Below are 60,948 nucleotides of genomic sequence, written 5' to 3' on the forward strand. Positions count from 1 at the left end.
TTAGAATTGATTAATCAAGAAATAGCAGTGTCAGCATATTATTTAGAAATACTGAAGTAAATACTAGCTGTAAGCATTGCCAACAGAAATCCATTTGAAATGAATGTGTCTTTTTCAACCTCATTACTTCCAAAAGGATGGAGCATGGCTTCTGAGGTAACACACACTCCAACATGACACAGTGAGGCTGGAAGAATGAGAATGCAGCTGTGGAGGAAGCAGGCAGTGGGGGAAGTGGCAGAGAGATGGGCCCCCAGTACATGCACAAGCTCTTTACCTCGAGCCCAGACCCCACAGCCAGGGAGGCTCAACAGCCACATAAAAGTGAATGCTCCTGATACAATTTAAGAACCATCCATCCCCACACTCCCAGCTGCCATCAGCCATTGCTGCCCCAAACTCCACATTATGAGTTCATTTATCTGAGTTGGGCATTGCTGTCTTCACTTTACGTATGTATGTATTTATATGTGTATATATGTATGTATTTATAAGAGACAAGGTCTCAATATGTTGCCCAGGCTGGAGTACAATGGCTCAATCACAGCTCACTGTGGTCTCAATCTCCTGGGCTCAAGTGATCCTCCTGCCTCAGCCTCCAAAGAAGCTGGGACTACAGGTATGTGCCACGAAGCCCAACTAATTTTTTTCATTTTTTTAATTTTTATTTTGTAGAGATGGAGGCCTCAGCACGCTGCCCGGACTGGTCAAATTCCTGGGCTTAAGTGACCCTCCTGCCTTGGCCTCCCACAGTTCTGGGATTAGTCTCTTGACTTTAAAAGTGGAGGTTCCCCTGCTGGGGTCACACACCACATATAGTGTGGAGGAAGCACAGGTTGGGCTCCAACTCCCATTGCATGGCCTTGGCAAGCTGCTGAGAAAGTCTTAGAACCTCATCTTCGTCAAGTGGTGGATCACAAAAATGACCATCATTTTTTGCAGGAAAAAAAAAAAAAAAGCACTTGTTCTGGGCTGGCCCAGTGGTTTGTTTTGACCAACAGAACATAGAAGTAGTATTGAACCAACATTAAGTCTAGACCAAGAGAAATCTTCAGCTTCCATTCTTGCTGCTCTTAGAGGCCTGACATTGCCACGTGAACAAGCCAAGCTAGCCTGCTGGAGGAAGAGAGACACATGGCCCAACATGGCCCAGCCCTCCAGTGCCCCAGCCAAGAGCCAGCACACTCCCAGACTTGTGAATGAGGCCATTCAGGACCAGTGGGCTTCCAGCTGACCTGCCAACTGACTACAGATCCATGAGCAGGCCCAGGGGAGATTAGTCTAGCCCAGTCCGGACCAAAAGAACCACCCAGCAGAATCTTAGGCTAAACAGAAGGTGGTAGTTTTTTTATGCCACTGAGTTTTGGGAAGCTTTGCTACGTAGCAAGGGAAAAGTAATACAACTATGGGAAATAATACTGATGCTTAGGTCACAGGGTTGTTAAGATGTAATGATAGACAGGAAGGGACCCAGCTGCTGGAAAATGTCCTTATCTCCCATCCCCATCTCCAACACTTGCAAGCAGAGTTTTTAGCAACTGCTTTTCTACTGAGGGCCATGGAGAGGAGGTCAGGAAGTGGGGGCAGGGCTCCCAAAGAAGAGCTCAAAGGGTGCCTCCACCGACCCCCTAACACAGCCCTGGAGTCTGAGCCACAGGCCGGCTGGTGAAGCAAAGAGCAACTCAGCTTTGCAAGCAGCTCTGAAAAGGCAAAGATTTAACCACTGTAATTGGTTTATTGATTTTGCAATCACATTTTAAGATGCACAATCTGCCACTATCTGCATTGGCTATTACAGCAGCCTTCCAGGGAAGTTTTATCTATACCACCTGCGGACCAGACCTTGAACCAGGAGGTAGAGAAACGACTCTCCCTAATCATCCTGGAAGTCTGGTAAACACAGCTCATGGCAGGCACAGATGGCAGTGGGGAATGAGAGAATGGAATGGAAGCCTCAGGCTTTCTGCACTGATCCCACAAGGCACCCTTTACCTCGCCACTGCACGAAGCTCCTCCGCTTCACTCTGACTGCCGCAGAAGCCTCTCTTCTTGAGGAAAGACCTGGGGTTCCACAGAAGAGCACTGAGTCTGGAGTCAGAAGGTGCAGGCTGTGCCAATGGTTCTACGTCTGACGAAGACATACACCCTGGAGAGCCCTGAACTGCCCCCAGTCATCTATTGTTGTGGGGCAGCTCTTCCAGAAAAGTAGTTCTGGATGCTCTTGTCCACGCAGACCCCCACAAGAGCAAACAGGAGGTGCCCTGAGTCTGCTAAGAGCATCCTAAGCACCTGAGCTAGGCCCAAGGGGGCACATGATCTCCTCTGCACAGGAGGCCACAGTCTAGAATTTGTAAGTCTGGGTTTGCAAAGACGATAGGGCTCACTGAGCCCATCTAAGCCTCCATTTTATGGCTCAGAGGAGCAAAGAGAAACAGCCACTCAGAGAAAGTCAATGACCTGCCCAAGGGACCTCAGTTCCTGAGCAGCAGGGATAGCACCAAAGCAAAAGTTCCACTGCCCACGTGGGGCACTTCCTCACTGCAGGGCTGCCTCTGGTGCACAGATCTCAAGATTACAAGACAGTGAGGGTCTCCGTGCCCGAGAGGCCTTTGTCCACTCTGGGTCCCATAATCCTGACTGCAGGTGACCAAGTGTCCATCTAAAGGGCTTTGTAACTCAGGACTAACACAGTTAACCAAGGGGTTCATTGGAATTGCATGGACACACTACAATTGAGACTGATAAATAGTTGACCTACATTAATGGTGATACCATGAAGGTAGGCAGGTGGTTCCAGAACCAGTGCCTGGACCCCTGTGGCCAATCTGCATTTCTCTCATCTCAGATTCTTTGATTCTCTCTGGAAACCTCACGGTTCTTGGCCTGTGCTCAGTATGTGTGACTTCAATGGGCCCTTGTAGCAACTTGTGGTTAATTCTCCAGTTCCCTCAGTGCTTTTGCTCGATGTTCACTTCAATAAGCCAGTCTTTATCAGTTGGTTTGTCTAAGGGTTTCCTTCCTTTCCTGCCCTCTACAAAATGCCACAGCATGTGATGGTCACTGGCCACCAGGAGCCGCAGCTTCCCTGAGCTCCGGGGTTAACACTGGGACAGCAACAGAGACCCGTCTGCTCTGCAGAATCTCAGGGCCCAGCCTTGGTTCCCTGTGGCCCACAGCATCATGGCAGAAGACATGGTCTTTCCATTCAGCTCAGAAGAGCTCACACCTGTTCACAATGCTGTCCCCTCCCATCCCACCACTTTCTTGAACACTGCAATGATAGCAGGGGAGCCCAGTGTCCGGAAGGAGCAAACTGCCCAGGAGGGAAATTCTGGACCTGAGTAAGCAAGAGCCTTGGAGAAGACAGGCAGCCCTGGAGGGTGTCAGGCCCAGGGGCATCCCATCCAGCCTGATGCAGGAAGGCACCCAGTTTGGCCAGAGCCCCTGGGACCTGGTACAGCCTGTGATCACCACCTCCCACCAGTCCCCCTGTGCCCTATTCCACCTCCCCTGACCACCCACTGCTGTCCCCAGAGTGGCCTTTCTAAAATGCAAGTTTGTGGGCCAGGCGTGGTGGCTCACCCTGTAATCCCAGCACTTTGGAAGTCCGAGGCGGGTGGATCACAAGGTGAGGAGTTCAAGACCAGCCTGACTAACATGGTGAAACCCCATCTCAACTAAAAATACAAAAAGAAAAAAAAATTAGCCGGGCGTGGTGGCAGGCACCTGTAATCCCAGCTACTCGGGAGGCTAAGGCAGGAGAATAGCTTCAACCCAGAAGGTGGAGGTTGCAGTGAGCCGAGATCACGCCACTGCACTCTAGCCTGGGTGACAGAGCAAGACTCCATCTTGGAATAAATAAATAAATTAAATTAAATTAAATGCAAGTTTGCCCCCTGCTTAGAATCCTGCAGAATAAACCTGGGCCTGGCACTCAAAGACCATCTTATCCAGTCCCAGCAAACACCCCAATTTCATCTCCCACCACTCCTCTCACCCCAGGGACCCTTCACTCCAAATATGGGCACCTTGCCAGGACACACCACCGAACAGCCTCTGCTCTGCCACCCTGATAAATTCCACCCCTACCTGGTGACAGCGCAGGTGGCCCTCCATGCATGGCAGCTTCCCAGGGCCCTCAGCACTTGGTCTGTCCACACATTTGCTCACCCCACTGTGTGCCATCTATCTGTCCCCACGATCCGGGGGCCTGGGGCAGGGTCGGATCTCACTTCTGGAACCTGAGTGCCGTGCTGCGCCTGGCTCACAGTGAACCCTTGATAAAAGTCTGATGAGCGGCTGGCTGCATTAATGAGCAAATATGGAATAAAACCTACCTGCACAAGTTTGCTGCAGGTAAAACAAATCCCAATTAACACAATAAGTGGCATGTTGTTGTCGTCTCTATTTCAGGACACATCAAATAATTAGTGCTTAGTACACAGAGAGCTCCGAGTGTGAAGCTGGATGTAATCAAATGTCAAAACACAGAAACCTAAGGAGAAAAATCACTGATGCACTCAATTAGGAAGCAACAACTACTCCGGGTAGGTTTTCTCCTGGACGGGGACAGCTTATTGCAGGATTCCAAGGCTACATTACAATGTTAAAAAGACTCATTACAAGGCAAGCTGGAAAATGTAATGGTCCTGAGTTCAGATTGGGGCTGCTGGCTGCCCAGAGTGGCTGAGTGGCTGGTGCCCCACAGCAGGCCTGCCGACTGCCCCACTAGCCACAAAGGGCTACATTTGCCGAGTGCCAACCATGTGACGGGCACTTTATATCACTAAACTCTCATGAGGCAGGCATGCTCAGTGTCTCTATTCTATCTGAGAAAAGGGGGCGAGAGCAGCTGCATAATTTGCTCGTGGACTTACGCTCAGGTCTGCTTGGATCTAAGCCACATGCATGTCCATCTTCTCAGGCAAGATGAGCTGGGCTCATCCTCCTCCACCATCACCAGGCGACACAGCCCCCTCCTGGGCATCTTCTCGGGCTCTCTTGCCCTTCCACCTCTCACTCCCTCTCACTCCCACGGCCACCAGCTCACCCAATTCCACTGCTCTGTGCAATTCCATTGCTTGCAGCCAACCAGCCGTGCTCCTGAGGTCCCTGGCTCCTCCTGCCACATGCAGACCCAGAAGTGAAATGCTGCCAAAAAGGGCAGGCAAGGGACCCCTCACGGGGGTGACCTCTTGCAAATGGGTGGTGGAGGGAGAGGAGAGGAGCCCACAAACACCTTCGTCCTCCCTTCTTCTCTCCTATGGACTCATCCAAGGCAGGAACTCTCCACACTGCAGGTTGAGAGGTGTCCCATGTGGCTGACAGTGTGCACTTGTGGCCTGACCGCAGTGTCCTCCCGGTTCCCATTCATCCTTCCCACCTGTCCTCCTAAACAAAGCACTGGTACTCAGTCCTTGTCCCGGCTCTGGTTTCTAGGGAACCCAGGCTTAGACACTGCTGTGGTCTTTACCATTTTTCTTCACCTTTATCCCCAGCCCCACCCACCACCCTTTCCCTCAGAGGCATCTACTCCCACACGCCAGATAGACTTCCTGCAATGTGGAGGCTTTCTGGAATCTGTCCTTCCAGGCCGGGTAGTTTAATCTACCTAAAGAGTATTGCACCATGCATTTCTTTCCCGTGCTGGACCTTGCCACCCAGCCCCAGCCTATGTGAGCTGCTCACAGAAGCCCAGGTGTCACATCCCTGCTGCATAGGGGTCCATGGCACTGCCACGGGTCACTCATCCACTCATCCAGAGAATGCTGGATGAACACCCTCACAGTTCTTTGGGGACTGCGTGGAGTGTCTCGGTACAGAGCAGGTGCAGGACCATGGAGGCCTGTGCCACACCCAGTCCAAATGTCTCTAAACACACGGGGCTGCTCTTACACCAAGAGCACCCCCTTGAGAGAGGCCTGCTCCCCACAGTTTGGCCAACACCACTGTCGTTTGACGTGCCAAGGCCTCTAGTACTGCTGGGTGTGAGGCAGCAGTGCCTCATCCTCCCTCTCAGGACTGGTGAGGTTAGCGGCTTTCTTCAGCTCATTGGCTATTTGAGATGCCCTGTTGCTGCCTGATATTTCACCTTTGAGCTCACACTGCCGTAGCCCTGTGGCCACCTGGGCTGCTCATGTGGGTCTCAGAGAAGCAGTAAAGCCCAGGGCCTGCCATGTGCCTGGTCGTGGGTTTAGGGAGTTGGGGAGGGGCTATATCAGGGCAGAGCACCTCTGACTTACCAACTGCACCTACCTCCTCCCCATGAGATCCCAAGTGACCCTGTCCTACCTCAAGGGTGGATTCAGGTTTTGTGAGGCTAAAATCCCACGGCCCCACAATCCTGATGGGCTCTGAGTCCATACAATCCATGTTCTATTTCTCCCCCATTACCCCACTTCCCCTCTTGCTTGGGTCTCCGAAGGCCTAAAGACCAGGACACCACAATCACAAAGGGCCTGACATATCTGCTCCCTAGCCCTGCTGGTCCTTAGGAGACCTCAGTGCAAGATCCCAGGAGGCTGGGTCAGCCGTGAGGCCAGCCAATTCCCTGGTGTCTGGCCATCCATACTGTCCAGGACCAGGACCCAGCCCGAGGAACTCATAGGAAATCAGGGACAGCTCGATGGTTTCTTGCAGCTGACTCACTCATGAGCGTATTTCCCAAAGCACATTCCACAAAAACTCACTTCTGTTATGTGTTAATATGAATTCATAAAATAAAAGCAGCTTGGCAGGCCTGTATTTGGAGGAAGTTTTTCATTGACCATGACGAGCATCAGGACCTCCCAGGACCTCTCCCTGTTCATGTGCCATCAGTCCCCTGTGTTTGCAGCACAGCGGGCAGCACCCCACAGCCCACCCTAACCACAGGGCCCCTGCCCACCGCCCACACAACTGCATCCTCCAGAATTATCATCTCAAGACAAAGACACATGCCCAGGGAAAGCCACGCAACAGGGTAGGACAGGGACGCTTGTCCATCTGCCTCTGCTCCACCCAGAAAGGCCGGGTGCTCTCTCAGCCACCACGTGGATATCACGTTCCCAGAGGCCTCAGGAACTGCTGTGCCCTGGAGTCGCCCTTCACATTCTACCCCAAATCCTCCCCAACTTCCTGGCCAGGCATCCTCCTTTGCAGCCTGCAGACAGACTGGCTTTGCTCCCAAGGTGTGTGTTCCCAAGACCTGAATGAAATGCCACGGGATGCTTAAACTAGACACAACATGCCTGCCACGCAGGACCCTGGCTAGATGCGGTATAACGGGGCCTGTGTCTCCCACGTGGGGGCCATGCAGGCCGCACCCACCCCCATCCGACTCCCTCACAGCTGGGAGCTCAGGATACTTCCAGACCTTTGTTTGTAGTTGCTGCTGTAAACGTGCTGCAATTTATTTGGGTTTTCTAGAATCCCTATGATTTTCGCTTGCTGCATCAAAACACACTTATAGCTATTATGACACTAGTACTGGTAATAATCATGCAGGAAAAAATAACTATATTCTCGCAAGCAAATTCTGTGGTCCCAACCTCCTTCCCCGCAATAAAACAAAACCCTGAAATTTCTAAGGGATTCAGCCACCAGAACATTCTCTTACACTGTCCCCACATCCAGTTTGTGTGATAGAAAAAGCAAAACAGGCCGGGTGCGGTGGCTCATGCCTGTCATCCCAGCACTTTGAGAGGCCAAGGCGGGCGGATCACGAGGTCGGGAGATCGAGACTAGCCTGGCCAGCAAGATCACGCCACTGCACCCCAGCCTGGTGACAGAGCAAGACTCCGTCTCAAAAAAAAAAAAAGAAAGGAAAGAAAAAAAGAAAAGGCAAAACAACACCTATCACATCCCATGAATCCCCCTCCCACACACTCCCTCCCCTGCCTCAGAGGACAGCCTTTCCAGGACCCCATCCCTACCGCACTGCCCACCCAGTCTCACTCATGAGCTGACTACACACAGGCACACACACGCCCATGCATGCCTGCATACACGTGCATATAGACACACGTGCACACAGTAGACGGGGAAGGAACTGCAAACTCCCCAGCCATGGAGGCCAGGACCCTCCAGTCACCCCACCACTTTAGCCAGGGCCAGCTCAGTGCTGCCTGAGCCCCTGGACACACAGCTCTCCCCCAAAGCCACACTCCTCATGCCCTTCTAGGCCCTGCATTCAGGGTCCCCAGCCCAGCTCAGCGCAGAGGATATTCCAGAGTCGCCTTGCAGGTGGGATGGTGACAGGCTGATTCCAGGGATGCAGATCCACAGGCTCCTCAGGCTGGGAGCTTGGCCAGCTTGGGAAAGCCCTCTGCTTCCCAGCAACTCCCAAAAAGTGCTCTCTCCCCATCAGGCCGTGCGCCACAGTGAGAGCCACTGCCGTCCCCACACCCCGGAGGCCGAGCTCCTCCATTGAAGCCACTATGGCTCACTACACTGTAATGCATCTGTGACCATCCCCAGGCATCAGTGCCACCCTATGGGGCAGGGAGGGGCAGGGTCTTGCACAGCAAACCAGGCAGTGCGGCAGAGCCAGCACCCATCCGTCCACCTGGCTGGGCCCCAGAGGCTAAAGCCAGGGTGCTCAGCCCAAGAACAGGCCGTCTCCTTTGTCGTGTGCCAGGGAGGGGGTAAAAAACCCTCACCACTTCCTGATGCATTATTTATCAGGAGCGCATTAACTGTGGGTGACATCACAGGCATTCGAAGGTAATTTGTGGAAAGTATTGTTAAAGCAATTGATTTGCAAATTCCTTGACAGGGAAACGGAGCACTGAGCAGGCAGAGATGTGACATGGAGCCCTTTTTTTAAATGTATTTGGGGATAATTGATTGAAAGCTAAGCTGTGTAGCCAGTGAGAAAATGAGATTATTCTCTCTGTTATGCAAAGAAATTGTATATTGTGCAAAACAGCAGGCTGAGGAGCTGTCAGAGCAGCTGAGAGGCACTTGCTCCTCCTGGGAAAGGCAAGGTGTGATGTCTTCCCTTCCAAATCCAAATCAAGTCCTCATCATTCCCCTCACCCCAGAAAGCTCTCACCACCAGCTGCTCCTGCGTCACCTCTCGCCCCTCCACCCAGCCCCACATCAGCCCTGGGCCTCAGCCTGGACCCCTCCCTTTCCCCACCCTATACTGGGATCGGTCAATCAAGTCACTGGGTCCTGAAGATTCCAGCACCTTTGTCTGATCATCCATGCTCCTGTCCACAATCTGACTCCAGGGTATGCCAAGGACACAAGGGCTCCTGGGGAGCCCACGAGAACACAGCACAGCCATGTAGATGGGGGTGTGCTGCAGGGATTGGGACTCCACCCTGCTTGGCTCTCAGCAGCCACCACCCTTCACCAGGATGGTTTTAGTCCCCCAGTAATCCACACCGTGCCTTCTTAGCCCACACAGCCAGCTGTACCTGCCCCTCAGGACTCTCAGTGACTACTCAGAGCCTCTAGGATGGCCACAGGACCTTTGTGAGGCCACAGAGCCACATGGCCTCCTCCCCTCCACTCCTTTCACACCTTCCTCCAGTCCAGCAGCATCAAACTGCCTTTGCATGTGCCAGCCTGGAGGCTGGAACGCCACCCACCCATGGTTTGTCCACCCAGAAGGCACATTTAGTCTCCAGGAGAAGTTCAAATGCCTCATCCTCCAGGAAGCCTTCTCTGACTGCCCCAGGCAGCACCCCTTAGGTGCTCCTCCCTCCCTCTGAACACCAGTGTGTTCACTAGTGGGGCCCTCCCTTCCCTAGATTATGAGCTCAGAGGTGGCTAAAAGGGTAAGTGCATGGCTGCAATGAATTAATGTATGCAAGAATGAATTAGGGAATGAATGAACCACTGCCCAAACTGCTGGGTCACTGCTGGGTCCCTCAATTTCTCCCAACTCTAACAAAGCATGGGCACCCACGGGGGCTGTTGGCTTTGTTAGCTGTTCCCACTACCCTGAGCCAGAGGATCACCCAGCTCAGAGCTCCACTTGGGGGATGGTCCCACAGTCATGGGGAGGCCCGGTTCAAGAGAAAGACCAACAGTCTGATCCCAGTCCACATATGAAAGCTGCATAATCTCAGCCACTTGGCTACCACCCTGAGCCTCTGGACAGGCCCAGTCAAGCAGAAAGTGCGTCTGGGGTTGGAACGATAGCTTAGCTCTGCCTCCCACACATCTGTAACCCTGGGCAAATCACTCGGCCTCACCGAGCCTCAGTCTTCACGTCTGCCAAATGGAAATCATATTAGTGCCAACCCGTAAGGCTGTTGTGAGGGTTACAGTCACGGTGCAAAGGTCTCACCAGGCCCTCACTAGAGGTAGAAACACTTGCTGTGACCACCTCATCCCAGTGCCTTTATTTATGTGATTACACTGAAAGTTCCCATCAACTTGATTTAGGATTTTCCTGCTCATTTTCTGTATCAGGAAATGGAGGCTCCTGGAGTTGCTCAAGAATACCTGCTAATAGTGGTGGGGATCTGGCCACACCTGGCCATGTCAGTACCCAGTACCATTCTCCCCTGGAAAGCAGGAGGCAGGAGCTGACCCTCCAGCAGGGAGGGAGGTTGCCGGACAGCAAGGCCTGCTGGCCTTCTCCCAGAGCCCCAGCACAGCCACCATGGGGGCCACTGACCAGCCAGGGGTCGAGCTGTAACCCCATCACCTTCAAATACCTGGTTTTTACAGCAGACTCCACAGCTCCGCACAGCAAGCTTGACCCTAGGGGAGGAAGGAAAGAGGCCTCACACCATAGGGCCACTAAATATCAGAGTTTGTCTAGGACTGAGGGGATTTGCAGACACAGGACCTGCATTGAAAAACCAGGAAAGCCCCAGGCAGACCAGGACAAACCGGTCACTGGTCACCATAGTCCCACCTTTAAAGAGCTAGAAAATGCATAATGGTCTATTCAAAATATTTTGGCAACAGAGAAACACAAGGTCAGGCCAATTCATTTTATATAAGTTGACATTTTTTAAGACGATGTCTGGGGAAGCAGACAAGAAAGTTTCTGACCACCCCCTCACCCCAACTCCTGTTCCCAATGGGACAGCTCACCCACTACAGGCAACAGCCAAATCTCATCTTCAGTTCATTTTAACACCACCTCCTGCTCCCAGCCAGGCCTGGTGCTAGGCAGACAGCATTCAAAGGTGACCAAATCACAGCGCTCCCTATCCCAAGGAGCCTCCAGGACAGAGGGCAAAGATGAATTGCAACAACATACGGTAAAGGCAGGACTGAGAGACACAGCAGATGGAGGGAAGGTCAGGGAGGGCTTCCCGGAGGAGGAGACAGTTCCTTCACATGAGCTGTAAGGAGGAATTAGCAAAGTGGCAAGCAAGCTAGGGTGGGTGTTCTAGTCCTAGAACAGCATGGGCAAGGTCCAGAGGTGTGGCAGAGTATGGCCCAGTCTAGGGATCACTAATGCGACTGAAGAACCTGGCAAAATGAGGGGGAGAGAAGAGACAAAGACAGAGGAGTAGATGGGCTACACCCAGGAGACCTTTTAGAGTTTGGACTTGATTTGGGTATTCATAGGGAGCTACTGAAGAACTTTGGGGGAGTCAAGTTTAAGGCTCCCAGGACATTGGGTTTGAGCTAAAAGCCCAACTGCATCAGATGACCAATGAAAACACCAAGGCCCAGGGAGGGCAGGAAATCACCCAAGGTCACACAGCAGAAGGACTCGGTGGGGAAAAGGCAGACCTTGCCCCCACGCCTTCTGCCCTCAGCAGCATGGTCTAATGAAATGAACCATCTCACCTAACCCTCCCTCCTCACACCTATGCCAGCTCCAGCCCCTGATTTATGAACATGCCTGTTTAACAAACCTCATTTTAAGGTATCCTACAAGTTTGGATAATCTTCATTTCTTCTCCCTGATAATCTTCTGAATTCCTCTGAGAAGGGCTGAATATGCAAATCACCCAGGTAGTTCAAACAAGGGATAATCTTTCATTTATTTACTTTAATCCTGAATTCTGTTCTCTTCATTTAGAATTTGAGATTTGAGATGAGATAAGAAAAAAGCATTAACTGCCTTGACCCCAAAGGAAGTCTCCCACAGATCTTTATCATTTCGGGACTCTAAGGGATCAAGTGACCTTGCACACAGCCTTCCCAACCCTGAGCCTCCAAAGCTCAGTCCCAGCGGCACTGCTCCCTTCTGCACCCCGTCAAATCCCTGGGCCAGTCCAGCTCCACCCAGCCCAACTCCAAGCCCACGAGCAACAGACCTTGGGCTGAACTTGCAGAAGTAAAAGGAAATAAAATGGCCCACGTGACGAGGACCTCAGAGTGTCTCCCCATATTGTGGGCACACATATGGGTGAAGAGTGAGGTAGGCGCAATAGTGCAACGACAGGGGCAGACGGCGCAGAAGAGAGAAGGATCATCTCAGCCTGGGCCATCAAAAGAGGGAAAGCTCTGTGGGAGCTGAAGATGATGGACCAGGTGTGAAAGAGAAGCCCACAGCCCTGTAAACAGACAGAAGCCCTCTTATGTCCCAGCCCCAGCGGCTAATGAGGGCCTCTGTGTTCTGGGAGAGTACAGGAACCACATCTGCCTCTGGGGGAGGGAAGGGGAGGTGCCCTGCCTGATTTGGGCCAGCAAAAAGGCCGCCTGATTGAGTTCTCTCACCCACCTCAAAGGAATTCTCTCATGCAGTGGTTTCAAAACCAGGCTGCATTCTAGTTCTGTGTGAGATGGGGCAGACACATTTCTCCGTATTCCTCCCACAAAGCACAACTGAAAACCCCAGGCATTATATATAAGCCAAATATAAGAAGACTCTGGAAGGTGGAAAGAAGAAAGTTGACCAGTTACAAACTTTAAGGAATAATGTGGCAGTGAGTTCCCAAGGTTTTCTTTTAGCCATATATATTCCGGATTGGGTGCTGGAGAGGCTGGTGACCCAGGATCATCAACAGGTACAGTTGAACAAAGCCCTAAGAAAAGCCAGCTCTCAGCTGGGAGCAGTGGCTCACGCCTGTAATCCCAGCACTTTGAGAGGCTGAGGTGGGTGGATCACCTGAGGTCAGGAGTTTGAGACCAGCCTGACCAACATGGTGAAACCCCGTCTCTACTAAAAATACAAAAATTAGCTTGGTATGGTGGCACATGCCTGTAATACCAGCTACACGGGATACTGAGGCAGGAGAATCTCTTGAACCCGGGAGGCAGAGGTTGCAGTGAGCCAAGATGACGCCACTGCACTTCAGCCTGAGCAACAGAGCGAGACTTCGTCAAAAAAAAAAGAAAAAGAAAAAGAAAGAGAGCCAGCTCTCTCTACTAAAGGACTAAGAAAGGGGCATCCTAGCAAGGCAGGAAACTTCTAGACAATAATTGCCCTGTTCTAGCCAAAGAGGAACAACTATGACCCTACCCCCACCAGCAAAGGCCCAGGGGGGACTGGGGACGTTATCTTCACCTGTAGTAAAAAGCCCCTCATCCCCACTCATTGGTGTCACTGGAGTCCATGTAGGAATCCTGGATTTCTACCCCCATCTGGCAATAATGAGGCACCCTCCCTTCCATGCTGGAGTGGTGTCAGAGGAGGCCTAGTACCACCCCCAGCAGTGAGGAGGCCACCCCTACTTTGGGAAGCAGTAAAGAGGCATCCATTTCCCTCCCTTTCAGCAGTGACAAGGCATCCTTCCCTACTCAGGTGTCCACAAAGGCCAGACAGAGAACCTGGGTCCAGCCCTGCCTCACAGCAACAAGGCTGCATCCTCCTTCTCTGAAAGTGCAGGTCAAAAGAGATGGCTAAGACAGATTTAAATAAGATCCAGAATCTATAAAACCCAAAACTCCGGCCGGGCACGGTGGCTCATGCCTGTAACCCCAGCACTTTGAGAGGCCAAGGCAGGAGGATCACCTGAGGTCGGGAGTTTGAGACCAGACTGACCAACATGGAGAAACCCCGTCTCTACTAAAAATACAAAATTAGCCAGGCATGGTGGTGCATAACTGTAATCCCAGCTATTCGGGAGGCTGAGGCAGGAGAATCGCTTGAACCTGGGAGGCGGAGGTTGCGGTGAGCCAAGATCACGCCATTGCACTCCAGCCTGAGCAACAAGAGCAAAACTCCGTCTAAAAAAAAAATGCCTAAGGTTCAAGTGAAAATCACTCATTTTACCAAGAACCAAGAAAATTTCAACTTGAATGAGGAAAAGTAATCAAAAGATTCCCACACTGACATGACACAGATGTTGGAATGATCTGACAAAGATTTTAAAGCAGCCACAGTGAAAAAGCTACGATGCTACAATGATGCTATAAAAATGCAATTATGAACACATTTGAGATGAAAAAAATAGAAAATCTCAACAAAAAAATAGGCTGTCTAAAAAAAAACCAAAAGGAAATTTTAGAACTGAAAAACATAATAATAAAAATAAAAATCTCAATGGGTAAGGAAAAGTAGAATGTAGAGGACAGAGGAAGACTCAGTGAACTTGAAGACAGAATAGAAATTGCCCAGTCTTAACAATGGGGAGAAAATAGACTGAAAAATGATCACCCCAGGACCTGGGGGACTCTGACAAAACATGTAACATTTATGTCACCTGAGTCCATGAGGGAGAGAACAAAGGGGGTGACTTAAAAAAGTATTAAGGAAATAATAGCTGAAGTCTTCACAAATTTGGCAAAAGACAAAAACCTACACATTCAATAAGCTAAGCAAACCCCAAATAGGATAAACCCAAAGAAGCTATGCCATGTATATCATAATCAAACTTGTGAAAACTAAAGACAAATTAAAAATCTTGAAAGCATAGAGAGAGATGACATCTTACTTTAAGAAATAACCAACTCTAATGAAAGCAGATTTCTCCTCAGAACACATGGGTGAGATGGAGTAGCTACAGAGGTAGCCCACCATGTTTCGAGTACTGAAAGAAAAGAACTGCCACCCAGAATCCTATACCCAGCGAAAACAGGCTTTCAGGACAGTCAAGAGAATTTGTGTCAGCTGACCTACCCTAAAGGACAGGCTAAGGAAAGTTCTTACAACAGAAAAAGAAGGATTAAGGAAGGAAATCTTGGAAATCAGGAAGAAAGAACAACAGAAATAGTAAAACAAAAACAAAAACAAAAACAAAAAGCGGCGCACAGTAGCTCACACCTCTAATCCTAGCACTTTGGGAAGCCAAGGCGGGCAGATCACTTGAGGTCAGGAGTTTGAGACCAGCCTGGCCAACATGGTGAAACTCCATCTGTACTGAAAATACAAAAAAAAATTAGCCAGGCATGGTGGCACACACCTGCAATCCCAGCTACCCAGCAGCCGAGGCAGGAGAATCACTGGAACTCAGCAGGTGGAGGCTGCAGTGAGCAGCCTCCTGCAGCCCAGTCTGGGCAACAAAGCGAGACTCAGTCTCAAAAAAAGAAACCAAAAAAGTAAAAAATATAAATACAGGAACTCCTCTTGAGTTTCCTAAATTACATCTGATGACTTAAGCAAAAATTGTATCACTGTCTGATGTGGTTATCAATGCATGTAGAGCAAACGTTCAAGACAATGTCATTCTCAATGGGGGAGGATAAAGGGGCATAAAGGGAGGAAGTTTTCTACATTTCGTCCTAACTGAGGCAGTACGCTTGGAAACTTATAGCACTAAGTGCTTACATTAGAAAAGAAGAAAAGAGTCAGATCAATAAACTAAGCTCTAACCTTAAGTAAATAGAAAAAAAGAGCAAAATAAACCCCAGCAAGCAAAAGAAAGGAAATACTAAAGGCAGAGAAGAAATCAATAAAATTGAAAACAGAAAACAATAGAGAAAATCAATGAAACAGAAGTCAGTTCTTTGAAAAAAATCAATAAAATTGACAAACTTCTACCAAGACTGACAAAAAAAAAAAAAGAGAGAGAGAAAAAAGATGGAAATTACCAAAATCAGGAATGTAACAGGGGCTACCACTACAGGGGCTAGAACCTGCAGACGTCAACAGGACAGTAAAGGAATACCATGAACTATTCCACTCCTAAATATACAGCTTAGATGAAACGAACCACTTCCCCAAACACTAGACATTCACTCCGTAGGAAATAGATATAAAAACTCACTCACACAACTCACTCAATATGAAGTAGATAATTTGAATAACTCTGTAACATTTAAAGAAATTGAATTTGTAATTTTAAAACTCCCAAAAAAAGAAATCTCCAAGCCCAGATGGCTTCACTGGAGAATTCTACCAAACACTTCAAGAAGAATTAATGCCAATTCTACACACTCTTTTTCAGAAAACAGAAAAGCAGGGAACATTTCCCAACTCATTCTATCAAACTAGTATTACTCAGATACCAAAATAAGACTAAAAGAGTACAAAGAAAAAAACCTATAGTCCAATATTCCTTATGAACATAAACGCAAAAATCCTGAACATAATATTAGCTAATAAAATTCAGCAATACATAAAAATAATTATACATCATGAGCAAGTGGGGCTACTTCCAGGTATGCAAGGCTGGTGCAATATTTGAAAATCAATCAACGTAATGTACCATACTGACAGACTAATGAAGAAAAATCACATGATTTTATATCGATTGATGCAGAAAAAAGCACTTCTCAAAATTCAATACACATTCAAGATTAAAACTCTCAGGAAAAAAAAAACTGAATAGAGAAGAACTTTCTCAACTTGACATCTACAAAAAAGCAAACAAACAAAACACCCTGTAGCTAATTAACGGTGAAAGACGATACTTTTCACCTAAGATTGGAGCAAGGCAATGATGATCACTCACCACTGCTAGTCAATGTTATATTGGAAGTTCCAGCCAATGCAGCAAGGCAAGAAAAAAAGAAAAGGAAAGGGAAGGGAAGGGGAAGGAAACCAGAAGGGAAGAAATAAAACTATTTGCAGATGGCATAATGGTCGATGTAGAGAAGCTTAAAGAATCTACAAAACAACTCCTAGAACTAGTAAGTGATTCCAGCAAGTTTGCTGGATACAGGATCAATATACAAAAATCAACTGTAGGGCCGGGGCATGGTGACTCATGCCTGTAATCCCAGCCCTTTGGGAGGCCGAGGCAGGTGGATCATGAGATCAGGTGTTCGAGACCAGCCTGGCCAACATAGTGAAACCCCGTCTCTACTAAAAATACAAAAAAATAGCCGGGCATGGTGGCAGGCACCTGTAATCCCAGCTACTCGGGAGGCTGAGGCAGGAGAATTGCTTGAACCCAGGAGGCAGAGGTTGCAGTGAGCCAAAATTGTGCCACTGCACTCCAGCCTGGGCAACAGAGCGAGACTCCATCTCAAAAAAAAAGAATTAATTGTATTTTTATATACTAGCAACAAATATGTGGAAATCAAAACTAAAAATACAATATTATCTACAACTTTGCAAAAAGTAATAATAATGATGAAATACATGTAAATCTAATAAAACATATACTTAGCTTCTAGCCAAAAACTACAACATGCTGATGAAAGAAATCAAACTCAAAATAAATGAAGAGACATACAGTGTTCATGGATTGAAAGATTCGATTTAGTAAAGATACCAATTCTCCCTAAAAGGACCTATAGGTTTAATGCAACTATCAAAATTCCAGCAAGAAATGTTGAAGACATAGACAAAATTATCCCAAAATGTATATGGAAAGGCAAAGAAACTAGGATAACTAAAACAATTTTGAAAAGAATAAAATGGGAAGAATCACTCTACCCAATTTTAAGACTTATATAGCTACAGGAATCAAGACATGTGGTATGGGCAGAGGGACAGACCCATAAATAGTGGAACAGAATCAAGAGATCAGAAATAGACCCACACACGTGTGGCCAACAGATTCTGGACAAAGGTGCAAAAGCAACAGAGGAAAGATGGTCTTTTCAAGGAATGGTGCTGGAGTAATTACATACTCACAGGCAAAAAAAAAAAAAAAAAGACCTTGACCTAAACCTCACAGCTTGTACAAAAATGAACTCAAAATGAATTTAAGTGCAAAACATAAAACTTCAAAACTTTCAGGCTGGGCGTGGTGGCTCATGCCTGTAATCCCAGCACTTTGGGAGGCCGAGGCGGGTGGATCACTTGAGGTCAGGAGTTAGAGATCAGCATGGCCAACATGGTGAAACCCTGTCTCTACTAAAAATACAAAAATTAGCCAGGTGTGGTAGCGGGCACCTGTAATCCCAGCTACTCAGGAGACTGAGGCAGGAGAATCGCTTGAACCCAGGAGGCACTGGTGGCAGTGAGCCGAGATAGCACCACTGTACTCCAGCCAGGGTGATAGAGCAAGACTCAGTCTCAAAAAAAAAAAAAGGCAAAACACAAAACTATAAAACTTTTAGAAGAAAACATAGAAGATCATCTTCAGGACCTGAGGCTTGGTGAACAATCCTTGGACGTGACACTAAAGGTAAGATCTATAAAAGATAAATATCAATTAATTGTACTGCATTGAAATTTAAAACTTTCACTCTGTGAGCAACCCTGCTAAGAGGATGAAAGACAAGTAGGCTGGGAGAAAATATTTTCAAACCACATAGCTGATAAATGACTTGTTTCTCGAATATGTAAAGAATGTTCTTCATATATAATTTACAAAACGTATGAAAGTTTTTAAAATTTATATATTTATATATAATTTATCAAACTTCATATATATATATATATATATATATATACACTTCTAAAACTCAACAGTAAAAATAACCAATAATCCGATTGGAACATGGGCAAAAAGCACCAAGAGACATTTCACAGAAGATACCCAGATGCCTAATAACCACATGAAAAGATGTTCAGCATCGCTAAGCACTGGGGAAGCGCAGATCGGAGCCACAGGGACGCTTCAGCACTGCCTCCCGGGTCCCCTCCCTCCCACAGAGGCCTGTCTGGATCTGCAGCTGCTCATTCCGTGACAGCTACCAGATGAAGAGAATGAAAAGCCCTTTGTGATTATCGTCATGCTGAGTCCCCTCTCCCTGGGCAGGAACAGAGCAAGAGGGGACAGGGAAGCTGTCTGAAGCCCCTGCTCAGGTCGTCAAGGCCTTTAAACACTTTTACTGGGAATGCGGGGTTGAGAGTGTCCACAGCTCCCCAGTCCTGGATGGCAAACAAGGGTGACTTCATGGACACAGGGCCTCCCAAGTTCTCCTCTCTTTTTTGCCATGACTGTTTGTTAAGCAAATTAACAACCTGGCCCCAGTGAAACCCCAGTGAGTTTCAATGTTTAACATGCAGACATAAGACTGCTTGGAAGGGAATGCTGTCAAACAACCTACCCAAGAGAGAAATGGGCCAGAACTTAGCTAGATGAGCAAACCTCTAGAAACGTAGCAGGCTGCCCCACAGGAAATGGGAGCAGGGGAGGGTACAGGAGGGGACAGCCCCAGAGCCTGCCCTAGCGGCAATTTCAATCCTACCTACTGGAGGCGGCAGGGGCACATGGACGGAGACACCTGAGCCCAGATCCTAGCAGACCTTTAATTGCTATGTGACTGGTGATCCTTTTTCCTTCCTGTAAAACGGCTCATTGCTCACCATGCTTGAGCATTCAGCCCAACCCAGGAAACTAGCTGGAGCCAGTTATTCACAGGCAGTAATAACTTCCTGGAATAATAATTCCGCATTCTTTCATTCAATGGCATGCATGAGGAACGAGGCACCCTCTCTGTGTGGTATTTTAATCCCGTGGTTTTAGAGATGAGAATACTGAGGCCAGAGAGCACAGCCCACTTGCTCAAGTCCCAGGGCTGGAGAAAGGCAGGGCTGGGAACCGGATCCTCTGCCGCCCAAGGCCTGTCCAGCAGCCTGGGCCCTGGGAGAAACAAGTGGGGATGGATGGACGAGCCAGGAACCGTCCCCTCGCAGGGTGCCCACAGATGCCCCAGCACCTTCGGCTCGACAACTCCAACTTGCACAGGGACCCAATTTTAGAATATTCAGAAGGCGAAAATGCACACTTTCCAACCAAAACCTTCAATAAGATCATCATTAGCAGTTTATATAAAACTTTTATAAAATCGGCTTTCAAAATTCTTTTTGTAACAAAGATGCTCTTCTACGGCGCATAAAGTGGAAGCCAATGTCTTACATTTTTATTTACATCCCAGCCTCGCCGACAGTGTAAGAACCAAAGCTGGACTCCCTAGAAGGAGGGGACCCTGGTGTGTGGGGCTCACAGGAGGGGTGAGGCTCAGAGGATGCACTGTTGCTCACCCTACAGCTGATGCCTCACTGCAGTCAGACCCCACAGCGGCTTCCTCTGGGGCCTGTCGCCCGGAGAGTGGGCCACCTTAGCCACACCTGACTCCCGGCAAACGGAGGAGAGGATTGTTTGTTTGCTTGACTATTTTTTTTTTTTTTTTTTTGAGGTGGAGTTTTGCTCTTGTCACCCAGGCTAGAGTACAGTGGTGCGATCTTGGCTCACTGCAGCCTCCGCCTCCCAAGTTCAAGCAATTCTCTTGCCTTAGCCTCCCGAGCAGCTGGGATTACAGGTGCCTGCCACCACACCTGGCTAATTTTTTTTGTGTGTGTATTTTTGTATTTTGTATTTTTAGTAGAAAGGAGGCTGGTCTCGAACTCCTGACCTCAGGTGATCCTCCCGCCTCGGCCTCCCAAAGTGCTGGGATGACAGGCGTGAGCCACTGCGCCTGGCCTGTTTGCTTGACTTAATGAAAACATACCCAATACCCCTTAGGTACACCTGTGACTGAAGTAAAGCAGCTTAGAAACCTCCTCCCCCACAGAAAAGGGCGGAAACCCTCACGTTGACACCAGGCTCTGGAGAAAAGCCTGCCATGGAGCCAAGTGTTATCTCACTCCTTTGTTGAAGGCATTGTTCAAATAAACTTCTCAAATTAAGTCAGGTTATTTTATAGTCTTTTACATTTTTTAATACTGTAAGCTGGTCTCAAAAAAACTCTTTCTTGTGCATGATCTTACTTGACTCCAGCAACAAGCCTGCAGGTACAATGAAACCTCTCTGATGGACGAGAGCCCTGGGACTCAGAGAGGTAAAAGGATAGGTCCGAGATCTTGCAGCTAAGCAGCAGCCTTAGCGCCCAGTCCCTGCCCTCATGCCTGGTGCTGGCCCGTGTTGCCAGACCTGCTTGCACACAATTCCTTAGCAGCCCAATCTCAGCGCCAGCTGATTTCTTGCCAAGTCAGCAAATGGCTAACCACCATTCCAGTTCCATCATCACAGGTAATGAAGCTCTGACCACCACAGAGAGAACAAAAATTAAAACTAAACTAAACATTGGGTTTCAGGCTCCCAAATACTTCTGGATTGCAAAGGGCAAAAAAAAGAATCATTTACTTGGTCCCATCTTCCCTTCCAATGAGCCTCATCAGCATGCTGGCAGCTTCCCTTTTTACTGAAGTGGATTTCTTATTAATCAGCACATCTCCATGGCTCTGAGCTGTCCTCATATAGATAGTCCCAACTTACAATGGTTTGATTTATGGTTTTTAAGTGGTAGGACAGTCTCTTGCCACGCTGGGCAGAAGCAGTGAGCCGTGCAGCTCCCAGTCAGCCCCACTATCCTGAAGGTAAACGGTGTCCATGTTGCCAGGCAATTTTGCTAATGCAAATGTTCTGAGCATGTTTAAGGTAGGCTCAGCTAAGCTATGATGCTGGGTAGGTTAGTGTATTAAATGCGTTTTCAACTTATGATGGGCTTACCAGGACATATGCCCAATGTAAGCTGAGGAGCGTCTACACCAAGCATGAGACGATGTCACGACAGGCACAGGGGACTCCCACCAGCAAACCTGGAAAGGGGCAAGGCCAAATTTTTTGAGGTCCCTTCCAAATCTAAGAACAAAAACAGGCAACCAGAGGAAGTCTAGAAGTACAGAGAGGTAGGTGGTCTAACCAAAATCGCTTCTCTCTTACTGCTCCTGTCCAGAGGCGAAAAGAGAATGAACTTGGGATTACTTCCAAGGCAAATGAGAAAAAAGCTGGGATCCCATGCTCCCAAGAACTGGGGCTCATCCACACATTGGAAGAATACTTGATATGCATTTACAGAAAGGAAATGGATTAAGTTAGAAATATGGGAACAAAGTTATGCCCAGGGAAGCCTCGAAGAGGACAGCAGTGAGAGAAGGTGCAGGTGAGGACAGGCCCGTGCTGAGTGGGAGTGGGTCTAAGTGTATTGGTCCATTTTCATGCTGCTGATAAAGACACGCCCGAGACTGGGTAATTTATAAGGAAAAACAGGTTTAATGTACTCAAGGTTCCATGTGGCTGGGGAAGCCTCACAATCATGGCAGAAGGTGAAAGGCACCTCTCACATGGTGATAGACAAAAGAGAACCAACCAAAAGGAGAAACCTCTTTTTTTTTTTTTTGAGATGGGGTCTCGTTCTGTTGCCCAGGCTGGAGTGTAATGGTGTGATCTCGGCTCATTGTAGCCTCTGCCTCCTGGGTTCAAGCAATTCTCCCACCTCAGCCTCCCTAGTAGCTGAGATTACAGGGGTACACCACCACACCCAGCTAATTTTTATATTTTTAGTAGAGATGGGGTTTCACCATGTTGACCAGGCTGGTCTCGAACTCCTGACCTCAGGTGATCCACCTGCCTCAGCCTCCCAAAGTGCTGGGATTACAGGTGTGAGCCACCGTGCCTGGCCTGGGGAAAGCTCTTACAAAACTATCAGATCTCGTGAGACTCATTGACTACCATAAGAAGAGTAAGGGGGAAACCGCCCCCACCCATGATCCAGTCATCTCCCACCAGGCCCCTCCCACAACATATGAGAATTATGGCAGCTACAATTCAAGATGAGGTTTGGGTGGGGACACAGCCAAACCACATCATTAGGTCAGCCCTGAAAAGGGCTACAGGGAAGCCTAGGGGGAAAGTCCATCCACAAGCACAGGACACCCACTAGGACACCTATGTCTTCCTCCTGCTTTCTAGGTACAGATAAAATATTTTTCTCTGAGAATTTAAAACATGAGCCTGAGATTCATGTATTTGGAATTTTAAAAGTCACATTACTCTCATGCTCTACAAACCACCAATCTAAGAAGTTAACATTAAAAACTAAGTTATAGGCCAGTGAAATCCCTGGAGTACCTGACAAAGACCAAAACTAAACCTAGAGGAACATGACCTCAACTAAGTCTGTAAGAGATTCTCAGTGACACAGCCACTGTGACGATGATCTCGCAATGAAAAATTACAAACGCACAGCAAAAATCACGAACATGAGTGAGAGTCAGCAAACACCATAAACAGGAAAGTGTTACCCAAGAGATATAGACTGTAGAATAATCTGATAGTGACTATGAAATAAATATGGTTAAAAGACATAAAACAATTTACAGCCCACCCCGAAAAAGCTATTTTTAAAAAGGATGGATCCGTTTGAAAAAATATGCAAATAGAATTTCTACAAGTAAGAAGGAAAGGCACTGAAACTGGAAACTCAATTAATAAGATGGCTTAAACAATAGATTAAAAACAGTTGAAGGGAGAATTTGTGGAGTTAGATTTGAAGAAATTAAACCAGAAGAAGCAAAAAGAAGGAGAAACTATGACAGAGAGGCTAGAGAGGTTAAGAGACATGTGAATCGAATAAGAAAATTTAATAAGTTGGTAAGAACTCCAGAAAGAGAAAATAGGGAGAATGGGAAAAACGCAATATTTGAAGAAATGACAGCTGAGAATACTCCAGAATGATAATAATCCACATATTCATGAGTCACAGACTCCCAAGCAGGATAAGCAAAAATGAACTCATTATAGACACATCAAATAGTATTGAAGAATCAAATACAAAGCTATGATCTTAAAAGCAACCAGGGCACAACCAAGCAGTGTGGCCAAAGTACCAAGAGAAAATATCTGTCACTTTACAATGAATTGTGAGGGTTTACCACTCATAGACCCTCACCAAAGAACACTGAAGAAGGAATTTTAAGAAGAAAACTGAACCCAGGAGAAGTTAATAGGCACCAGAAACAACAAGAAACAAAGAAATCGGGAAAAAATCCCAAAACCTATTCAAGCATTGATTGAATAAATAATACATTGATTATGTAAATCGGTATAATAATACTGAATCGGAGTATACAAAAAGTAAAACTAAAATACTGGTTGTCAACAACACGTAACATGGGCGGGGTGATCAGGGCTCTGTGCTGCTCAGAAGGATTTTAAATTTGGGCAGCTGGCCTCGGGCCCACACTCCCAGCCCCGTGCTGGGACGTGCACTTCCTTCATACGTTCCCTTCCCTGCTGTGAGTTCCAGTTTAAGTTTAAGGTACTAAAAGGCAATATGCCTACCTGGAAAAGGTTTATGAAGAGCTAGCTGCTCAGATCAACAAGCCAGCACCAGTGCATTCTAACTACAGACTATTCCAACTATCTCATGGTACTAAAGTGTATTGCACGTGTCACCATGTATACCGGGCCTATTCGACATTATCTCATTTAATTTTACAGTAAACCTGAAAAGTGGGTTGTATGATGACTCAAATAAGACTCATAACCTGCCCAAGGTCACGCAGCCAGCAGAGACGGGCCCCTGCTGGTTCCAGGAGGCCATGCTGCCTCCCTCGTGATATCAGTTCTCTCCCCACAGACCTAGCCTCGTAAAACATCCACGCTTGTCAAAAGGGGTTCTTGCCTTTGCCTATTGCTGACTGGGCGTGGAGACTGCACGGGGAGCCTCTGCGGATCTCCTTTCCAAGATAAACTGCATTCAGCACATATTAGGGACCTCGAGGGGTGGCAGGCACGGGGAAGACCAGGTTAGATAAATAGAGAGAGGCTGACACATGGACCTTCAAACCCTGAAGGGAGGAGTCTGGGGAGGCCTCAAAAGGAGGGAGCAACCGTGCTAAGCTCCCACCCTCAGCAAAGATGGTTGAACCTCATGCACTGCCAGGCACAGAGGGAAAACGTCAGGAATGTCATCAATTCCCAATTCACTGGGAGTGACAGTCGGCCTGGGAAGCTCCTCCCTCACCCATTGTTGGAGTCCAATTTTTAAAGCTTGGGGCCCTTTAAGATAGCCTATCTCCGTGGAAAGTGACTGCTCTGTGAGTTCCTTGAGGACTCCAGCATGGCTGACCCCTCTCCACGCCTCCAGGGTGGTGTCTGGCATGGCCCTGGACTGGAAGTGCAGTAAAGGCTGGCTGAATGCACAAGTGACTCAGGGTGGGCTCCCATACAGTCGAGAAGGGGACTTCAGCAGCCCCTGGGTGAGCACCTGTGAGAGCACCAGAGAATGCCCGAGGGCCCAGCCAGGGCCCACTCAGAGCCCAGCAGACTTGATTCAGTGGGCAGAGCACCCTCAGGGGTCCTCCGCCACACGGAAAAGGGCAAACTGCCCCCAACAAGTGATTTCCCCATGAACCCTTCTTACTTTTTATTTAATTTCATAGTCTAGGAAAGAAAATACTATGCATTTGTTTCTTATTAATTTACACTCAAATCATTAAAAACACGTTTTTGCAAGAATTTTTAACATCCACAAGGCTCTTTTTTTAACCTCTTATAAGTCATTTTAGTACTTTTTCTCAAGGAAGAGGAAAATGTATTTTTGCCAAGAATAAGCTCCTTGCTTCAATTTTGATTCAGCGTTTAGTCCCAGGCTCATAAACTCCAGCAGGGCTTGGGCCAACTGAGAAATGAAATTCTCCCCCAGCCGTGAGTCTCCAAATAATAACCCAAGATTGTAACCAGCATGATTTTCCCACACACGCAAAGCCAAACAAAACTGGGAAATGAAGATGGGATATGCTCCACTAGTTTGGCTTCTGCTCATATCCAGTGGGCCCCCAACAGAGTCCCCTAGGGATTCCACAGGCATTCCGAGCCCCAGACAAGAGGTTTTCAGCTGGGGTACCTCAGCACCCTGGCTCCACGAAACTGCACAGCCATAGACGATGCACACGGTCAGGCCGAGCTGGGCCTGGGGACCCCCCGGGCCACTGCATGCTGCGGATGGCAGGCAGCACAGCCAAGCCGGCACTAAAGGAAGGCTGTGCATGTCTGGGACGCGAGAGAATTCTGCTCTTTGCATATGCACGGGAGCACAGGCAGAGCAGGAGACCAGTCACCCAGATGGGGCCAGCACCAAAGGACAAGCAGAGGGCGATGGAGAAGTTTGGGTGATTTTGTAGATACGATTAGCATCATAATGCTGCAGTGATGACTGAGCTGACATCATCCCTGCTGTGTGCACGCTTAGTGCTGTGGACTGAATATTAGCGTCCCCCCACCCCTGCCAAATTTACATGTTGAAGCCCCTAATCCCCAATGTGATGGTATTTGGAGATGAGGTCTTTGAAGGAAATGAGGGTTAGATGGGGCCATACGGGTATGGCCCTCATGATGGGAATAGTGTCCTTATGAGAAGAGATGCCATATGAGCACACAGCGAGAAAGCAGTTGTCTGCAAGCCAGGAAGAGAGTCCTCACCAAACCCACCCCCCTGCTGTCACACTGATTTCAAACTTCCCAGCCTCCAGAAGTGTGAGAAAATAAATGTCTGTTGTTGAAGCCATTCCGACTATGGTATTTTGTGATGGCAGCCCAAGCCGACTAAGACACCTAGTCAGAGTTTTAATCCCTGCAAGGACACCTCAGAGTCCTAGAGTTTGCAAACATGCTGTCAAGACTGGAGGAGAACTACTACTAGCCGGGCTGGCAGGACGCGGCAGCGTGGACAGGTGGGAGTGAGTCCCGTCCACAGCACATTTGGATCTGTTTATCTTCCTCTCTCCGTTCTGGTTCATCCCACTCCATCCCGCGAGGACGCCCTCCTCGTAGGCTCCCCGGCACTCAAGGCTCCTGTCCTTCAGTCACCTAAGTCTCTTTTCAGCATGGTAGAGGGCTTCCCCGGACTGCACCTGGCAGGTTGCCTGAGAACTTCCTCTGAAGCCCAACAGTGCAGAAACCTGGACCCACTCCTGAAGGCTGATTCTATAGCTCTGGAATCTGAATTTAGGGCAAGGGGCACAGTGTTTCTGGTAAGAAACTGCTGATGCAGCAGAAGCTCTAAAACCTTTACAAGCACACAAACCTGACTTTGAGGCCCAGCCCTGCCACTTTTGAGCTGTGTGACCACAGGTAGTTTACTCAGCCTTGCGGAGCCTCAGTTTTCATACATTCACATTACACTGGAAAAAACGGAATCCTGGATTCATTTTTCTTATTGCTGGAATTAACCCTCTATTAATTCTTTCAGAGAGGCATGCGTGATTGATTTCCTGGGTCTTTCTATGTCCTAAATTGCCCTTACTGTGCTATCATACAAAATCGATTTTGAGTATGAAGTTCAATACTCAGAGACGTTATTGTATCCCTGCACTTTGAAGGCCTTGCCCCATTCCCTATAGCAATTTTCTTAATGAGAAGACTGATGTCATCTGATTCTCATGTTTTTGTGGACAAAAGTTCCTTTTTTTCTTCTTTTAGTTTGGGTTTTGGTTTTTCTGGGAGCCCTTTATCACTCATGTTCTGAAATTTCAATATAGGTGACCAGCTATGACACTTTTTTGGTTGCTCATCTGTTTTTGTCTTGCTTGACATTTTCTCCTCCTTTTCAACCTGAGGATTTGGGTCTTTTTTGTTTGTTATGTAATATTCTCATCTATTTTTATTTAAATAGTGTCTACCCTCCTTTGTTCTGTTCTTTCCCTCTGGCACATCCATGTAGAGGAATGCTTGAGTTTCAGAAGGTATCTCCATGTCTCAACTTTGTTTTTTCATTTTCCATCTCATTATCCCTTCAGGAAAAACTCACTCCCAGAGAAATGAAGTAATAAAGAAATTAGACCTTTAAAAGTAGGAATAATTATTATTCCCTGAGAGACAAGAAAATGTTGCATCCATGAAACAAGAATAAGAAGTTATAAAAAGAATGAATTAATAGAGCTTGGCAATGAGAAATTCAGCACATCGCTGGATGATAGGATAGGTGGAGCTGAAGAGTGCCCTGTGATTAGAAGGTTACGCTGAGAAACCATGCTGGAGCCTGGCTGCTCAGAGTGTGGGCCACAGACCCACACTCTGCATCAGCACCACCCACACGCTTGTCAGCAATGCAGTCTCAGGATCACAACCAGCATTGAAGACCCAGGCAACATGCATATATTGCAATTTAAGAAGCACTGGACTAATTTTTGTGTTTTTGTGGAGATGGGGTTTCACCATGTTGGCCAGGCTGGTGTTGAACTTCTGACCTCAGGTGATCTGCCCACCTCAGCCTCCCAAAGTGCTGGGATTACAGGCGTGAGCCACCACGCCCCGCCTCTGTCATTCTTAATTGTGTGTTCCAGCAATCTTGGTAGTGGAGGTCCAATCACTCTGTCTGCTTCAGTGTGAGAAGCCCGCCTGGGGGCAGACGTGGGAGCTTTGCAGTGAACAGGGAGGAGCAGGAAGTACCATCGGTGGGGACACTTCTACAGCTCCTTTTCTTAATTTGGGCAGCCCTCTTTCTTATGGGTTCATTGGGTCCCCCTAAAATGCATATGTTGAAGTACTAACCCCCAGGTCTGCAGAATGTGACCTTGTTTAGAAATAGAGTTGTTACAGGTAGAATTAGTTAAGTTAAAATGAGGTCATGCTGGCTGGGCACGGTAGCTCACACCTGTAATCCCAGCACTTTGGGAGGCCGAGGTGGGTGGATCATGAGGTCAAGAGATCAAGACCATCCTGGCCAACATGGTGAAACCCCATCTGTACTAAAAATACAAAAATTAGCCGGGCGTGGTGGCACGCGCCTGTAGTCCCAGCTACTCGGGAGGCTGAGGCAGGAGAATCGCTTGAACCCAGGAGGCGGAGGTTGCAGTGAGCCAAGATCGCGCCACTGCACTCCAGCCTGGCGACAGAGCAAGACTCCTGTCTCAAAAAAATGAGGTCGTGCTGGGGTAGGTGGGGCCCCAGATTCAATCTCACTAGTATCCTTAGACAGCAGACAGGAAAATTCCGAACAGACGCACTCACAGAGGGAACACCACGTGAAAATGAAGGCAGACTGGAGTGAGGCAAGCCAAGGAATGCCGAAGATGGCCAGCAAACCACCAGAAGCCAGTAGAGGAGCATGGAAGATTCTTGCTCACAGCCTCAGAAGGAACCAGCCTCACTTACACCTTCATCGCAGACTCCCAGCCTCCAGAACCCTGAGAAAATGCATTTCTGCGGTTTCAGCCGCCCAGCCTGTGGCGCTTTGTTACAGCAGCCCAGGCTGACTAAGACACCGTTCCACCCAGCCCTCATCATGCCCTTGGGCACCGTCCTGTCCCTAAGGCGAAATCCCTGTTCCCAGCGGGAGTCAGATGCCCCTATCACTGCTGCCTCAGCCAAGTAGGGGGAAAAGCACCTTATCAGCTCCCACTTGCCACCGCTGGGGCTCCCAGATGGATCCTCAGAGGCAGCTGCTAAGCCTCCCTATTGGGTGGATCCACGCCCTGCCTGCGGGCCTCTGCCTCTCTAGGACTCTTCCTCAGCCCCTGCTGCGTGCCGCTGTATGTCCAACCCTGCCTGCTCTCTTCTTGGCAGGGATTCCTTGCAATGTCTGGTGCCCTGAGGGTTCTCATCTTTGTTTTTGATCACATTTGTGTATTTACTTAGTTTCCTTTTAAAATAATTTCTAGAGGGAGGAGCTTAAGTTCAGTCCACCATTTTGAAACAGAAGTTGAAAATTATTTCCGTGGCAGACACTTAGTCCAAGAGCAGACAAAATGAGGTAAGACATCTCCAAGCACTTGGGGAAATGCAAAGGTATTACCCCTAGTTGATCCAAATTTTCTAATACATCACATCCTATTAAATGCAAAGTATTTCTCTTATCCAGCAACATGCAGGATGGAGGAAAGGAGTGTCCAATCTGAAATGGAAAACACTATGTTTGGGGTTTGCTCTGGGGTCGTGGGGTGGAAGACTGTCCAGGCCATCCCTGGGCTCTGCTATGTACCTGGGGTGGGATGCCATCTCTCACATCCTGGCCCCAGAAAGATGACCACCACCACGTGCTGGGGACTTCTGGAGCCTGGATTCTTAGCAACACAAATGGAGCTCAGTGGAAGCTACCGCCCAGTCAGGGACAGCAGAAGACAGAGTTTTATCTCCTGCCCCTTAACAGCCTGAGTGCCGTGCCCCGACCTGTGTGTGCACACACACACACATGCACACACACAGGCATTACCAACCCATTTCCCCAAGGAAAATAGTAACTGGAAATGTAGGCATGTGGTAAGTCAGAAATGGATTGAGACAGATTCATTTAGATTAGATTAGACCAGATTCGATTAGAGACAGAGGGGAGGGAAGTTTGCTGTCCCATCTCCCCTCCATTGGAGGCCTGCCGTGGTTTCCAGAGGGTCTCAGGCACTGGTGGGCACTGGGCTTCCCAGCCTGTCGGAGGTCCACGTCCCTAACCCTCAGGACCCCAGCAGGCACTGGAGTCAAGTGTCAGGGGAGCCTGAGCATGACTCCTTCCTGGGTGCAGCCACCTGACAAGCAGCCTCTGAAGCTTGGGTGGGCCAGAGGGCTATGATCACTCATGCGTCCATAGTACCTCGCCTCCAGGACCCCAGCAGAGGACATGAGCAGGCCAGCTCTGGCCACGCAGTGCTGGGTCCATGGTGCAGCCTGGGTGTTTTAATAAGGACACAGCCGTACCACAGAGGGATGAGGTCAGGATGCCCCCCTGTTACTCTGCAGCCATGATGTTAGAGCAGAGGCTGGGAGGGATGGTAAGAGAGAAGATGTATTGCTTGCCAAACCATTTCCCTTTCCTCTGGAAGCCCAGGCAGATCACCTCGGCCTCCCTGCAGACAGCGGGCCCGACAGAGTACTGTCTGTACATGGGGCAGCCCTGAACCCTTCCCATACTGATCCTATCAGTCCTCACTGCTGCAGGGAAGCTGCTGGGTGGAGACCAAGGAAGAGCCCCTAGGGAAGGCCCAGTGCTGCCTTGAAGGAGACCCTCATGCTGATGAAAACGCCAGTTGGGAAGCAGAGAGCGGCTGGTGGGGTCCGGCGGCCTGAGTGAGGGAAATAGGGAGATGTTGGCGGAAGGGTATGAGCTTCCAGTTCAAAGACGAGTAAGAGGCTGGGCGCAGTGGCTCACGCCTGCAATCCCAGCACTTTGGGAAGCCGAAGCCAGCAGATCACCTGAGGTCAGGAGTTGGAGACCAGCCTGGCCAACATGGCGAAACCTTGTCTCTATTGAAAATACAAAAATTAGCCGGGCGTGGTGGTGTGTGCTTGTAATCCCAGCTACTCAGGATGCTGAGACAGGAGAATTGCTTGAACCCAGGAGCCAGAGTTTGCAATGAGCCGAGATTGTGCCACTGCACTCCAGCCTGGGTGACAGAGCAAGACTGTGTCTCAAAAAAAAAAAAAAAAAAAAAAAGATGAGTAAGGCCTGAGGATTGGATGTTCAGCATGATGACCACAGCTAATAATACTAATAATACTGCACTACATACTTGAATCTGCTAAGACCTCAAGCTTTCTTTTTCTTTTTCTTTTTTTTTTTTTTTTTTTTTGAGATGGAGTCTCTCTCTGTCACCCAGTCTGGACTGCTGTGACGCAATCTCAGCTCACTGCAACCTCCACCTCCCGGGTTCAAGCAATTCTCCTGCCTCAGCCTCCTGAAGAGCTGGGATTATAGATGGTTTAACCCCATCTCTACTAAGACTACAAAATTAGTCGGGTGCAGTGGCATGTGCCTGTAGTCCCAGTTACTCAGGAGGTTGAGGCAGGAGAATTACTTGAACCCAGAAGGCAGAGGTTGCAGTGAGTTGAGATGGTGCCACTGCACCCCAGCCTGGGTGACAGACTGAGGCTCTATCTCCAAAAAAAAAAAGAAGGAAAAAATTTTAATATAATTTAAAGAAAATATGTTAAAACACTGTTGACCCTTGAACAACACAGGAGTTAGGGATGCCAACCCCTCTAACAGTAAAAAATTTGTGTATAACTTTTGACTCCCCCAAAACTTAACTACAAATGCCCTATTGTTGACCAGGAGACTTACTGATAACACACACAGTCAATTCACACACATTTTCTATGTTCTATATATTATATACTCTATCCCTACAATAAAGTAAGCTAGAGAAAAGAAACCGTTATTAAGAAAATCATAAAGAGAAAACATATTTATTATTCATTAAGTGGATGTGGATCATCATAAAGGTCTTCATCCTCACATCTTCACTTTGAGTAGACTGAGGAGGAGGGGGGTTGGTCTTTGCTGTCTCAGGGGTGCAGACCTGGAAAAAATCCTCATATAAATGAACTCATGTTGTTCAAGGGTCAACTGTATATTTTAAACAAAATCTTTTCGGGAATAAGAAAATGTACAATTTGAGGCTGGGCGCAGTGGCTCACGCTTATAATCCCAACACTTTGGGAGGCTGAGGTGGGAGGATCACTTGAACCTAGGAGTTTGAGATCAGCCTGGGCAACACAGTGAGACCCCCATTGCTACAAAAGATTTAAAAATTAGCTGAGCGTGGTGGTGCACACCTGTATTCCCAACTATTTGGGAGGTGGAAGTGGGAGGATCACTTGAGTCTGGCAGGTGGAGGCTGCAATGAGTTGTGATCACGCCACTGCACTCCAGCCTGGGTGACAGAATAAAACCCTGTACCCTGTCTTAAAATAAAGAGGAAATGTACTGGCCAGCCATGGTGGCTCAGGCTTGTAATCCCAGCACTTTGGGAGACCAAGGTGGGTGGATCACGAGGTCACGAGTTCGAGACCAGCCTGACCAACATGAAGAAACCCTGTCTCTACTAAAAATACAAAATTAGCCGGGCGTGGTGGCGGGCCCCTATAATCCCAGCTACTCAGGAGGCTGAGGCAGGAGAATCGCTTGAACCTGGGAGGCGGAGGTTGCAGTGAGCCGCGATCACGCCATTGCACTTCAGGGTGGGTGACAGAGCGAGACTCTGTCTCAAAAAAAAAAAAAGTACCATTTGAACGGAGTGTATAATAAATTGTTTAGCAGAGCAAGTAACACGTTTGTAAGCTACAATCAAGGATCTGGTGAAAGACAGGGCTTCCCCACGCCTGCCCCTCCAGGCTCTGTCCAGCAGTGCCCTATCCATGCACTCCCAGCCGAGAGTTGAGGCTCAGCTCTGGGCCTGACCCCAATCCCTCAGGATTACCCCAGAAGCCCCCTCCTCGCCTCCACCAGCCCACAGAGGACTCCACGAAAACCTGTGCTCAGGCGGCCCAGCCCTTACCCAGCACATGGTGTTGACCGAACTTTTCTCACCTGTTTGCTCAGCTCAAACCATAGGGGCTCAGTGAGCTCACTCACCAGGCTTTTTGCTGCAGAAAAAAACAACCTGAGATCCTAGTCCTAAAGAGCAGCAAGGGCTGAATGAGATGAGCGCTTCCTGTGCACCAGGCACTGTTGTAAGCACTTTACCTGCGTTAACTCACGCAGTCCCAAGAATCCCGTGTCCTTGATGAGGAAACTGAGGCACAGAAAGGTCACCTGATGTGCTCAAGGGCACATCACAGTTAGTGAAAGGCAGAGCCCTGTCTGAATCCTGGTGCAGCCCAGGGTCTCACTCTGAAGGAAAGTGGCCAGCCCCTGGTCAGCATCAAGGAACTCTTTAAATCTCAACTCCACCTGTAAGTAGCTATGCAGCCTATGGAAAGTTCCTTAGCCTCTCTGGACTCTCTGGTTCCTTCATCCATGAAGCAGGGAAGATAACATGCACCTGGCAGGATTGTTATAGGAACTAAATCAAACAGCATCACGTGCAAACGCAGTTCAGCATGGCATCGCAGCAGCTTATTTAACCAGCACAGCAGGCATTTAGTGTAATTGCTTATGGTTTCCAAATGGCAGCTGTTATCTGTGTCTAAGAGGTCTCCCCAGAGGGACTCATGTGCTCAGGGGGAGACCATCAGACACGGCCATCGGCCTCCCTAGGACAGGGCAGCAACAGCATGAGAGTCCTGGGTCCCTGGTCCTAAGGAGAGGGAAAGGGGGTGGGGGACTCTGAGATGTCACCACAGGAAGGAAGGAGCCAGGTGGGGTGTCTCCAGCTGTCAGGCAGCTTCCAAACCTGTCCTCTTTCTTAATTCTCCTAACACCCCATGAGTCTCATTCCACGTCACAGATGAGGAACTGAGTTGCCTGTGGTCACAAAGCTGAGGTAAAGAACTCTGCCCTGTCAGGGGCTCACAAGGCCAGCTGTGCCTGAGACGGGTCCACGCCTGCTTCCCCTGGCCATCGCCCTCCCTGCCCACTCTGCATTCCTGCTTACAGGCTCCCAGGGTGCTGAAGTCCTGACCCCCGTGCTGACACTGCCCACCCCTCCTCAGGCCTGGTCTCCAGAAACTGGGGAGGATATGCAGGTCTCGTGTGCAGGGACACTCTGACAGGGCCCCATGAGGAGCCTCCCTGGACTCAGGGGTCCACACAGGCCTGCACGAGTGTCCTCTGCCCCTAAGCTCAGCCATGGGGATGTTCAGCAGCCTGGGCGCCCAGCCTGTGCCAAGCTCATCCTCTCCTCCCCGGCTCACCTTCTGGTTCTGTGTCTGGGACTCCCTCTCTGTGGGGGTGAGCACCATCCCCATGGGAATCACCAATTTGCAGTCATCCAGGACACACTCCCGGACCATGATCAGGCCATGTGTCAGAGTCTAGGGCTCCACCATCCCCTCAGGGCCCTGACCTGTCTGAACTGACCCTGGGCCTAAAACTGGGTGCTTGGACCCTCACACATATTTGGGACACCCACAAGATGAACTGGAGGGTGAGGGAGAGGAGCAGGGACCCACTGGTTCCCACACTCTGTGCCCAGAAAGGAGACTCATTGCACTGGGACCCAGGGCGGCGGGGTCGGTCAGAGTGAGAGAACAAGCTGGACTCTTGGGGTGACACGCACACACCCCAAGGAGGGGGCTTCCCTTTGCACACGTGCCTGATGTATGCAATGGGCGGGGTCCCTGGCACCAGCCAGACTCCACAGCTCTCAGAACGCTGTTGGGGTAGAAAGGACCCCCAGACTGTTCCAGAGAGAAGGCAGAAGCCTGGGCTGGGCTCCAGAGAGCTGATGGTGGCCTGGCGGGTTCCTCACTGACAGGCAGGGGTCCCTGGTGTCTGCAATATCATCTTACCACGCATGACATCTTCACCCCCGGCTACCGAGGCTCTGGGGCTCACAGATCCCCTCCCTCAGGGGCCGCGGCAGCACGGAGACATGGCCAGGCTCTCCACCATGGCAGACTAGGCTCAGTGGGCCAGACTTCCCGGGCGGGGACGCTGAGGTGGCGCTCAGCTGCCAAGGTGGAGTGTGCAACTCACAGCCATGTGAGGTTCACAGCGATGGCACTCATGCCTCACCACAGCAGGCTCGCCTCCAGGAACCTCATCTAAGAGGTGATTACATGTTCGGGTCTTGAAGCGGCCGGAACCCCCAGCAGCAGGAGGTGGGTCGGTGCACAACAGTGGATCCCTAAGGCGGAATATCACAGGGCTTTAAAGTGTGTGTGGATGAGTTTTTAATGACACTGACCAGTGCTCTCTGCAGTGCCCCCTTCTCCTCGCCACATCTCTTTTCCCCTGCGAGCTGCATGGGGCTCCTAGCTGTTTGGGAGCAAGACGTGAGCAAGACAGAGGAAACCAGAGTGTCTGGATTGAGGCCCCAGTGAGTCACACTCACCGGGGTCCCTGGACACCTCTCTATGATGTCTGCCTTCCTGGAGAAACTGAGCCCCGAGCTCTTGCTCCTGCAAGTTCAGGGAGGCGTTGCCAGCGTGAGGAGGAAGGCTTTCCAGGGCTCCGGCTGCCCCTCAGTGTAGCCACTGAAGGCAAACACTTACCCACAATGTGCTGTACGGGCTCCGGCCCAGCCTGGGATGTCCACAGGCCCTGACGACGAGGCTTTGAACTAAGGCAGAGAGAGCAAGGCCTCAACCACCAAGCCCTTCAAAGGCTGGTGGGAAGTGCTCTCTGTTAATTCCAACCACATGGCAAATTAAGTTCTATTCAGCCCCTTTCCAAAATATTTTCCTGTCTTGATTTAAGGAAAGCTGGAGCTGTGCCATCGTTCAGACAGGCTGGGTCCAGCCCGGGGAAGGGAGAGCCAGCGCCCGCGCCCATGGAAGCTCAGCCTCTCCCCCACTGAGCTGGCTGCTAGCTGCAGACAGGCCCGTGCAGACAGCTGGAGGAGTGCATGGACAGGAGGGAGGCGGGAGGCGGGAAGGATGATAACGCGGGTAAACGAGAGGGCGGGGAGAGTGCAAGCTTGCTTTGTTTACAGCTTCAAATCCGACAGGATTGTTTCTTTGAACACTTCAGTTAAGACCATGATGTTCTTTGGCCCTGGCAGCTTTGTTCTGCCTTTCCTCCTCCCCCACCTTCCTGGAATGTGTGGGCTGGAGAGAGGAACATAAAGGGAGACAAAAGGAAAGCGTTGTCCTGTCCACTGAAGCCCAAGCTTGGGCAAGGCCCCTACATAATGCACAGAGGACACCCACAACCAGCCTTCAGCATCTGGGGTGACCTGCTCCAAACCCCTCTCCGCTCAGGTGCCCAGCCCCACCCCTCCCCTGGAGCAAGGGACAGTCCCAGTCCACATCTCACTTGCTCCTCAGCAGCAGTGGACAAGCTGGACCCTTCCTCCTCCTGGAAGTGAGCCACTCTCCGGCATCTAGAGAGCAGCTCCTCTCCTGCGAGCCCGTGCCAGCCAGCTGCTTGGGAAGGTGGGAAGCATGCCTTGCCGGCAGCCCCTTGCCCGAGATTGCAGCCCCTTCCAGAGCTGGTCTGCAGGCCCATGGCTGCCTGGTGAGCAGTCCAAAGGCCTAGCCCTTTGCATTCACGAGGCGCAGCTCTGGGGGGCTGTCCCCACTCTCAGTGCCATAGGACCAGCCAAAGCCTCAGTTCAACTGCCCAGAGCCTCCCTCTGCCCAGCCCCACAGCCAGCTTCCCTGCAGAGATACCTTCTGAAATCACCCCACCCAACTCTCCAGCTCTGCATCTGTTTCCAGGAAACCCACCTTAGGACAGTCAGCTCTGGCAGCGGACCTGGGAAGCTGATTCCAAAGGCAGATGTTGGAGCCAGCTTTCTGACCAGCCCAGGGGCAATGGAGACCCGCCACTCCTGGGAGATGGAGACCGGAGAGCTCTAGGTGCTGCCAAGGCATAAAGGGTGAATCGTGCCCATGATGAGCAGGGCTGGGAGACCTGCAGAGGAGGATGCAGGGGCCAGGGCAGCATCGCTGGCCCTGAGAGAGGTAGTCACATAGGACCAGGGAACTGGACAGCACTTGGCTGAGGTCACCAATTCACTGAAAATGAAAACAGGCTTAGGGTGATCAATGACCCATTCAAGGCACAAGGTGAAATCTCAGGGGCCTCCCTGACAGCACTGAGGGAAGCCCTAATCTGATCCAAGGACAGAGAGCAGAGAGTGAGCTCAGGACCCAACTGCACAAGCACCACACTTCAGAAAAGATGGAATTCTAGCCCGGGCATGCTCCCCACAACACATTCAGGGCTCCAGTGTGCAAAGAATGGGACTCGAGGCCAGGGATGTGGACACTTAGAGGTGCAACTCCTAGATCCTGGAATCCGCCAAGAGGAGAGGGCAGGGCAGCCCACTCCCCTATGAGGAGACAGTGCCCCAACTGACTGAAGCCCCTGCAGCGGCTCAAATGAGGCAGGTTCCAGGCGGTGCCAGAGGAGACAAATGCCCCCTCCCTCCTACAACCAGCATCACAGTTGGCACACCCCAGTGGGAAGGTGCTGGTCTGTGAGAGGAAGAACGAGATCACCTCCCTGTGTTCCCAGAGAGCTGCAGGGCTAGGGGAGATGCCGTAGCAGGGGAATACATGCCCATTTGGGGGTGCCGCATCAAGGTTCAGAACCACGGGTAAGGAAAGAAGTGCTGGCGTGGAGGGCTTTAGCCTCCTGAAAGGACCCGGGTTACAGAGCTCATGCTTGTGGCTCCTGGCTCCTGCAAGCTTGCAAGAAGCGAGGGCCTGTGAGAAGCGGAAATGCCAGCATTACCACAGCAGACAGCAGAGGCTCTCAGAAGTGGGCCTACTAGAGCAGATGGGCTGCATAGGAAGGAAACCCACCATATTCCATGTTCCCAGGAAGGGCTGGGGGATGCCCCGCACCCCCGTAAGAAGGCCCCAATGGTGAGCGGCGCACTCTTGGAGGCCCTCGCAGGCTGGGCTGATGGCAGGAGATGCTGCTGCAGACCTCGGCTGTGAGCAGCAGGGGCAAGGACAGGAGCCCAACCTGGTGGAGGCCAGGTGGCAGTGCCACAGCCAGAAGCAGGCATACGTGCATGATGAGGAATAAGAGCTGAGTGGCCAGCGAGTGCCGAGAGCCAGGCAATCGCTTAAGGTCTGCCATCAGAATAAATCAAGGTTGGGGGACACAATGGTTTGAACATGTCCCGTCCAAAGTACAGATATTGCCAATACGCTTGAACCTGTCAAGAGGTGGGGCCTTTAAGAGGTGACCAGGCTGGGGGGGCTCCTCCTCCTCGAGTGGGGTTAACTGTGCTTATGAAAGGGCTTGACTCTCCCACCTGCTGCAGGGCACACAGCGTGCCTCGCCTCCAGATGACTCAGCACCAGGCGCCATCCTGGAAGTGGCGAGCAGCCCTCACCAGGCTCCCAACCTGCCAGCCCCTTGATTCTGGACTTCCAGCCTCCAGAGCTGCCAGAGGAGACCTGTCTGTTCTTCATCAGTTACCCATCCTTGGGTGTTTTGTTATAGCGACACTAAGCGACTGAGACAGACAGCCAGGACACTGAGGGCAAAGGCGCTCTAGAAAGCCAGTGGGTCCCTCGCCTGGTGTCAGGTGCTAAGGCACCGGCCAGAGGAGAGGGCGGGTCCCTGGGAGGAAGGCCCTGCAACCTCATGGCAAGGATGGCCAGTCACATTCCTGGGTCCTTCCCCAAAGGGGCAGCAGTGTGCCGGAGAAACAGGAAGGCCCAGGCCCCTCCAGGACTGTTGAGGGTGATCCTGAGTGCCTGAAGTGCCCCAGGCCCAGAGTAGCAGGGCTCTTCGTCTTCCTGGAGGGTGAGTCAGGTCTCCCTGCCCTGGCCCACTTGCCCATGGGTCCTCATCCATGTGGGATGAAGTCTGAAGACGTCACTGGGCCCTCCCAGCACCCCAGCCCAGGGCAGGACTGCGTGAGTGATAAATAAAGACGCCCTGGACCGCCCTTGATGAAGGCCAGTTCTCTCCCACCTTCTGGACTGCCACCTCCCCACTCTGCACCTTCACCCCCTCTCAAGAACCACAGCCTCTAGGGCCCACCTCTCTGTTTCTGAGGAAAGAAAGCATTAGGGTGGGGACGTGGATGGTTTCACCAGTTGCATTGTAAAAGACACACAGAGGGCAATGCTGTAGTCTAAGAAAAGACTTTCTAATGGTGGAGTTTCTGGCAAAAAGGCAGGGCCATCATGAGGCAGTTAGTGCTGTTGGGCAAAGAATTGCTTCCATATTTGTCTCAAAGCATTAAAATGGGCACCAAATCAATATTTCTTTAATAAAAAACAAACAAAAAACTTGGCCTACGCTCTCCCAACACACCCTGAGCATGTCTCTAGCATCACTAGAATGCTACAGGCATTTGACTGCATCTTGCCTGTTACCTGTTAACTTCTTGCTTCCCTCCCTCAATTGTGAGCTCACCGAAGGCAGGGATAGGACGGAAGTATCCTCTGAATCTTTAACCTCAGGCGCTTAGGGACTGGGGGATGGGACGGAGATGTGGCAGGCAGAGTCCAGCCTCCCCAGAGCCACCTCCCAGTCCTGCGCATGTGCTTGGCAAGTCCCTGATGGGAGCCCAGGCAAGGCTGGGGCTCGTGCGTGTCTCCCCTGCCAGGCTGTGAGCACCCGGGCAGGCTTGTCCAGGCCAGCCCTGCTGCTGCCTGACACCAGCCCAGGTCGTGGCCCCCAGAGAGTGCCTGGTGAAGTCTGTCTGGCTGAGGTCCGACCCAAGGGGGTAAGGAATTATTTCCTTCCCTGAGGCTTCATTTTGAAAATAAATTTAGTAACTTCTAAACAAATCGTACTGACTCTCCCAGTTGTATTTGTTTAGTTAAATTAATTCTATTTTAATATTTCCATTAGCCATTTAATTTATTCTAAAACCTGGCACTGCAAAGTAATAAAACCTCTCAAATATTGACAGACAGAAAGTAAATGTCGCCCAGCTACAACCATCTGTTTTTCCTCCAAATTCCTCAAGATGGAGAGTGCGCCGCCGTGCTTGATTTACGGCCTTCCTGGGCCCATGCACGGCTCGCTGGCAGCCTCCTGAGCCAGCGCTGCTGGGGGCGACACTCTGGACTCAACAGGGTGAGAGGGGAGGGAGGGGAGGGTATGGGGTGCGGTGAGAAAGTCTACACGGCAAACAGAAATGGAGTCCCGGCTTTAAAATGGATAAGCTGGATGAAATGCAAAAGCTCGCTGCTTTCCTGCCACCTTCCCCAGCGCCAGCTGCCCTGCGATGTCCCTGGCATGCCAGCCCAGAAGCCACATACACCACCTCCCCTGCACCACCTGTGCCTCCACCCCCTCTCCCCCACCCACCTACCTTGCTCCTTGGATGAGAGACAGGCGCCCTCCTTCCTGGCAGTCCAGCCAGGGACGGGGGCACCCCCTTAGAAGCAGGGTCTCCAGGACCGATGGCTCAGAGCCCCTCTACTGCACATGGTTCCTGAGGGTATGCACTATCACGGGGAGTGACGGAGGCTGGCTCCACAGTCAGCTCCTCTTCAGCCAGGTGTGGTGTGGTCTGAGGGAAAGTCTCCAGGCTGGACAAGAGACACAGCCAGGTGTGAACCTTGGTCCCACCTCTCCTGACCTGTGGGAGCTTCCACTTCCCCTCTCAGCAGAGTGGCAAGTGGACGGGATTCCCCACAGGGGTGCCGGGTGGGTACACCTGCCCCATGCCCAGCCCTGTGCCTAGCCGGGCCTAACCCATAACCAGTACCCATCATCTCCTGGAAGAAAAGCTTTCACCTGGGCCTCTGCTGTCTGGTTAGACTTCCCCCAAAAGCAGAGGGCCAGAGAGGGAGGCCACACAGCCTCATCCCAGCACTCCCCACCCATCAGCGCATTTCAGTGTGACATGTGTTTACACGGCACGCATGCTTACAATTCCTCTCCAACCACCACTCAAAGCCTAGGCAGCCACAAATATTCCACAGTGCTTGTCGGGGCCCAGCAGCCCCAGCCTGCCCTGCCTGCACCTCCCTCACTGCCCTTGGTACTCCCGCTGCCTCTGCCCGCAGCCCTGCCGCAGCTCTGCCCACTGCTAGGGGAGGCCAGGCACTGCCCAAGCACTCTGTGGGCCCTGCTGGAGTCTGTGCAGTGGATGGAGGGCCAGACAATGCGTGTGTCCAAGTGTGTGTAAGCCCCACAGCTTGCTCCAGAGACACCGAGACGCCTCAAGGAGCTCAGGGCCCTGTGGGAGACACACCAGCAAGTGAGGAAATGTGCCAGCATGCCCGGGGGCAGCAGTGGTGTCTGCAAAAACCCAGCAGGGCACAAAAGGTGGGCACCCAGCCTGCCGGGAGGACCAGGAGAGGGTTCCAAGAGAAGTGTAGCACCAGGATGAGCTCTTCAGATTACGAAGTCCTGCAGGAAGAGAGGACGGTGTGAGTGAAGGGTCAGGGGACAGAGCAGTCTCCCCAGTTCAGTGAACCCCACAGCTTGCTTGGCTGCAGCAGAAGGTGTGAGAGGAGCGGGAGAATGGAAAGGCCAAGACCTGCAGCTGGGAAGGGAGCACAGGCTTCACCCTGAGGGCAGTGGGGAGCCACGGCAGGCTTTAGCCTCCAGGAGGAACGTGCTCCAACTTGAATCTGAGACACATCCCTGGGACAGCCGTGGAGGACTGGAGGAACCCAGCCTAGGAGGAAATGCTGAAGACAGTGGGAAAGAGCAAGCTCGGGAAGGCCCTGGAAAACTCTTTCCAAATTCCTGTCTGTGGCTTGGGCAGGGTCTCAAGGAGGTGCGTTGAACAGCCGGTAGGTACCATGCAGATTGGCAGGGGCTGTGTGTGGGGGGGGCGGGGGGAGTGGGGGATGACGCCTTTGACACAGGAGGAGCCCCAGGAGGGCCTTGGTGGATGTTGCTGAAGGGAACTGAACTCAGGTAATGCCTCTGGCATCGCATCCAATAAAGGAACGTTGAGCAACTGCTATGCAGACCACCACTCTGCACATGCTCACTCAGGGCTCCCCCCAGAACTGGGAAATGGGACAGGAATCTAAGAATTACACACAGTGCAAAGGACAATTCTGGGGGTGCAGCCAGAGGGGACAGCAGTAGGGGGTGAGTGATTCCAGGCCCTTCCTTTCACTAGAACCCTAGAGCCTTCCTGGGCCCCAGTCCCCACAACCTTACCAGATACCCACAGAGACCCGAGGTGCAAGTGGCTCCTCCAGCCCTGGCTTCCCCTAACCCCACGCCAGCAGACAAAAACTGCCGGGTGTCAGACAGGAACAGGACCCCCAACACGGCCACGGTGCCACCGCAGGGTCCCACCGCAGCCCTCATTTACCTTCTTCAAGCTTCAAGGCAGCCATAGGTGTGAAACCACAGAACAGACTGCACAGATGAGGGGAAGGAAGCAAGAGAAATGACATTCCCATGTAAGAACGCAGGGCGCAGGGCGGCAGGCAGCTGCAGCCCAGGTGGGCGGGGTGACACACACACTCTACCCTCCATGGCTCACTCCCAGCCACATGGACCTTAGTCCTGAAGCCCCAGCCTGCTGCATCCAGGCCCCTGCAGCACATGCAGCACACAGACACGCGCGTCCCCTCGGCACGCTGCGCCCCATCTCCCCATGAAGCCTCCATGGCCTTCTCCCATTTCTTAACTGCATATTTGAGTCTTCACTTATCCCAACAAGTTCTGCTGACATTCTGGGAATTAATGAAGCTGGGTGCAGCCTGCCAACCTCACAGCTCCAGTGGAGGAAAAAGGGAGTTGTGTGTTCACAGCCGAAAGAGGAGTTCATAAATTCTCATAAAATTACTAGATGTGTGTAATTTATGGCCAAGGCCAGACACTCCAAGCCCCCAAGGAGCAGAGCAATGGCTGCAAGGAGGTGTCACGGGAGAATGGCCACTGTGTGATCTGCCATGCTCTGAAGGACAGCAGGGAGGTGGCAAGTGATGGGAAAGGGGCCCAGGAAGTAGCGTCCAGAAAGACCGGGCAAAGGCAGCGCTTATTCCATTCTTGTGCCAAGCTATCCTTGAGCATCAGACAGAGTGAGCACCTGAGCAGATGGCCGGCTAGGAACACCGCGGGGGCCCTCCTCAGCCGCCAAGTGAGAAACACCCGAGGTTGGCGCCCAGCACACTGGAGCCCCTGGAGACAGCATGGCCCTCCCTGCTGCTGGCAGAAATCAAAGGTGCCTTGAGACAGGGACATCACCAAGGCTGGGCCGGATGACCCTACTGCAGGGTGGCTACTAATACTCAGGTGACAAACACCACATTAGCCACCCAGCACCTGCGTCTTCACGCACCTTGGGTGCCCGCTACTCACAAGCATACACAGGCCAAGATGTTCCCCCACCCAGCCAAAAAACAGAAAAGCTCTGCAGGTGTCTTAGGACCTATTACTCGACAATGCCCTGAACCTTTGGTGTACCCATTTTCAGCTGACACAGGTGTGAGCAGCTGTGACCTTTCCAAGGCCACACAGGTAGTCAGTGCCAGAAGTCAGTTTCAGATTCAGATCTCACATCCCCACATTGTCCCCCAGCTGTGTCTCCTTACACCCATGACAATCAGAGGCAGCCGTGTCTATGTCATTGTCATGCCTTTAACTAACACACAAGACCCTGTATACAGTTTCTTGCTACATATATTTTTAAAGATAATGAAGAACTATATGTGTCCCCTATATTTAAGAAGACAAAGCGCCTGTGGAGAGCAGAGGACTCCCCTCCTCCCGTGGGCGTACAGCCACTGGTAGCCAGAGGTCTGAGAGGAAGCCTGCCCAGGCGTGGGGGAACACTTCTGGATCCCCAGCCCCGCTAGGCTGTGAATTTATCTGCAGCCCCTGGCCCGCCAGGCTTTTGGGGGAGCTTTTCAGGACCAGCACTCAAGGCCAGTCCTGGAGCCATCCCTGGAGGGGCCACAGCCATCGTGGGAAGGACACCAGGCCAGGGAAATGGGGACTCTGATGTGGGCCCCAAAGAGCTGCCCTCTGCTGAGAGGCTGTTATTTCCTGACAAGCGCACCTCCCAGAACAACTTCACTCCTAGGATGAAAAGCCATCTTGGAGGAGGGAGAAAAGGATGCCCCACAGAGGTGACTGCAAGTTTCCATGGTCAAGTGGAGCAGGCAGCCCACCCCTAACCATCTGCCCGCCTGCCAGGGCATCCCAAGAACTCTGAGGACAGTTGAGGTCACAGACTTTAGGAACAGAAGAGGCAGGGTGGAGGGACCAGAGAAGGAGGACGGTGAGCTTGGCCGGGGCAGCCACACAGTGATGTGACCGTGTGGCCTGTGGCGAGCTGGGGTGGTGGGCGGCCCCGGACCACTGTGTGCAGCTGAGCAGGCCGCGAGCTTCTTCACCACCCTGCCCCGCCACCTGCGCATCAGGCCACGAGACTAGCAAGCCCACCACTGCCGTGCAAGTTACAGGAGGTGGAGTCACGGGGCTGGGGGCCACCTGGGAGGCCAACCAGGCCACAGGCCAGTGAAGAAAAAGAAGATTCAATCCTGAGGGGGTAAGAGGTGAGGGCTTGAGGTCACCAGACCCAGGTTCAAGCCTGACCTGAGTCTTGACCACGGAACCTTGGGCAAGCGGCTCCAACTCTCTGAGATTCATTTTCCTCATCCATCCACGGGGACTGAGGATTCCTGTCCAGCAGTACGATGGGATGAAATGAGATCATGTGTTTGCCAATGAGACATGTAGATAATATTGCAACTGCTGGGGTCCGAAGGCTGCATGGGCGGGGCACTGTGCCATCTCCTATGGGCCTGGAGCCTCCCATATGAAGGCAGCGTGGTGGTCATTCCCATTTTACAGATGAGATGACTGAAGCTCACGGAGGAAAGGAAGTAGCCCAAGCCCACGGGGCTAGAAAGTGGCCATCGGGTCCAGAACGTGAGTCTACCTGGCTCCAAGGAGCCAGCCCTTCCTCAGACCCCAGCCCCTCCTGGAGAAGAAGCCTATAGATTCCAGTCTCTCCCTGCAGAGACCAGAAGTGGAGGCATTTTCAATGTGCAAATTTGCCTTCCCTGAGATTCTGGGAGATTCTTCCAAATCTGCAACAGCACAGACAGGAGGCTGGAAGAGACGTGTCCTGCTCTGGGGTGGGAGCATCCATCCCCCTATTTATGGGGAGTCCTTCTGCACCCCTTGCCCTCCTCCACAGGGATGGTCTGAATGATGGCAGGAAGGTAAATGTTTCGTCATTCAGAGATGCCTCCCGCCAGACAGATCAGCTAGGCTCTGGCCTCCGGCCACCCCTGACCTTACATGTCACCTTGCAGGGTGACCCAAGCTCTCCACTCTCCTCCTTCTCAGGGTCAGGAATGGTATTGTTTTGCAAAGAACAGCTTCAGAAGCTCCCTCGGGTTGGGCAGGAATTAAATCACAAGTGTCCCAGGGCAGGGACAGCCGACAGGCTCAATGTCCCCATCAATCTTCCCACGGGGCATTGCAGGCTCCGGCTGAGAAGGATTTACGAGGTGGGAGGGGTGTGGGACAATGCCTGCCCCTCCCAGGCCCTGCCGGCAGCCTTTTCCCACGGTTGGCTCCGACCAGGCCCTAATGGATGGGTCAGAAAGGTCAGCTCACGGGGAGTTCGCTCCTGTGTGCCAGAGGTTGCCCCCACAGTCAGTTCAGGCTGGGGGCTTACTGCTTGGCGTCACTTGCTCTTTATTCTCTTCTGTATTTTCCAAAGTCTCTGCAAAGAGCATGTATTACTTTTAAAATCAAAGGAGGAGAGGAAACAATAACATTGTTTTGTTTTGTCTTGTTTTGTTTATAAGCGTGTTTTTCTCCAGTGCTAAGAAATGGGCAGGCATCTCCCACCAGCCTGCAGGGAGTGCGGACACACGGCGGGGAGCCTCGATTTGTCTGATTTCCCAGGGAACCCACATAAAAAGCCCTTCTCGTTGGGAACAATGCTCTTGCTAAGTGCAGGCACAAACCTCCCCTAGAGAAACCCGAGCTGTGCCCGGATCCCAGCCCGGGAACCGCCCCCCAGGCTGGCAGCCACATTCAGCCGCAGTCCTGCACCCCACCCAATCCCCACCCCTCTCCCTCCTCCCCACCAAGTCAGACAAGCTGGGGCCTGGCCCAGGGCTCTGACCTGAGCAGCCGGGCCAGCATCAGCACCATTTTGGTCAGAAAGGTCTGGGTGCTTGGACAAGGCCCTGGTGACCTGGGAGAAGGCAAGCGTGGACCCCTACACATACCTCTCTACCTGCCCTCCTGCCTCCACAGAACCTTAGCAAGTTGCTTCACCTCTCCGCGCCTTGTTTCCTGTCTCTCATGGACATCGTCCCATTTAGTGGAGCACACAGGAAAACCACTCAGGCAGGCCCTGGCTTGAAGGAAGCACCCATGTGTTAGCAGTTATTGCCATCCGTGCCACTAGTCTACCTGCAACAAACAGGTCTGAGCCCCATCTGCACTGCTGTGCTTGAAGCAGCTATGACAATGGACAATTGCTCCCTCGTGGCCACCTTAGAGGGAACCTGCGATTCAGTTGTAGCAAGGCAAGAATTATCCTCACTGCATGAAACAAGGAACCTGACCAGCCCCACTGCGCAGCCGTTCAGCATCTCCAAAGGGCCTGCCCCTGCCAGGCAGGCTGCTGGGGCCTGAAGGATCCAAAGAGTGGCTCCTGCCCGGCCATGAGCAACCTCATGCTGTAAAACCTCAGTCGTTTCCCCCAAAGCAGCGTGTTGAGAAGGGTCCCCAGGCTGCCTGTCAGTGCAGCCTAACAGTGCTCTGGGGTGGATTAGCGACGCCTGCCACAAGCACAGGCAGGCCCTAATGTTATGAGTGCTAAGGCTGTGCTTTTGCCAGCCCTGCCACAGTGCATCAGATGCAAGGCAGGCTTAGGGTAGAGACACGATTAGAATCCAGATCGCTTGACCTCAGTGTGGTGGTCACAAGCATAGCACCACCAAAGCACCAGGAAGTTACTTGTCAAGTTTTCCTTTTGTATTTTGATGAAGACCTTGCCATGTTTACACTGTTGCTGAGAATTGGAAGCAGGACATGTGTTCCCTGTGTGCATAGCGCACCGGTCCTTCCGATGATCCTGACCTATCCCCAGATGTGACCGGTCCCTTCTCCCCAGGCGCCTGTGGGAAGCCGCGCCCCTGCCCCATGCCCCTCCTGCCCCTGGCCTTCCTCGGTAGGATGGTCACCCTAAAGAGCCTTCATTCTCTCAGAATCTGGAGAGAAGGAGAGACATACAGACGCTTCTGAAGTTTCCCTTCAGACACTTCTTGTTTCCCCTCTGCACCCTCACAGTGCCCCCGTGGGCTTCCCAAACCCAAGGCCATCTCCCAGGGCCCACAGCCAGTCTTTTGGAACAACCAGTGCCCTGAAGACACCCACCCCTTCCTACCTCGAAGGCACGGAGGGAGCCCCTAGCCTCCCAGATAGGTGGGCAGATTGGTGGTGCCACCAAGGGCTCAGCCTTGTGCGTGCTGGCGATGGATCGGCCACAGGCACGGAACCTGACCGAGACCAGCACTGCAACCAGCACAAGCTTCTTTGCCCAATGCAATCACTGAGTGCCCAGGCTGCCACTGTGTGCCGGCAGGCAGAGGCTGTCCCTCTCATAGGCTCTTGTCCTGCCTGTAAAGTGGGACTGTGAAGGTGGGCCGGCCTCCGGGCAGCCGCTGTGCAGGGCAGGCATCCTTGAGGCTGAGTGCTGTCATTCTTGTTGTATTCATGCACCCAGCACTGGGATCTTACCCCAAGAAACGAGGCAGCTGGGGCTGCAGTAGGCTGAGGACACAACAGCAATCCCAGAACCAGGAACCCGGAGTGGACCCCCGCTTCCTGCACCCAGCAGGCAGCACACCCAGAAGATGCAGGGGGCAGAAGGGGTGGCAGCCAAGGCCCTTCCCCCACTGCCTTTGCTCAGCCTTTTCCTGGCGAGAGCCACCCAGGGACCTGGCAAAGGAAACAGGCATCTCAGGGCCTCATGGACACCGAGGGGGGCTGCAGTGAGGAGGGAAGACGCAGCTGTCTCATTTGCAGGGCAGGACCCTAGCAGTGTCTGGTTGCCTAGCTGAAGGGTGCTGGGCCCAGGACCAGCCCTCACTGGCCCGAGCTCCCAGGCAGGTGTTCAGGGAGGTAGGGGGATGAGCACACACTCCCCTGGCTTCCCCAGTGCCTTTCCACACATTGTCCCCAACCAAAGACAACACGGCTAGCGAGCTGATTCAGGCTGTGGGCTTCTCCGCCAGACTCCAGGCCCTGGGGGCTGTGAGATGCAGCCTTTAGTCCCCAGCAGCCTGCTGCTAGGAGTGTGATCACCAGCCTTCTGGCCCTTTCCTGAGCTGGGAGAGGCTGTGCTCCATGGGACACAGGCCCTGAGGCTGCTATGAGGAAGACACTGCCAGGCCTCACACTACAGGGACACTCAACACTCCCTTGCAGTCCCCATTCATCCTGCCACTTCAGGTACCCAGGCATGTGCCCTGCCCCGCCCTCGGATCTGTCTTGCCTGCCTACGAACCTAATGTGAACTAGAGCACAGTGTGAATGCCAGCTGTTACTTCTAAGAGCTCAGCTCATCACTCCTTGGAGGACAGGTTCCCGTTTCGAGGTATTTTCCCATGCGTGTCTGCATCTTCAACAACCCTGGGAGGCCGTTTGAGGCCCATGTCTCTCTGTCACACCACAGGGTCCATCCCTCAAGGGAAGCCCCCACAACCCAGCATGTCACCTTAGCCAACTCTGTGTCCCCCGCACTGCCTAGCTCAGGGGTGGTGCCCAGCAGATGTTGGGTGGATTGCATGAATAAACACAAACTGGTGGAGAGCCAGGATCTCAGTGAAAACACCTCCTTGCTGATACAGAATCCTTTTCACCAAAATGCAGTTTTACCCCTTTTTTTCCTTTCTTCTTCATGCAGAGAAATTTTCACCCCTGTAACTATGACCCATGGTGGGCAAAAGCAAGAGGAGGTCAGGTGACGAAATGGCCTTCATCTTCTCTGGGTGGGAAAGACACACGTGTGTGCCATGGGTTCAAGCCAAGCCTTTCTTTCTTTTTTTTTTTTTTTTTTTTAGATGGAGTTTCGCTCTTGTTGCCCAGGCTGGAGTGCAATGGCGCGATCTCGACTCACCATGACCTCCACCTCCCGGTGTCAATCAATTCTCCTGCCTCAGCCTCCCAAGTAGCTGGGATTACAGATGTGCATGACCACACCCGACTAATTTTGTACTTTTGGTAGAGATGGGGTTTCTCCATGTTGGTCAGGCTGGTCTCAAACTCCCAACCTCAGGTGATCCACCCACCTCGGCCTCTCAAAGTGCTGGGATTACAGACGTGAGCCAACACACCCAGCCTCAAGCCACTTTCTGCAGTAAAACCACTTGTGTTATCAACTGTGTTGTAACAAACTACCCAGAAATTAGCAGCTGAAAACAATTCAAGTTCATTACCCCCCAGTTTCCACAAGTCAGGAATCTGAACTTGGCTCTGCTGGGAGCCCCTCACCAGGTCGATCAGGAGGATGCAGTCAAGTTGTCAGCGGGCTGCAGCCTCATCCAGAGGACCAGCTAAGGATCGGCCTCCAAGTGCTGCCCTGTGGCTTTGAGAGGCCTGATCCCTTGCTGTGTGGACTTCTCTGCAAGGTTCCTTTACAGCATGGCAGCCAGCTTTCCCCCAGGATGAGTGACCTGAGAGAATGAGAGAAAGCACCCAGGACAGAAGCCACAACCTTCCCATAGTCGAATTTTGGAAGTGATATCCCATTCCTCTACCAGATTTTGTCCATCAGAAGTGAGTCAATGAGACCAGCCCACAGTCAAGGGGAGGGGATCACACAAGGTATGAATAGAGCAGGGCACCCTTGAGCCAGCCAGATTGTTCCCAAACCTGTCAGCCACAGCCTCTCCCATTCCACGGGCTCTTCTAGAACCCCTGCCACTCAGCCATCAAGAGGTGGAGCCAGTGTCCCCACTCCTCGCACCTGAGGGAGCCACTGTGACTTTTCCACTCAATATCCCGTGTGGAAGTGATGTGCTGCGCCCTCTAAGGCTTCCTGGTTTTCTGGAGATGCCCGCTCTTGGAACCGGCCTCCCTGCCTTAAAGAAGCCTATGAAGAGGCTGCGTTCACATGAGCTCCCAGGTGAGTGTGTCCTTTCGGAAGAGACCCTCTGGCCCCAGTCAGGGGGCTCACAGTGACACCATGAGGAGCAGTCTCTGCCTAGCCAAGCCCAAATTGAAGATTCATGAGAAAAACAAATTCTTGTCATTTTAAGCTTGTTACCCAATAATAATGTGGTTCCCACATGCTGTTCTCCCACTGTGAACCCCAGTCCACCAACCCCCAGGCCAGGAGGGGCAGGAAGGAGTGGCCATGTGGCATCCCACAGATGTGGCCCACAGGTGCTGCTGTGTCTCCAGCAAAGGCAAGGGAGCCCACAGGTGCAGGGGTGAGGTGTCTTCAAGGGTCTGGGGCCCTGGGAGTGTGGGCGCTGGGCAGGGCAGTCACCAGGCTATAGTCTGAAGCCCAGCCCAGGGCCATGGGTTGGGGCAGTGTGGGGGTCTCATAACAGCTGCCCTGAGAGCGTGTGTCCAGCTGGAGAGGGCAGGGCCTGGCACAGAATGCACATTTGATTTTGGCTGCAGACAACCCTCCCAGGCTCACCTGCAGGTAGAGAGGCGCCAGAGCCCCCACGCCGAGGGAGCTGCTCGGGGCCAACCCCATGGAGAGCGGCCATGTTCAAGTGGGGCCTGAGCCACATGGGACTCCAGCTCCCTGGCCGGGCCTGGAAGGAGCAAGAGGAGAAGGGCTCCTAGAGCGGCATTCCAGTTGGCGCCAGCCTGGCCCAGACACAGAAGATGGAGAGCGTGGAGGCATAGAGGAACCGCAGGTCCCAGTCCTCTTCCTCCAAGCCTTCGCTGCCCCCTTCCCCGTGGAGGGGCGGAAAAAACAAGGTCAAGTTTCAGGAAGCCCCTCTCACAAAAGAACCTCTCACCCACTGCCCCCACGCAGCTGTCCATTGTTTCCACGAGAAAAACAAATTCTCGTCATTTTAAACTTGTTATCTGATAATGAGGCAGCTCCCCTCCAGCAGTGAACGCCAGTCCACCAACCCCCGGGCAAGGATGAGCAGCAAGGAGTGGCTGTGTGGCATCCCACAGATGCTGCTGTGTCTCCAGCGACGGCAAGACAGCCCGCTGGTGCAGGGGTGAGATGTCATCCCAGCCTCTCTCACTACCCATCTGCACAATGCGCGTGCTCTGCAGAGACTTCGCAGAGGGAAACAGCCGATCTTACAAGAAAAATGCAGCACGTGGTAAAGTCCAGGAAAGTTGCTACTTCCCTCACGCTCCAAGCCCTTGCAAAGGGGGCTCAGCAGGGTAGGTGGGTGGCCAGCTGAAGAAGAGGAAATCCCTCACAGTGAGAAGGCAGGCACAGGCCCAGTGGTAGGGGCATCAGGCTACCAACCTGGGTTCAAGGCTCCTGGGGGTCCAGAGAAATTGAGGGACCCTTTCTAAGATCATATCCCAAGAGCTAGATGTCCAGTGACATATTCATAGTTCACCACTGTGTCACTAGTATCTTACACACGCACCTCATCTTTGTTAATGCATAGGTATCATCATACCCGAAATTTAAGATAAGTTAAAATAGAGCTTTAAAAAAATGTTACTTTTAGTGTTTCAATATGATATCCCAAATAAATCTCCTTTAAAAGGATGTTCCGGGCTGGGCGCAGTGGTTCACACCTGTAATCTCAGCACTTTGGGAGGCCGAGGCGGACAGATCACTTGAGGTCAGGAATCCAAAACCAGCCTGGCCAACATGGTGAAACCTTGTCTCTACTAAAAATACAAAAATTAGCTGGGCATGGTAGCACGCGCCTGTAATCCCAGCTATTCGGGAGGCTGAGGCAGAAGAACCGCTTGAACCCAGGAGGTGGAGGCTGCAGTGAGCCGAGATCGTGCCACTGCACTCTAGCCCAGGTGACCAGAGTGAGACTCCATCTAAAAAAAAAAAACAAAGAATTTTCCATGACACTTTGGTCTCCAAATTAAGTAGCATCATTTTTGGTGCCCTTTTCCTGGTACCACATGCCCTGGGGCCTAAGTCTCCTGCCCCCTTCCTGAGTCCACTGTGGAGCAAGTTTCATCTGACAACATTCTGGAAAGCCCCACCCCAGTCGCTTGGGATGGAGACTGACTGGAGCCCAAGCCACCAACTCGGCACCACTCCTGCCTTCCCCGGAGCTGAGTCTGGAAAGGATGCAGGCATGCTTGGAATCTCAAAAATGTGCCCCTTCTCAGGCCTCTGCCTGCACCGCAGCTCACTCAGCCTCCTGGGAGTCAGAGAGTGGAGCTGGGGCTCCAGGGTGGTCTGGGAAGGAAAACCCACCTCCCCACCCCCCGCCCTCCCAAGACAGGGTGGAACTCCTGCACCACCCCCAACCTAGCGCATAGATTTCCTCTGCGCACCCCCAGAGCTGCCTCCAGGCCCCAGTGGGGCAGCTCCAAGGAGGAACACTGGCTCTAATCATCTCTGGTAATGCAGCCCTGGGGGACACCATCCCAAGGCCATGATCGTCAGGAAGGCCCAGCCCTCAGGGGCCACAGCAGACAAAATATGGCAGACAGAGGACAGTAGACAGGGAACAGGAGACGGGGAAAGCAGACAGGGGACTGCACGCAGGGAACAGGGGATAGCAGGCAGGGAACAGGGGATAGCAGGCAGGGGACGGGGGCAGCAGACAGGGGACGGGGGCAGCAGACAGGGGACAGGGGACAGCAGACAGAACAGTAGACAGGGGACAGCAGACAAGAGACAGTAGTCAGAGGACAGTAGATGGGACAGCAGACAGGGGACAGTAGATGGAGACAGCAGATGGGGACAGTAGATGGGATGGTAGACGGGACGACAGACAGGGGACAGCAGGCAGGACAAAAGCATCTTTCCAGCAGCTCCTGCCTGGACCAAGCCCTCCCACACTCTGCACAGGGCCTAGAGGAGCTGGGAGGTTAAACACGTGCGGTGAGCCTGCCTAAGAATCTCATCTCAGTGGCTCAAGTGCAAAACAATTTTATTTTTCCTCCAATCACTGCCTTCAGCCATATGTGTTAAATCTCTCTTTAGACACATCCAAGTATAAAAATCCAGTCCAGAAGAAAAGGTGTCCGTGCACTGGAGTCTAGTTAAATGTGCATTTCCCCTCCACGCTCCTGTCTCAGGGCAGAGCAGAGGCTTAGGGCTGCAGTGCCAGGGCCTGCACTAGGGGTGGCCTCTTTCCCTGAGGATACATCCGACAAGGTTCCAAGCCTGCCAGAGCCCAGCCCTCCCGGGTGCATCCACAGCACAGCACCAGGTCAGCCACACTCAGTGGGGCACTCCGCACTCACAGGAAGCTCCAGCCTCCTGGACACACCAGATGGACAGAGGTGCCTGGCTCTGCCCTGGTCTTGCTTTAATCCTCTTCCTGCTCAGTGAAGCTGGAACAGAGCAGCACATCAGTCTGGGCCACCACGCCATGGAAAGCCCATGCCCCCTACCTGCATGACCCTCCAGTTCCCACCGAGGACCCTCCTCCCCTCCCAGGGTACCCTCAATTCTCTTTTCAGCTTGTCTCGCAGGGTGAAGGCAGCCACTTCTGTCCCGACCACCCTTGCTGAAGTGCTTCCATAAAGCACATGCACCCAGGGAGCTATCCGGTCAGCTCCGCCTGCTGTAAGGGAGTACCACAGCCTGGGAGGCTTAGCAGCAGATGCATGTTGCTCACAGTTCTGGAGGCTGAAGTCCAAGATCAAAGTGCTGGCAGATCTGGTGCCTGGTGAAGGCCTGCTTCCTGGTTTGCTGGTGGCCACCTTCTCACTGTATCCTCACATGGTGGAGAGAGATCGTCTCTCGTGTCTCTTCTTAGAAGAGCACAAATCCCATCATCAGGTCAGGACCCAGCCTCATGACCTCCCCTAAGCCTAATCACCTCCCAAAGGCTCCACTTCCTCCTAACATCTTCACTTTGGGGGTTAGGGCTTCAATGTATGAATTTGGGGGGCACATTCAGTCCATAACAGTGCAGATACCCATGAAACTGTGAAAATTATGATGGGCGTTGTATGAATGACACTGTGTCACACTTGTATCACCTCCTGCAAAACCAGCTGGGCTCTGCCCAGTGGCCTCCAGCCATTGGGGCAGGAGGCTGGGAAGGACAGAGCAGACTTGCGATGGCCGAGCACCCTCTGCAGGGCCGAGCTCTGCCTGGGGCTTTCTGCAGTCTCTCTCCTATAGACCTCAATAACCCCGTCATCTCCACTTCACAATGAAGAAACTGACCCTGAGAGAAGGCGTGTGACTTGCTTAAGGTCACTCAGCCAGCACAGGATGAAGCAGACAGCCTGACCCACATCTGAGCCTACACCAGCGATGTTCCAAAGGCGGCCTGGGGGACCCCCCAGCATCTCAGGATCTTTCCAGGGATCAGAAAGACTGGACTAACTTTCACAGTAACACTGAGCCCTGATTTGCCTTTCTTACTCATTTTCTCACAGATGTACCCAGGAGGCTTTCAGAGGCTCTTGACGCATAACACAGCCTCACCCTGATGGCTGAGAAAATGTGTGCTTCTGTCTTCCTGTGTTTTCCAAATTTATCAGTTTTAAACTCTAATGTAGTGAACATAGTTGTAACCATGGAGTGCTGGAGGATGTTAAACCACCAGCTCTCCAAGCCATAGGGCCCCACTATGCAGTATTTGCCAATTTCCGTGGTGTAAATATTTTCACCATGATCGATGTTAAGCCACCAAAATAACATCACTGGGTGCAGAGCTGGAAAGAAAGTGCACAGTCAGCTCTTTCCAGCTGGCGAGACAGCTGAGGCACATCACTGAACAGATGCACACAAAACAGGAGCTCATTGGGGTCCTCCCTATTTTTAAGGGTGTAAAGGGGTGCTGGCATCAAAAAGTTTGAGAACACTACATCACCCCTGACTAAATAAAGTGCAAAGAACTGCAGGAGGCGCCATCAGGACTTGGGAGGCAGAGGACCTGGTCTCCACCTTCTGGAAGTGCCAGGCTAACTGGGGAGCCCCTGACAGGACTCAAGCAAGTGAAGGGAGAAGACGTCTGGCCAGGGTTGGAGACAGGACGAGCCTGTGGCCTGGAGAGGCCCCAGGGGCTCAGGCCATCAGCTGGGCGCTGGTGCCGTGGGGAAGCCTGGGCTCTGTTGTCAGGATGCCCTGCTTTCTGGTGAAATTGGCTGTGATCTCCCCATTGGCACCACTGCCCTGGACACTCAGGGTCCCAGGGTCGCCAGGCATGCTGAGCAGGGACACAGGTGGAGCAGCAAGAAGCCTGGTGGTTTGCAGACTGACAGGGCAAGGGCCCCTCCAGAAGGGAGTGGACTGAGCCAAACAGGTTAGACTTGACGTGGTCCACTGACCCCAAAACCAACTGCCAATCCACTTCGTGTTGCTATAAAGGAATACCTGAATCTGGACAATTTATACAGAAAGGGGATTTAATTGGCTCTGGGAGCATCTGCTCCGCTTCTGGGGAGGCCTCAAGGAGCTTTCCACACATGACAGAAGGCAAAAGGGGAGGACGCATGTCCCATGGTGAGAGGGGAGCAAGAGAGAAGAGGGAGGTCCAGACGCTTTTTAACAATCAGATCTCACGGTAACTCATTACCACGAGGAGGGCACCAAGCCAGTCATGAGGGCCCCACCTCGCTGACCCAAACACCTCCCATCAGGTAACATGAGGCTTGGAGAGAACACACATCAAGCCATATCCCTGCCCTTTAGCAGGAGTCGAGCTGAGGCCCAAGGTGCAGCGGCTGCCCGACCCAGCTGCGGCCACCAAGCTTTTTCCAAGCATCTACTCCAGTCAGCTCTGGTCCAGGGGCTGGGAGCCTCACGAAGAAAGCTAGCAGAAGCCAGGCTATGAGAGGGCAGCCAGGATGCCCTCATGCCCAGGAGAAGGAAAGGCGAGCCCTGGGTGCAGGAAAAGGCAATGGCAGAGGTGTGAAACAGCCTCAAGGCTGAGAAGCAGGACCTCTGAGACTGCCCAGAGCACAATGTGGCGAGAAAGGCACGAGGAAACCATGGCTGGCACGCCCTGCCAAGTGTCAATTCACCCAGCCAGAGACTCAATGCTGCTGGAGTGGCCCGTCCCAGAGGGCCCCACGGCCTGGTCCTTGTTGGTCTCCCAAGCTCTGGTTGGTGGGGGTGGGGTTTGGGGTCCACTCTGAAAGCCTACCCAGCCCTCATTTCTGGTTACTCTTGGTAGACTTGACCTAGCCTGCTCCATATTCCTCCCCATTCCCCAGGGCTTCTGAGCAGTCTCTCCTTGGAGGAAGCAGGCTGGGAGGAGGTAAGTGTGAAGCTGCTGGCATTACCTTCCTCCGCATAGGCAGGAGCTGTCAGAAGGAAGCTAAATGCCAATAAACCTTTTGCTCAAGAGGATGATGATGGTTTGGCTTCAGTGACTAGTTATTAAAAGTTACTTTTTTTTTTTTTTTTGAGACAGAGTTTCGCTCTTGTTGTCCAGGCTGGAGTGCAATGGCGCGATCTCGGCTCACCACAACCTCCACCTCCCGGGTTCAAGCAATTCTCCTGCCTCAGCCTCCCAAGTAGCTGGGATTACAGGGATGCGCCACCACGCCAGGCTAATTTTGTATTTTTAGTAGAGACGAGGTTTCACCATGTTGGCCAGTCTGGTCTCAAACTCCAGACCTCAGGTGATCCACCTGCCTTGGCTTCCCAAAGTGCTGGGATTACAGGCATGAGCCACCACTCCTGGCCAAAAAGTTACATTTTCATTTGCAGAAGCGTAGACAGCAATGGGGAAAGGAGAAAGGGATCATTAAACTGGGGGCATTTACAGCTTCCAGGGCTCAGTGTGAACAGACGGACAGCAAAGGCAGAGCATTGCCTTTACCTCTGTCTACTGAGACTTGAAACGTATTGAGCACCCTTTACAAAATCATCCCATTTCATTCTCCCAGCCCGGCAAGGTAGGCAGAACCGTCACCCAAAATACATCTTAGTTGAGAAAACAGAGGCTTAGAAAGGGTAAGTAACATGCCCAAGGGTGCCCAGCTGGTCGATGGTGGGGCCAGGATTCACAGGCTACTGACCACCGCCCTCTCAGCCACCAAAACCTGAGGTCAAATGTGAGAGCCCAGGAGTCTGAGGAAGGACATGAATACACCTCTGAAAAAGCTGGAAGATGGAAAAGACAAGCAGGGTTCCCAAATTCTCATTTGACATGCATGTTGTACTCATTGGGTAAAGTAAGTCATGGTCATCACACAACTTGAACTTTGGGGACGGTGGGAAGGACGACCAGACTCCTGCCTGAATGGAGTTGAGGTGAGGGGTCCACTGAGGCAATAGCTCTCAGCTCACTAGGTGAGGGGTCCACTGAGGCAATAGCTCTCAGCTCACTAGGTTGGCAGCCAGGAAAGAGAATAAGAAGGCTTCCATGCCCAGGCAGCCCGGGCTCTCTGTCTCAGTGCTGGAGAGTGGCAGAAGTAAGTGGACACAGGGGCCCACACCTCGGTTTGCCCCAGTTCCAGGAGGTGAGACATGTGACAGCAAATTCCATTCACTGGGCCTCGGCGGCTGGTTCAGACGTGAGCATAAGACCTAAGCTGGTCCCATCAGACTGAATCTCAGGACACTGCCAGGAATTCTAAGACACAGGTGCTTCCTCTAGCTCTAGCTCATGTCATCGTGCAGGGGTGAGGCCTGGAACAGTCGTAGCTGTGTTGCTGCCATGACGGAAGTCGGCCTGAGATGAGACTGGCTGCAGAGTCAAGTACAGGCAGAATCATGGAGCAATGAAGCCAAGGTTCTTGAATTTCATTTACAGCAGACAATGTGGTCAGAACCGCTGGTTGCCTACAAAAATATCCATGCTTTCCTCTATTGTCCTTAGCAACAGAAATTTGATTTTGCACAGCAATATGAATGTAGCAATGTGCCCATAAGAAAAACTACAACAGCAAAAGTCCTTTAAAATATATATATAACATCTATATAATAAATATAATAAGTTTAACAAAAGTATAAAACTTGTACATTAAAAACTACAAAACGTTATTGAAAAAGAATAAAGAAGACTAAAGTAAATGAAAAGACAGCTGGTGTTCATGGATCAGAAGACTTACTATTGCTGAAATGTCAACACTTCCCAAATTGATCAACAGACTCAATGCAATTCCTATCAAAATTCTAAAGGTCTTTTTCACAGAAATGGGCAAGCTGATTCTAAAATTCATATGAGAATCCAAGGAACTCAGAGTAGTCAAAACAATCTTGAAAAGGAAGGAAATATTTGGAGGATTCGCATTTCCCAATCTCAAAATTTACTACAAAGCTACAGTAATCAAGACTGTGTTGTACAGGCACAAGGACAGACAAATAGATTAATGGAATAGAATTGAGAGTGAGAAATAAACTCATACATTTGTGGTCATCTGAGTTTCAACCAGGTGCCAAGACAGTTAAACAAAGGCAGTAGGACAACAAGATAGTGACATGCAAAAGAATTGATTTGAACTCCTACCTCGTGCCACATACAAAAATTAATTCAAAATGAATCAAAGTCTAAAAGTAAGAGCTGAAACTATAAAACTCTTAGAAGAAAATACAGGTGAAAATCTTCATGACCTTGAGTTTGGCCATGGTTTCTTAGATATGATGTCTAAAATACAAGTAACCAAAGAAAAAAATAGATAAATTGGACTTCATCAAAATTTAAAACTTTGTTCATCAAGGGACACTATCAAGAAAGTGAAAAAAACAACCCACAGAATGGGAAAAAATATTCTTAACTCATATAACTGATAAGGGCCTATAACCAGGATATAAAATGACAAGTAATTTAATTTTAAAACAGGCAAAGTATTTGAATAAACATTTCTCCAAAGAAGGTATGCAAATGACCTATGAACACAGTGGATGACACTCAATGTCACCATTTATTAGGAAAGTGCAAATCAACACCCCAGTGGAACATCACTTCACACACACACTAAGATGGCTGTCATCAAACAGATAAAAATTCACAAGTGTTGGTGAGGATGTGGAGAAACTGGAACCTTCATGCACTGCTGGTGGGAATGTAAAATGATGCAGCCACTTTGGAAAACAGTCTAGAAGTTTCTCAAAAAAACTAACCATAGAGTTACAATTTAACCAAGCAATTCCATTCTGTGGTATATATCCAAGAAAAAATGAAAGTTTGTCTGCACAATAGCAGCATTATTCATAATAGCCAAGAAGTGGAAACAACCCAAATGGTCATCAGCTGATGAATGGATAAAGGAAATGAGGTATATTTATGCAATAGAATCCTATTCAGCAATATAAAGAAATGAAATACTGATACATGCGACAACACAGATGAATCTTGAGACCCTGTAATGCTGAGTGAAAGAAGTCAAGCACAGAGTTGTCAATTTTACATAAAGCATGCAGTATAGGCACATCAAAAGAAACAGCAAGTACCTTGTGTTAGGCCATTCTTGCATAGCTATAAAGAAATATCTGAGGCTGCACTGGGCGTGGTGGCTCACGCCTGTAATCCCAGCACTTTGGGAGGCCAAGGCGAGTGGATCACTTGAGGTCGGGAGTTCGAGACTACCCTGGCCAACAGGGTGAGCTCCTGTCTCTACTCAAAATACAAAAATTAGCCAGGCACGGTGGCACACACCTGTAATCCTAGCTACTCGGGAAGCTGAGGCAGCACAATTGCTTAAACCCAGGAGGCAGAGGTTGCAGTGAGCCAAGATCACACCACTGCACTCCAGCCTGGGCAACAGAGTGAAATTCCATCTCAAAAAAAAAAAAAGAGGGGGGAGGGTATAGCTCAGTGGTAGAGCATTAGACTGCAGATCAAGAAATACCTGAGGCTGGATAATTTATAAAGAAAAGAGGTTTAATTGACTCACGGTTCTGCAGGCTGTACCAGCATAGCTCCAGCATATGCTTCTAGTGAGGGCCTCAGGAAGCTTACAATCATGGTGGAAGGTGAAGGGGGAGCAGGTCCATCACATGGTGAGAACAGGAGCGAGACAGAGGGTGGGTGCCACACAATTTTAAACAGCAAGATCTCACCAACTCACTCATCACCATGGGGATGGCACTAAGCCATTCATGAGGGATCTGCCCCCATGAGCCAAACACCTCCCACCAGGCCTCCCCTCCAACGCTGGGGATTACATTTCAACATGAGATTTGGAGGGGACAAACATCCAAACCATATCATAGGTTCATGGTTGCCAGAAGCTGGGGGCAGAAAGGAATGGGAGTAGGGTTCCTATTTGCGGGGGATGAAATGTTCTGGAATTAGTGATGATTGTTGCACAACTCTATGAATAAGCCACAAAAAAAAAAAAAACCACGGAACTGTACACTTTTAAGTGGTGATTTTTATGGTATGTGAATATCTCAACTTATGAAAATGATCCTTATTGTTCAAGCCAATTTGAGGTAGATGTGCTGTTTCCTGCAAACCAAAGCTCCGGATACTTGGTGGGACACCATCCCCCGCTGGCTGACTTCTCCTCCCAGGCAGGCAGTTGCTTTCTCTTAGAGCATGGGTGGAGAAGAGGCCCAGCTATGACTAATCAAACAGATAAAAATTCATGAGTGTTGATGCAGATGTGGAGAAACTGGAACCTTCATACACTGCTGGTGTGAATGTAAAACGGTGCAGCCACTTTGGAAAACAGTCTAGCAGTTCCTCAAAAAACTAACCATAGAGTGACAATTTGGCCAAGCAATTCCACTCTGTG

General features: G+C 51.1%; 1 long non-coding RNA gene across 3 annotated transcripts; it reads right to left on the minus strand.

Moving 5' to 3' along the window:
- Positions 1-32,074: 32,074 nt before the first annotated feature.
- LOC134759576 (uncharacterized) lies at positions 32,075-41,009 on the minus strand. 3 transcript variants are annotated; one of them, XR_010135956.1, is made up of 4 exons: positions 40,951-41,009; positions 40,523-40,742; positions 36,957-37,091; positions 32,075-32,203 (listed from the first exon to the last, which is right to left on the minus strand). It is a non-coding gene; the product is annotated as an uncharacterized LOC134759576 (long non-coding RNA). The 3 variants fall into 3 exon arrangements; XR_010135957.1 differs by lacking the exon at positions 36,957-37,091; XR_010135955.1 differs by lacking the exons at positions 36,957-37,091; positions 40,523-40,742; positions 40,951-41,009 and adding an exon at positions 32,815-35,917.
- Between the last annotated feature and the right edge of the window lie 19,939 nt (positions 41,010-60,948).

Source organism: Pongo abelii, chromosome 11 (genome assembly GCF_028885655.2).
Source record: "Pongo abelii isolate AG06213 chromosome 11, NHGRI_mPonAbe1-v2.0_pri, whole genome shotgun sequence".
Taxonomy (NCBI): Eukaryota; Metazoa; Chordata; class Mammalia; order Primates; family Hominidae; genus Pongo; species Pongo abelii.